This window comes from Carassius carassius, chromosome 1, assembly GCF_963082965.1.
Source record: "Carassius carassius chromosome 1, fCarCar2.1, whole genome shotgun sequence".
Taxonomy (NCBI): Eukaryota; Metazoa; Chordata; class Actinopteri; order Cypriniformes; family Cyprinidae; genus Carassius; species Carassius carassius.
In genome coordinates, this window is record NC_081755.1 from 30612076 (window position 1) to 30673023 (window position 60948).

General features: G+C 37.7%; 4 protein-coding genes, 1 long non-coding RNA gene and 1 pseudogene across 7 annotated transcripts in view; 3 read left to right on the forward strand and 3 right to left on the reverse strand.

Moving 5' to 3' along the window:
* LOC132144896 (somatostatin receptor type 5-like) overlaps nt 1-3995 on the forward strand; it is a 15630-nt gene extending 11635 nt beyond the window's left edge. Inside the window, exon 2 of the mRNA XM_059555453.1 lies at nt 1903-3995. Within this exon, the coding sequence (XP_059411436.1) occupies nt 1946-3379 (1434 nt within the window). The 5' untranslated portion in view covers nt 1903-1945 and the 3' untranslated portion in view covers nt 3380-3995. The remainder of the gene's footprint in view (nt 1-1902) is intronic.
* A 12772-nt stretch (nt 3996-16767) lies between these two features.
* LOC132144902 (eukaryotic translation initiation factor 3 subunit D-like) lies at nt 16768-25107 on the forward strand. 3 transcript variants are annotated; one of them, XM_059555466.1, is made up of 16 exons: nt 16768-16856; nt 18354-18479; nt 18598-18643; nt 18766-18902; nt 19000-19085; nt 19704-19776; nt 21435-21556; nt 21653-21785; nt 21895-22042; nt 23172-23302; nt 23419-23504; nt 23839-23968; nt 24049-24191; nt 24280-24472; nt 24812-24905; nt 25007-25107. In XM_059555466.1, the coding sequence occupies exons 2-16, from the start codon at nt 18357-18359 to the stop codon at nt 25018-25020; spliced, it is 1659 nt and encodes a 552-aa protein (XP_059411449.1). In that variant the 5' UTR covers nt 16768-16856; nt 18354-18356; the 3' UTR covers nt 25021-25107. The 3 variants fall into 3 exon arrangements, with proteins under 3 accessions (XP_059411449.1, XP_059411459.1, XP_059411468.1); XM_059555476.1 differs by having other exon boundaries at nt 16791-16902; XM_059555485.1 differs by lacking the exon at nt 16768-16856 and adding an exon at nt 16975-16994.
* Nucleotides 17885-18336, reverse strand: LOC132144915 (uncharacterized). The gene is made up of 2 exons (XR_009434420.1): nt 18195-18336; nt 17885-18096 (listed from the first exon to the last, which is right to left on the reverse strand). It is a non-coding gene; the product is annotated as an uncharacterized LOC132144915 (long non-coding RNA).
* A 1731-nt stretch (nt 25108-26838) lies between the features above and the next one.
* Nucleotides 26839-31681, reverse strand: LOC132126800 (amine sulfotransferase-like; annotated as a pseudogene).
* Nucleotides 31682-32133: 452 nt separating this feature from the next.
* Nucleotides 32134-35508, forward strand: LOC132117164 (GTPase IMAP family member 8). The gene is made up of 3 exons (XM_059526299.1): nt 32134-32346; nt 33851-34603; nt 35373-35508. The coding sequence occupies exons 1-3, from the start codon at nt 32313-32315 to the stop codon at nt 35459-35461; spliced, it is 876 nt and encodes a 291-aa protein (XP_059382282.1). The 5' UTR covers nt 32134-32312; the 3' UTR covers nt 35462-35508.
* Nucleotides 35509-47888: 12380 nt separating this feature from the next.
* On the reverse strand, nt 47889-59873 carry LOC132127565 (uncharacterized). The gene is made up of 6 exons (XM_059539889.1): nt 59688-59873; nt 50173-50757; nt 49964-49999; nt 49715-49728; nt 49398-49527; nt 47889-49294 (listed from the first exon to the last, which is right to left on the reverse strand). Exons 1-6 carry the CDS (start codon nt 59696-59698, stop codon nt 48325-48327), a joined length of 1746 nt encoding a protein of 581 aa, XP_059395872.1. The 5' UTR covers nt 59699-59873; the 3' UTR covers nt 47889-48324.
* Nucleotides 59874-60948: the final 1075 nt, after the last annotated feature.

The following is a 60948-nucleotide window of genomic DNA, read 5'->3' on the forward strand; positions in this document are numbered from 1 at the left end:
CTGATTAGACCATTAGCATCTCGCTCAAAAAAGACCAAAGAGTTTAAATATGTTCCCTATTTAAAACGTGACTCTTCTGTAGTTACATTGTGTACTAAGACCGACAGAAAATGAAAAGTTGTGATTTTCTAGGACGATATGGCTAGGAACTATACTCTCATTCATGTAACTACAGAAGAGTCAAGTTTTAAATAGGAAGCATATCTAAACTCTTTAGTCATTTTTGAGCGAGATGCTAACGGTCTAATCAGATTCAATGATCTATGCTAAGTTAAGCTAAAAGTGCCACCACCAGACCCTGAGATCGGCTGAATTAATTTGAAAGCGGTAAAACACAACTGTTTAACTCCAGGGGAGTTGGAAAATGAGCCGATTTTCAAAAAATTGTGGAGTGTTCATTTAAGTATATGATGACAGATTTTTCATATTTGAGTGAACTATCTGTTTAAGATAAACAAGGAGAGTATGTATCCTTCAAACATTTCCACACACACACCATGAATGGGCTTTTAATCATCTGCTCAGTCAGTTCTGAATCCCAGTGTGCACGGTTGCTAATAAAATGTCAATTACTAGCCACATGTGGGAAAGCGCAGTATTTGAACTGTCTGCCTGAACCAAGCCAAACACAAACATCTCTATGGAGTCAGTCTCATTGCTGTTGCCATCACTGCAATTGTTTCTTATCTGACACAACATATAACAGCTCTCACCCTTTGTTCCTTCATTCTATTTTAATTATGCGTTTTAAATGACCATTCTCAGTATGGCACACCATTCTTCTGTTCTATTATGCTTTGCTTTACAATTTAATTGTCATTGGCCATATTTGTTTTTCCATAGTTCAAATATATGCAGTGCTAATGTTTTGAAACGCTCCCATTCTAATGGTTCAGCAAGGTACTGCTGAGGCAGACTTTTCTCTACTGAGCATCTCACATACACAGGATAATTGGCATGCCTGATTGTCCAAGGGACAAAAATAACACCATCCATATCCCTGTGAGCCATATGAGTGTTTTTACGACAAACTTTTCTCTGCATTCCTTCAGTTTTTTATGTCATTTGACCAGTGTTCAGTCCAGTGGTTCTCAATCAGGGTGCCTCTGGAAAGTAAATTTCAAAGGAGGACTCTATAATAAATAAATATAATATAATATAACATAATATAATATAAACAGTCATTTTAAAAATAAACAATAACATTTTATTATTAAAATTTCTGCTTTTATTTAAATGTTACAAACACAAAACAAGATCTTCAACATGTAAACTGAACATATTTCTCATTCTGATGAGAATGCACCATGCACTGAGCTTTCACACATTTTTGTCCATTGCAGCACAGAGGTCTGTGTAGACCAATTTTCCCAGTACTCCAGTTTCATTCAACACCTTCCCCCTCCTGTGGAGCGGGGAATGAATTTAATCCTGTCTTGTCCTGCTTTTTTAGGTCTTGATGCAGCAATACTGCATGTACTTGCATGTACTTGATTGTTTCAGTTTATCGTTTTTAATTTTACTTTAATTTGTAAATATTTTTATATAATGCCAAAACTCACATAATAATCATTATTTAGGCTACATTTTGTTTAAAAAGACAAAACATGGATTTAATGTTTTATGTATGATTTTATGAATTGAAAAAAGGTGTCTTTGTCATGTCTGGCATTAAATAAACGTGGGCTGTTGAATATTGTCTTGGCTGTTGGACTCAGAAAGGTTGAGAACCACTGGTCTAGTCTATTGTATGTTTTCACTTGGTAAGCTAGTTTCAGATTTGCAAAAAACTGTGTGAATCAAACTTCCTAACAATGGTGCTATTGTCTGTAGATTATGCATTTATTGAATGTGAGAGTGCATTGAGAGAGAAATGATAGTCTGTGGTTGTTCTCTGTGCAGGACAATGGCCCCCAGCTGAAGGCAGTGACGACAAGAGACTGAGATGGAGCTGACCTCAGAAGACGCCTCTGCTGTGCTGGACTTATGGGGCAACGGCTCCATTCCTGGTTTCCTCCTTAACGAGAGCATTCTCAATCACACTTGCTTCCTCAATGCTTTGAACTGCACTAATGGGACAGATGCGGGGAACCGAGCAGGAACAAGCATGGCAGGAATCCTCATCCCTCTTATTTACATCATTGTCTGCATCGTCGGCCTGGGAGGAAACTCACTGGTCATCCACATCGTCCTGCACTACTCCAAGACAGAGTCAGTGACCAACATCTACATCCTGAATCTAGCTATAGCCGATGAGCTCTTCATGCTGGGCCTTCCTTTCCTCGCTGTGCAGAACGCCATGCACTCCTGGCCCTTCGGCTCATTCACATGCAGGTTGGTCATGACCGTTGATGGCATTAACCAGTTCACCAGCATCTTCTGCCTCACCGTGATGAGCATCGACCGCTACCTGGCCGTGGTTCATCCTATACGGTCCTCAAAATGGAGGCGACCACAAGTGGCCAAGGCGGTGAATGGGACAATCTGGGCGGTCTCGTTTTTGGTAGTCTTGCCTGTGGTGATTTTTGCAAACGTGCAAAGGGAGGGAGGGATCTGCAACATCATTTGGCCGGAGCCAGCCAACATCTGGGGAGCAGCATTTATCATCTACACCTCCACAGTTGGCTTTTTCTTTCCCTTGCTAGTCATCTGCATGTGCTATCTCCTCATTGTGATCAAAATCCGCAGCTCAGGAAAGAAGGTTCATGCCACTTCGACCAAACGGCGCAAGTCAGAGCGAAAAGTCACGCGAATGGTGGTGATCGTTGTGGCTGTGTTCGTTTTCTGCTGGATGCCGTTTTATGCCCTCAATATCATAAACCTGGTGGAATCGCTGCGCGATGAGCCCCAGGGTTTGCATCTTTTTGTGGTGGTGTTGTCTTACGCAAACAGCTGCGCTAACCCTATCGTTTACTGCTTCCTTTCGGACAACTTCAAGCGGGGATTTCGAAAGGCTCTGTGCCGCTCATCTCGAAGGGTCGAGAACCACGAGTCCACCGAGCAACAGAATCTAGAGGAAAGAAGAAGAGTGCTGATGCCCAGGGAAAGCCTTAAGAGAGCAGTGAGAGATGAAGAGGATGAGGAAGAAGAAGAGTACAGGGAGGAAGTGACAGAGATGACAGAAATCTGCAGGATTACTCAGAATGGAAACGGAAGCAGACAACCTGAAAGTAGCCGAGCGCTTTTCTTAGAGAGACCCTCGGGTACAGGGGTTTCTGAGACAAGTTCCCCAGACAGGAGAGGCACGGCTGGGGATGTTAAAGGACCAGGCTTTGGAACTGCTGCAACCCTACTGAACGGGGCTAAAAATGGGAATGTGAAAACACTGCCAGAGGAACCGGTGGAAAAAAACAACTCACTAGAGATCAGCTACTTGTAAACTTGTGATTTGTGTCAGCTGGAAAAACAGTATTATTGTACATGCCTCCCTGAGTTCTATCCAGTTTGTAGTTACAGTACAACTCGTCTTCATGTCTATGAAATTTTCTCCTAGTAATTAGACATTGTAGTATGGAAGTGTACAATCTGGCAACACAATTTAAATAGTCACAATGAATTTTGCCTTATTTATAAGACTTGGCAAATCAAAACAAGGGTCATCAGCAGCATTCCATGGTATCAATACCTATGGGACCAGCACCACAATATGTGAAGCATCTATGTGCCTTTTTCTAAATTTGTGTAGGAGATTTAATCAATGCAGTAAATCTATGTCTACGACTGACTGGGCACTAGATCACTAAATACATTTACATGCACTTTTGCTCAATTCTAGCTGTGTATGTGAACATACTTAGTGATACTTGTAGCATACTACTAAGAGATAAAATTTGGAAAATATTTTGTAAATGTAAACAGGTCAATAATTATACATCGGCTTGTAGTTTTCTCTAAATGTATCTGTATGTGCTTTTTGCCTTATAAAAGTATTGTACACTAATTGAAATATGTTGCAAACAGGTCTTCTACATACACATTGTTATATTATACAGTTTTGTGATATGTTTAAAACTGAATGTTTATTATCCAGATCATCATCTATTTTTTAGGGACTCTTTAAAAAATTATATATATATATATATATATATATATATATATATATATATATATATATATATATATATATATATTATTTTACAGTTAATGCACCACTGTTGGAATGAATGTCCTAAAGAATTTCTGTTTTGTAATACTTCTTGAATTATTTTGTGCAGGGGGACTTACACCCAGATTTAACCAATGGTAAATTCCATCCAAACTACCCCTTTACCACCCAATAAAACAAACATACACACTCAGGTATTGAACTTAAAAGGATAGTTTACTTAAAATTGACTTGTCACTATTTATTCACTCTTATATCATTCCAAAAATTTATGGATTTCTTTTTCCAAGAAACACAAAAGGAGAATTTTAAAGAATCGTCATGTCATTTTTCTATACAGTGATAATTTTGCCTATAAAACTATAGTGACTATAGTGATAAGAAACATCATACAGTAACAGCACAATAAGGTACAGTAGTCCGTATGACAAATCTCAAAAAGTCATTATTTATTGATAAATGCTCTTCACCCAAAGTTGTATGACTTTTCTTTGACATGGAATAAAGAGAATGCAATATAGAATACTTCATAAAACTATTTTAATGTATTTTAGACATTTTTGATACTTTCATTATTAACTTCCATTCCATAGAAAAGAGCAGTGCGATGATTCATCTAAAAATCTCCTTTTTGTGTTCTAATGAAATATACAATAGCATGTGAGTTTGGAACAACATGAGGGTGAATAAATAATGAAAATACATTTATTTAGCATAATTAAAGAGCATTGAGCCACTAGGTTTCTCCGACACCTGCTAAAGAGGTTAAAGTGCCTCCAATTATAATGTCATTTATGCTCGAATTCCACAGAAAGACAACGTAAGCTACACATACATTAAAATTCCACAGTGTCTCTTTCCAGCACCGTAATATGCTTATGTGACATTTAGATACCCTTTTCTGAGTGTTATAAATAAACGTTAACTATTGAGATCATAGCCAGCTCTAACGTATCAACTACACTCCCCACCGCCCTACACCACCTCCTCCTACGCACGGGCTTACACTCAGATTGGTCTGGAGGTGCATAGGAAGCCATTGCAGATGCATTATGAAGAGAAATAAAGAGAGCTACCACCATTTCCATAATGACTCTGTGGATTTCACAGCTTTCGTTTAGAACTGATTGTTTAAATATTAAAAAAGAATGTGTAAAAAGCAGTGCGAAAATGTTATTCTGTCGTTTACTAGGGATATTTTTAATTGTTGTGCTATAGCTATATATGAGATTTATTGCACACTGTGTTTACTATTGAGCTGCCCAGAGAAGCTGTCGTTTGTGGCTGTGGGAAGAGAGGCGCCCATCCTGTGACTTGACAGCTCTCCGTATGATTGGACAGCTCTCCGTATCTAAATGAATCTCTGTGATTCACTGGATGCTTGACACCCACCCACACATGGTATGGATCCACAAAGAGGCAAATAGTGCTGAAGGCTGCTTGTGAACGCTGTGACATTATTCATTTCTTGGCACAGACTTATATAGGGCTCTAGTGCAAACAAAGCCATTTGCTCAAGGATAAAAATACATAGCTGCCCATGTGTCCTTGGTCAATACTTTAGCATTTTTATAAGTGCAAAGAAAGTTTTTTTCTCTAACACCAAACAATCTTTGGTTAGTTACAGTTCCTTAAATTGTATAAAACATTGTGAGGGGTTATTTATTTTCTATTGTGTAAATGTTTGAACCATGTAAGTACCTGAATGCAGATGTAGCTTGCTACAAAAGCTTATTTTTCTCACGGTGAAGGCTGCATTCTTAGCATTGCCACAAGAGGTGTTATAGCTGGAATTATAGTGCGTTTCGGTCCTCCTGGGAAGTTATAATTATGGTTTTGTATTGATGTTCAGCTTGTAAATACAATTTGAATGCACCATTAGTCTAAGTTTAATGTTTCCTTTTAAGCTAAGTTTTCTCTTTTAGGTCAGCGGTTAAAGTCAATATGTTTCTAGCAGTTTGCCAAAATAATAACACATCTGGTTTAATGTCAGACCCAATTTTATTCTATCACTCTGAAATTTTGTGAGCAAAAAAGCCTATCAGTTAACTATTGAAGTAAACTGTGAATTTGCGTGACTAATTTAAGCCTGTTGCAAAATCTGCATGAGGAAATATTTTGCGTGGATCCCCAAAAAGTTGTTCTATTACCACCGCATGAATATGTGTTGGCAAAGCCATTTTGTCTGCATTCACGTACTTTCATATATCTTAACTGTTCTCTTTAAAAAGTTCTGCTAACGCTGAAGGGTGCATTTTGTGTTAGACTAAACAAGTTCTTTCATTTGAAAAATCACTGTGTGTGTAGTCTGATATTTACCAAATTCTAGATTTATAAATAAATAAATATTTTGTCTCTGTGAATGTGCTTTTTATGCTTGCTTTCTTTTTTTCTTTCTTTTTTCCTTTTTAATCATAGCTGCTGGCTATTTCGCTTGTTTGCATTTGATTGAATTTGTTAAATGAATCATAATTAATACCAAAATAGAGGAGAACTTTAACAAATAGAATAGCTTTGCTTACTACAAATAAATGCCCTAACAAAAAACAACAACACTGCAGGCATTAAAATAGCAGTTACATGGAACTTGTTCTCAAAATGACCTGCAACTGAATGTGGCTTGACATAACAGACTGCATATTTCCAAGCACCAGAGTGGAACATCATGTAGCCTTGCACTTGTAATTTTTATTTTTATTTTTTTTATGGTTAAGCATGAGCAAGCCTGTGATTGCACAACAATGCCAGCCAGGTTCTAGTTTGAAGAAAATTCGAATTATGATGTGAGAGGAAAGTGAGATCAATAGTGGTTCCCATCATAGGCTTAAGGCTATGAAAGTGGTCAATCACTGCTGAAGTCTTGCTGTTTTCTTTTTAACCTAATAAAAAATATGCAAAATATTTGCAGCACCCCAAGCAAATCTGTGACTATAGGATGGCATTAAGTCCTTGACATCTTGACAAGCTGTTGTATGAATGTGTTAGGTGTACAGTACATGTCTTAGTGATATGGTCAGGGTGCTGGAAGCCTTATTTGGATGCCTTCCTTATTTGATACAGCCATTGATACAGATAATAGTGTGCTCTAAGTGAACTCTAAATGAGCTGATTAGTTGAATGTAGTGTCAGACCAAAAAAAATTAATAATAATAATAAATCAAATCCAGTCTTCTAGTATCTGTAAAAACATTAAGTTGCCCCTGGCAGGAGACAAGCTAGTATTTTGAAATAACTTCTGTTGTCAGTACTTAATTAGGGTAGTTCAGATCACATTGTTCCTAATAACATTTTTCCTAATTATTCTATCTAGGCATTTGTCAGCGTTGTGACTCATGGGCCAATTATAGTGAGGTTGTTGTTAAAATGGAGAATGTAGGCTGCTTCATCAGCCAGCAGGAAAGGTCTAGTAATTTCTCTTTCAATTAAATACTCACAATCTCCCTGAATCCCTTCTCTTTAATTTTCTCTTTCGTGTAACAGTGTTCATTACGCTGGTGTTTGGGACACAGGCATCACAGATGAAAGGAAAAGGATGGGTGTGGTGGGGGGGGGGGTATTGTGCAGGATTCTTGGAAACCAAGTGTACACAAACTTCCTGAAGCTGTATTACGCATGAAAGATCGACAAAGACAGAAAGCGGAGGAGTGAACAGGAAAACGGCAGAGCTGGAGGTCAGGCACTTGTACTGTAAGTGCAGAAGTGTATTATGCGGATCTGAATGGGTTAAAACAAGCTTGATGGTTGACATCTGGCTGAATCTCTCGGCAGGATCAGTAATGCTACCAAAACATGACTCAAATGGCCCACACTTAACGTGTGCCTCTTCAAATATATATTTTTTCTGTTATGTAACATTTAAAGAGGTGACTGATTATGATTTCACTTTGTGAACTTCAGTTAGTGTGTACTGTTGCTGTTAGAACATAAACTACGTCTGCAAAGTTATGACGCTCAGAGTTCAATGCAAAGATATTTTCCTTTAAAGAAATTGCTAGAAATAAAGAAATAAGGACTACAGAAATGGTTGGTACGGACTACAACGTGCTTCTTCCTGGGTTTGTGACTTCACTAACCCCGATGTTTTCATAAACCACACCCCCGGGAACACGCTACTACCTGTAATGGTAAGGGGCGTGACATTTCCAGACAACATGGATTAGGCGGTTAGCAAACAAATCAGAGCCCATTGCGTACTTCTGAGGAGGGGCTTCATAGAACTAGAAACTCAACAGCATGAACACGTTACACTCCACCCCATAAACACAATCAAACCTTTGCAAAAGCTGATCAACCACCCCTTTAACATTTTTATTTGTATTTGTATCTCTCTGGACTCTATAGACAGCATAGTGAGCTGTAGCAAGCAATCTAAAAACATTTGTGTATGTGTTGTGTACTGTTATGAATGTGCCTCAAAGACTGACACGGAAGAGAAGAAATTAATGGATGAAGTCATTATTTTTGTTTTCTTAAGTATTGGCATAGCTTTATAACATTAAAGTTGAACCACTGATGCCACATGCACAATTTAAAGATGTCGTTACTAACTTTCTGTGCCTTTAGTGTGGTAGTTGCATTGCTGTCTATCCAGGGTCAGAAAGCTCTTGGATTTCATCAAGAATATCTTAATTTGTGTTTCAAAGATGAATGAATGTCTTATGGGTTTGAACTGACATAAGACTAAGTAATAAATGACACCATTTTCATTTTTGGGTGAACTATGCCTATAAACAACATAAAAATATAAACAAATACATAAATAAAAAAATGCCCTTAGAAATAAAGTGAGGCCTGTGATGGACTTCCCATATGTTTAGGATGGCTCGAGATGCTGGGAGAAGATAAAGTGGTGCAGAAAATATATGGATGTTTTTCATGAGGGAAATATTGAAACAAGGTGGTTTGGAGAGGAAATTGAAAAGAATATTATTTAATACAATTTAAAGATTGAATTACCATTTAAAGAGACATGCACCAAAACAGCTTGCTGTGAACAGAGCCACAGGCATTGTTCTAGGCATCATCACGTCTCCAAAATAATGCACACAAACATTTATTTAGTGGCCCTGTTCTAGATAGGTGTGCGACTCAGCAAAACACTCAGTGAAGGAGAAAGAGCAGGTATGCTACAGGAAGAAATGTTACACAGCAGCTGTTGATCATTTCACTCCCCAAACACTGGAGAGACGCCAGCAACTCAATTAGTCTTTCCAATTGAGTATAAATTCTTACATTTATGCTAAAGCAGGTGTAGTCTAATACTTGCAGGATACGGAGCCCTGAGAGGAAATTACCTCAAAGTGTCAATCTCAGCTCCTGCTTTCATTTTTCTTCACAATTATCTCAAAGGTTATTTGGGTTTCTCTCCCAGGCTGCTCCTCAAAAACACTTGGAGAAATGAGGCTCCATTAATATTAATTTAGCGTCTACCTTTGCAGGTGTAGTCTAGATATCTTTCTTTTATGAGCCAAATTATACCAATTACGCCATTATGCTGCATTCCTGCACACAATATTTTTTGTTTTGTTAAGGACTCGCTTTCGGTGAAACAGGTGCAGCAGCAGACATGTATCCAAAGGCAAAAACATGTTTACCTCTCACTCTAAATATCATTCTCATTACATAGTGGTACATTTTTAATGTGATATTTTTTAATCCTCACCATGTCAGGGATGGTAATAACAGGCTCTGCAGCTGCCTTGGCTTTTAGTGAGGTACAGCGCACTGCTGTGCGACCTGTGGATGACCTAGAAATGAATGACAGGCCAAGATGTAAAACAGCTCATCTACCCTAATTGCAATCCTTCATGAGTGCTATGAGACGCTTCACCAAAGGAGCCAAATTAAATGTCACCACCCCTAATTTGCTGCCTCTCAGTATCACATACTGAGAGTACACTCGAGGTAACTTGTCTCTCAGTGGCTCGAGTATTTGCAGAGCGCAGCAACCTTTGAGTTGCGAGGATTGATTGATTTCTCCTTCTTTAAATGCATAGAGGCTAGTGGCTTTTATGGAAAGACTGCTATTGTATCACAGAGCACTGAGGTCTGCGAGAAAGGTTTGGGTCTCTGCTGCAGATGCAGAGATTCAGAGGACTTTTAGTCCTCACATGCCCCCTCATATGTTCATTTCCACTCCAAAGTCATTCTGCGAAGACTGTCCTGAAAATGTTCATTTCAGTTTAACAACCCGAATAAACAGAAACAAAAATAACAACAGTCATTTACACATGCCCACAAATGGAAGTTGAAAGAGAGAAATCCAATTTTAAATCACATGCGTTTTGAAACTAGAAAACTTCACTCTAGCCTCAAAGGAAATTAGTCATGTTGCTAAGAGACCAATGAGACCTGAAGACAAGAAGAAAGAAAGAAAGAAAGAAAGAAAGAAAGAAAGAAAGAAAGAAAGAAAAAGAAATTTTAATGTGGTGATATTAGAGTGGCAGGTAAGTGGGTGGTTGGAGAAACAAAGTATAGTTGAGAAACTGGGAGAAGAAGAAAAGAGAGTGAAGAAATGTAATAATAACAAGTGAAGATGTTATTAATTTAATAGGAAATTAGGTCAATACTTAGCTTGTATTTACATAACACTGTTCACGCTAATCTTTAGTTGACACCACCATAGAAAATATTAAAATGACATTTTTAAAACATATTTTGTAAATAACTTTTGAATGGTTTAATATTTTTAAAACATATTAAGATTAACGTTTTACAAAATGCTTTTGAAAGACATTTCTTATGCTAATCAAGAGAATTTCAAATAACTTTTCGATTTAATTTTTTTATGTTTTTTTTTTATTATAATGTAATTAACTTTTTTAAAGTATATTTTTATTGGGGGGGTTCATCATTAATCCACCTAATCAGGATACATTTCAGAGCTCGATTCTAATGGCCAGGACGACGACAGTACAAATAAACTAGCAGTAGTGACTGACTAGGCTTTCAAATGCAGATTTGTGGAAAATAGTATTAACTGGTGATAGTATGTGTTACCCAGGATGATAGAATGCTACGTTAGCAAGTAACTGAATGTCAATTAGCCTGTACCTTAACTTAGAATCTTGCAGTCAACATAAACATGAGTGTACTGCAGGGTGAATAGTGTTTATAATAGAAAAAGGTTATTATATTTATTTATTTAGATTTGTTTCCTTGTGGCAGAGTATTCTTTGTTAGTGTAAATACTAATGTACATAATAATTTATATTAATAAAAGTTTGGTTGTTCAGCATTACACAGTCTCAGGTTTTTATTTTTTGAGAGTGCATTTGGGGGTGTCCCCACCAAAGCTGAGACCAAACCTACGCCCATGGTTCCAACCCAAAGTTGACATGCAAAGACAGAGTTGAGCTGTAGGCCAATCAAGTCTCAGAACTGTTGAGGACATACAATGGTAGAATGTCCCAGTGTCAGATTTACATTTGAAACACAGATCAGACAGACTTGGATTCATGTAATGTCTAACCTCAGGTGTAATAAACAGTATGCACAGAATTGGTAATTGTCTCATCTATGCAGAACTAGAGACAAGTTATGCAAAAATCTTTTTTTTTTCTGGTTAATTTCATGAATAAAAAGTTGAAAAGAGCATTTATTTTTTGTAACACTATAACTGTCTTTACTGTCCATTTTAATCATTTGAATGTGTGCTTGACTACTATTCATTCATTTTTTTAAACCCTTAATAAATAGAACATTAATAGGAGCAGCATTTATGAAAAATAAAAGTTTTGTAATACATACTCACAGCTTGAAGAGGAAACAGTTGCGTTGAATTCTGGTTTGTAATTGTTTGTGTGTCTGTATTATCTGCTGACCTTTCTTCGCCGGCTCGGCTCGAGACACTTCCATTACTCTTAATCAGCTGATGTCTGATTGGTTCGCTGCACCTATTATCCCCCTGCAACCAACTGTGCACAGTGATGACCTTATGGTCAGAGCTCTGATCCTACACCTCACCAGCCATCAGCTTTGATTTACCTCGAACATGTGGAATGAGGAATCCACATGCCGACAGGTTTAGTGTGGTCACACTTTAGATTGGAGACCTCACTATTCCCACTATTAACTATGACCTCAATACACTCTTAATTTGCTGCTTATTAATAGTTAGTAGGGTAGTATATTTAGCTATTGGGTATAATGCAGGGGTTTTCAAACTGTGGGTCGCGACCCACTTGTGGGTCACAGAATGGAAAAAGGTGGGTCGCACAAAGTCACTTGGTTGCAGCTAAATTTGCGTTTCAATGACACACACACACACACACAGTTCAGTTTAGGGCTGCACAAATGTGACGAGTGGGGCGGGTGGAGTGATTGGGAAATGAGCGACACCTGCGACACTCACCGGTCTCGAGAACCACGGAGGAGATCGGAAGGATACAAAAGAGGAGCGACGACAGTGAAGGACGAGAGAGGACCAGGCCTGGGCTTTATTTTGTGTTCGTTTTTTATTTGTGTGTGGCAGTCGTCTGTGAAGGGCTGTAACGCTGTTTTGTGTTTATTTGGTTATTAAAACTTTGTTTGATTGTCCGCCAGTTCCCGCCTCCTTCCCGAAGGAGTCATCGAGGTGGTCCCCGGCAACTCACTCCAGCCCACCGCCTCGAGAATCCTCGGTGGCAGACTCCTTCGCCCTGCTCGATGGCACCGCGGATTCACCCCAGCAGCGAGGGATCTGAGGGCAAGCGTCCCTCCTCCCTTCCGGGCTTCGGCACCAGTAGCCTATAACACATTAAAAACTTCACAATCACGAGAAAGAGGAGGCGGGAACCGGGAACCCACTCGTCATAATGATATAGCCCACCAAAATTAATAACGAACTGCAATATCCTTAGTGTGATTTTTTTAATTGTAATAAAGTCCGCGTGCGTTGCGTTTTGAAGCGCAGGCGCGCACGAGTTGTAATAAAAGTGAAGGTCTCAGAGCAATGTCATTAAAAGGTTCAATCGGTCCGCATTATTAAAAGAGAAAAAACTTGCTCACATCAATACACTATATTCTGCATGAGATTGCATACACCAGAAAATTCAAATGTTACGAAAACGGTTTCAGGTAGGCCATGTTCATCGATTTCTATCGTCCGTTTGAACTCTGCACCGTTTTCGTTTGGGAAACGGTTTGTAAAAACCATTTCACATGTACAGGGTGAGCACAGCAGGGCACAAACGCAGGGATAATTGGAACACTACAAGATTTAAACATTTCCACATAAAATGTACAAAATTTGCAATATTTATTTGACGTATCATCTCTGTTTAGAGAAAAATTTGCCAAAGTTCAGAAGTCTTTTGAAGATATTGGTGAACATTTATTTAACCATCGCAAAAATAAATTTCTGCCTGAACTAAATGTCATCCAGTTTTTTTTTTTTAAACGAGACACATCTGTTTATTATAATTTTTTACCTATTTCACAATTATTTTAATCTCAAAACTGTTTTAGATAGCTCTGCTTTGCTTCTTATGCTTTTCTAAAAAGTGTTGGACTGTGCTCTGTTCTCGCCGACACACACGGAAGGATCATGAATGCATTTTCTGCAACAAAACGCAGATTACATTTCACTGGAGTGAGCCTGTTTCATGTTTTTATGGACACTATATATTTGAACGTCTTTAAAAGAAAAATTTAAATGTAAATATTAGTGGTGACATTTTTCAGGTGTACTCTAAAATAAAATGGTTATTTTTCTTAAATATTTAATTTCTGTCATCAAACTTTTAAGTAAGATTAGGCTTAATGTCAACCGTTTTTTTTTTTTAAATATTATTGTGGGTCGTGAAATAATTACACTTGTCTAGGTGGGTCGTGGAAGGAAAAGTTTGGGAACCACTGGTATAATGGATCCACAATATGGTCATGCAAATGAAGGCGTTAATATGTGCTTTATTATTACTAATAAACAGCCAGAAATATGCATTCTAATAAGCAGCTAGTTAATAGTGAGAACTGTTCCCTAATTTACTTTCAGTATGGATTTAGTGTGTAATATGACATGTGCGTCCAATGAGGATGGACATAATTAAAATTTCCAGACAGATCAAAAACCTCCTAAGGGGATATTTTAGATATTTTATGGGTACAATTAAACTATTTGAGCTTGCAAACTGAGATTTATTGTGCCATGTTAAATATAAATATGGTCACATTTAAACATTCATTCTTATTTGTAGTCCATTACAGCAGACTTCGCTTCATAACTTGTACAATTATTAAATATAAGTCTGAGAGAGAGTACAGATAATGTGTTTTTTTTTTTTTTTTTTGCTAGTTTCCATTTTGCTCCTAGCAGACACTATAGAGATCAGGAGGACTGAAATGCCACATCTTTCATAAACAAGTTGTTTCTTTCAAAGCTCCTGTTTCCAGACTGACAAAACTGTCATGTTAAATGTGTCAAACAAATCTCAGCATGTCACTTTGTCTGTACAAACTGCACAAAATCTACATTGCTATCGCTCAAGCTGCTACAGTTTCACATGTATGTCATAAGCACATTAAAGAGAATATAAAAATATGAACCCTGACAGTCTTTCCCACTCACGCAGTCTAAAGGTATCACTCACAAATGTGTTGTTTTTGCTTCGGGGTGTAATGAAAAGCTTTCCTCGCGTGACTGCAGATCCAGATGTGCAATTATAAAAGAAAGAAGGATGATATCGATCTGCTTTCGTATCAACGTCTAACACCACATAACTAAAATAAAGTGGTGCTCAGTTCAGAGAGCAATTCCTTTCATTAGCAAACGCTCCCTAAATCATCTAAAGGACTTCCAGTCTCTCCTAATGAGACCAAGGGAGTAAATATGCCTCATTTCTATCACACCAAAGATAAAACAGAACAGATGTAAAATACCAGCAGAGAGAATCGCTAAAATAGTTTAATGATATGAGAGATGGCACTCAGCAGGTACTCTTGGAGATGTGTACAGGAAGCCAAATCTAACTAAACCCAGTGGAGAAGCAGTATTTACAGAAAAGAGAAACCATTTCAGTGCCTAAAGGAATATACCCTTCTCTAGTTTACCTAATGGGATTGTTAAATCACTCCAGATCTGCAGTTTCTTTGTTGTTTAGTAGAATCTGAACTGTTTCTTCAATATAATTAATGCTGAAAGTCTCAGCAAGGATTCCATCAAAGCTGTCAAGTCTCACAATACAACCAGTCTGTAAAGTTGACAGGGTCTGTACATGAATGCCTTCATTAGTTTCACACTGAATGAACAGAAAGACAGATCAATTTATAATGAAATGTCAGCATGTCCCGTAGGACCTTTGTGTATTTGTCGGACAGCCATTAGTGCTGGTGCTAGCTCCGTCTGCTGAGTAGTGTACTCAACTCAGCTCTCAGCATCGCTTTTATACACGTGTTTGCTCATCTTGGATCATAGCATCTTCCCTATGAATAAATGCATGAAGCTTTCCACACCACCGGGGCTCTGGGCACAGTCTGAGATCTGAAATGCATAAACTCAACCTAGTATTTAGCCTTTTATCTGACACTATGTGTGTAGTATAGAGGAAAGGAAATGTCCCTGATGCAATGGGGCTATAGTGAGGATGTCAAATTTACAATTTACATACATACATACATACATCAAAAAATAAATAAAAATACACACACGAGAGAAACTTAATCTGGCAGAGAATTATGCAATAAAAGAGTGCAAACACTGCAAATAAATATGTGGTGTAGAAGTACTTTCATCAAAGTTTTTTTTTGTTTTGTGTTTTTTTTTTTTTTTTGCGTTTGCTTCTTGATTTTTGTGTGAACGTGTTTATCTCCAAGAGTGCAGGAACTTGGCTCAAATATATCCTCAAACTGTGCCGCCTACACTACAGTTAACTCAACTTGCAGAGAACATGCCTTGTTGACACACATGAATGGAGTGGAGTGGGATTTGAGGCTCTCCAGAGTAATCAGTATTTTATGTGTCACACTGTAGAATCTGAAGAAGTGTAAATAAGAGTAATAGTACATAACAAATAATATGCTGGTTATGTTTTCATTCCTTTTCTCTCTAACTGAATGCAATGTTATTTTTTGCCTAATTATTTAATAATAACATTAACAGTGAAGCTTGCATGTAACGGGTGGGGTGGGTGGAGCTTAATAAAATCACAAAAATAAGGCTTCATGTTAAGAAAGAATTGTACACAAGCATTTCCAAAACTGTCAAAGGTTATTTAAAAATAAAGCATTCATTAATTATTTTATGACAAACATTTTACTGTCTTAAGTGTACTCATTTATTTAGCCTATAAAGTAAAATTATAAAAATAACTTTTTATATGATTTTTTATCATTATTATTTAGGCTATTATTATACAGGTTATGCATAAGAAGCTTTTATCCAAAACGACTTACAAAAGAGGAAAAAATGACTCCAGAGTCAGTCACAATGGCCGGTTTATTGTACAATATAATAATTGTACAATAAGTGCTATTATAAGATAATCACAAATTGAACACCGATTTTGATGCACATCTTTCTTATTAAATATTAAATCTTTGTATTCCACATCGATGATAAAGAATCACTTAAGACACTTTGCTGTAAACCTATTCCACATAATAATATTCAATAAAACCGTCGCCACGGATTTATTTTTTTTCTCCTTCCTTCAGGTGACGTGCGGGGCTCCGTAGATATCCGCAAATACGGGAGACTTTTATTTTATTTGTGAAGTGTCGTAAATTTGTAGTGACGCGTTCCTTTACGGCAGGCCTCTCACCGCACCGTCTGGAAGTAAGCGTGCCTCCTTGAATCAATACGAAATTGTACTCCAGTAAAGGTATGTTTTACGTGATATGATCTCAGATAGTGTATTATAACAGTCAAGAGCGAAGGCTAGAAACCGAAGCTCACGGAAAATAACTGAGATCAGTCAGTTCCCGTATAATGAGATGTGCGCTGCTCAATGCATCAGCTGATTTTACCATGGATTTAACGCGCTCAGTCCTTCCGCGCTGCTGGTTATCAGTCAAACTTATGTTGACATCGTGTCAACGACTCTTGTAGAGTAATAACATATGACTTTTACAATGTAAAGAAGAAGAAAAAGTCATTGGGAGAGGGAAGGGTTCTTGTGTGTGACTTCGCTAATGCGTTGAGTCTTTTCATCGTGGAGGATGTCGTAGAAATGCTAACGTCGCTGCACAGTGGCTTCACTGATAAGAGGAGAGAGCATCCGAAGCCCTGCTCATTCCAAGCGCTGTGTATTATTTATATCCAGTGTATTCAATAACATTATTTTCGTGTTGTATTTCGATTTTACAGAAAACTTGCTGATCATTGAGAACAAAGCTTCAGATCGTATTTAGGTCTGTCACGATAACAACTCTTTCTTGTGCGATATGTTGCCCCAGAAATAATTGCGATAAGCGATATTAGTGTCATTTTATGCTACTAAATATATAACGTTAATCATAATGTAACCGCATAATAATGCAAGAAGGCCTACAAACTTCCAAATGACAACAAACTTAAGTTAAGAATATTTAGATCATGGAAATGAAGTTATCAAAATATTAGATATCCTAAAAAACCTGAATAGATAGCAAATAAACATTTTCTAACAAAAAAAAAAAATTCACAAAGATAATTTCCATCTACAGATGTTTCCCTGATCTTGTTTTCTCTGTGAATGAAGGGTGCACACTATTGCTGAAAAACACAATCACTTCTTAGCAGTCAGATGTCTGTGTGCATAAAGGTACAGATCACTAAACAAGACCATATCTGTAGATGAAACCTTTTTTTTTTTTTTGTAGACGCACTTTTCTTTTGTTTGAACTAGCTCCTCATGACTACACCACGTTATGTACGAGAAGCTGCAGAAAACATGGGCGCAAGTGGAATGTACAAAACATGGTGACATTAATATTTAAGTAAATATAATGGCCGATATGTTGCAGCACCAAAAATGATTGAGGTCATGTACATATATTGATCATTGCAACAGGCCTAGTCTTGTGTCCGGAACCAGCTTTATATATATATATATTTCTCATGCTGCTATACAACAATTTTACTTGCATTGTAATTTACTTAATTTTTAATTTTTTTAATCTACTTAAAATTTACTTATACTGGTTATGCTGGTAATGTTTCTTTTAAAGCCAGTGCTCTGTTTCAAGAGACAAAGTACAGAAATATATAGAAGTATATTTATAAAATATAACATATAGAAGTGTTCTTAAGTGGTGCCTTATTTTATACTGCTAATTATGTACATTTTGTTAGGCAATGGCAAAGTTCCATGCACCTGTGATCCAGGACAACCCGTCAGGATGGGGTCCTTGTGCTGTTCCTGAGAAGTTTAAAGACATGCCCTACCAGCCTTTCAGTAAAGGAGACCGACTGGGAAAGGTGAATTCTCTTTAATATTCCCTGCTCAATCCTGTTATTTTGTATAACTGTGAAAGGTGGAAGATCATAATTGTATTTTTTCCTCCAGAAAGTGAATTGCTATTATTTTTGTATACAGGTAGCAGACTGGACTGGTGCAACGTACCAGGATAAGAGATACACAAGTGAGTGTTGGCACATTTATTTTTATATGTGTTCACCCAACAGCAGTTGCTCTTTTGGGACCTTTCTTTTTTTTTGCTAAAGTCTCTTATCGGTCAGAATGGTTGTTCTCTGCTCTTTTTAGATAAATACTCCTCTCAGTTCGGAGGCGGCAGTCAGTATGCTTATTTCCATGAGGAGGACGAGACCAGCTTCCAGTTGGTGGACACTGCTAAGACTCAGAAGACGGCCTATCAGAAGAACCGTATGCGGTTCGCTCAGGTGGGTTTCTGAAAATTTACATTATTACTCTCTTACTATAACCTCCCTCTTCTCGCATTTTTAAGTCTTTATCATATTCTGTGCTTTTCTTCTACAGAGGAATCTTCGGAGAGACAAAGATCGCAGGACCCTTACTCAGTTCAACATGCAGACCCTGCCTAAGAGCGCCAAGCAGAAGGAAAGGTGAGTTCTGCTTAACCAGTAGGGGGAAAAAAAACACTAAAACATTTATGGCGCTTTTCCATTACGAGTACCAGCTCGACTCGGCTCGCTTTTCGCTCCGTTTTCCATTGCAGATAGTACCTCCACAATAGTACCTGGTTGTCATAGCCACGCTGCAGGAAACTGCCGTGACGTAATCTTCTACGCGACACACACCCGCTACCCACACACACAGGACAATGGAGGAAATCGAGTGCATGTTGTTTTTGATCCTCGGGATATATTGGATATATCACGCAATCTCTGGCCAAACTTTTTAAAAATGGTGGGGTTATTCTGGATACTATCTGGATACTATTGCTGGCGCGTGTAATGATGACGCAGTGAATAGTGACGATTCTCTCTGACCAATCAGCAGTCTGCTGTGTTTTCACGTCACATTATAGTATCGCCTCAGCTCGCTTGGAACCTCGCCGGAGGTGGTACGAAAAAAAGTACCTGGAAGCCGGTACAGGTACAACTTTTACACAGTGGAAAACCAAACAGAGCAGAGTCGAGGTGAGCTGGTACTGTGTAGTGGAAAAGCGCCATTAGCTGTGACCTGTCAACATGCACTCACCCTTATGTTTCTGGGGATAGGGACCGTATGCGCTTGCAGAAGAAATTCCAGAAGCAGTTTGGAGTTCGGCAGAAGTGGGATCAGAAGTCACAGGTATTGAATTCATCTGTTTCATCTCTTTTCATCTTTTCTTTGATCTCCAGCACCACAGCATTTCACCTCCACTTTCATTTTCTTATCGCAGTCTTAAATATTTTGCACACTTTACTACCAGTCGTGTTTTACCATCGTCGCCTTTCAGCATTTGACTTTTCATTCACCCCCCATCTATATTTAGATTCATACAAAGAAAACAATGCTGTTTTGTTTTAACATTTGATTAATTTATTTCTGAAGAATTTCATGTTTCTAATAGCTAAAATTTCATGTAAACCTAAAATTACTATTTTATTTGCATCTTTGTTCTGTTGTTCGTAATTAGCTTCTGTTGGTACTAGTGTTAATTTAGTCAATGAAAAATGTTTGTTGACTAGCTTTTTTCCCATGACTAAGACGAGATGACAATAAGGTCAATAAACGATAACTAATACATAAATGTGCAAAATAATTGACTAAAATGAAGACTCAAATGCACTCACTAGACCTCTGTTGTTTTAATAGAGAAATTGACTATTTCAATTTTGGAATAACTTGGAATTCTAATGTTGTAATTTTTTTGTTTCATTTGTTTTTATAATGTAGACAGAGAGATTTCATAAGTCTTTGGTATTGATTTATATAATAAAAAGTTTATAATAAATAAGTACACTAGATGAGGCAAAATACACCATGTGTTTGTCCAGATCCTATTGATTTGTGATGAAACTGCAATACCTGAAATGCAAAAATTAAATAAATTTCTCAAATGAGAACAATCATTACAATTATAATTTTGAGAGAGAAAAAAATATTAGCAGTTGAAGTATTTGAAACCTGACTAAAATGCTTATTTTTATTGAATAAACAAAAACAGGACAAGTTTTCCTGAATATGATAGCTAAAATGTACATTTGAGTAAAATTAAGACCAAATAAAAAATGGATGCCAAAATTAATACTGCTGTATGGTTAATTAAGAATAATCTTATTGCTCAAATGTCAAGTTTTCATTAACTAAAACTAGACTAAAATACTTCAGGTTTACATAGATTAAAACTTGAAATGAAAAAGCTTACAAAATTAACACTGGTTCGTACAATTTTTTGGTCTTATTTTATTACTATTTGTTTTGAATAAACGTAACCCCCCCCCCCCCCCCCCGCTTTTTTTTATTTTTGCCTTTGTTAGACTAAGACTAATGTGTTTTTGTGCCAATTTCCAATTTTAATAATGAAATTTATCCGAAGAATTTGATAACACTTTATATTAAGGTGTCCTTGTTACACATGTTGCATGTACTTACTATAATAATAATACTACATTATGCATTATTACATGCAAGTAACCCTAAACCAAATCCTAACCCTAAAGTAAATATAGTTAATTAATATTACTCTGTACTTAAATGTATAATTACACTGTAACAAGGACACCAGTAAAGTCTAACCAAAACTATTAGATGTTGTAACAACATAATTCAAGCACAGATTACTATATTGTGCTAGTTATCATGAAATTAAATGCTTCCCTTTGACGTATAAGGTTTTAGTCATATTGCCTGCCCATAGTTTTAGTATTGAATTTCAGTTTCAGCTAGGTAACAAACTCAGTGCTTTTCCCTTTGCTACTCCTTCATTGGCTAAATTGATTCGGACTCTTCTCCCGTGAGTTCAGACCCAGCTCAAGCCCAGGGACTCCTCTGTGGAGGTGCGCAGTGACTGGGAGGTGAAGGAGGAGATGGACTTCCCCAGGCTCATGAAAATGAGATACATGGATGTGGCCGACCCGGCTGACATGTAAGCACTCTGACGTTAATCAGGTCACTGACAGATCATTTTGTGTGAGCGTGTTGCTCTCGAGGGAGTCCTTCAATGAGTTTTTTTTTTCCTCAGTGAGTGCTGTGGCGCTCTTGAGCACTACGACAAGGCTTTCGATCGCGTCACCACACGCAACGAAAAACCACTCAAGAGCATCAAGAGGGTCTTCCACACCGTTACCACCACTGATGACCCCGTGATCCGCAAGGTACTCCAAAGCACACTCACACATGATCACTTCAGACAATCTTATATTTCTTTTTTTCAATTATAAGTGGCAATGCTAATGTATTTTGTTCTGAAAATGACATTCACAGTTGGCAAAAACCCAGGGCAATGTGTTTGCCACAGATGCCATCCTGGCAACTCTGATGTGCTGCACACGCTCAGTCAACTCCTGGGATATCATCGTCCAGCGTGTGGGCAACAAGCTCTTTTTCGACAAGAGAGACAACTCTGATTTTGGTAAGCATGTGCTTCAGATGAGTGTGCCTCATTTCGATGGATGTCAAAGGCTGTAGAGTCTTTATACTGGCCATTTTCGGATTTAACACAAGAGCAATTGCATTTTCGCTTGCCTTGATATGAAGGGCTCAGAAAGGATTACCCAGGGTCAGTGTGAAGGGGGTCGCACAGTAGATGAAAAGGAAAGCAGTGTCGCATCATGCCACATCTTTAAAATTGAAACGTGTTGTTTTCTGTGAGTGTGTGAACACAATTCAGGCTGTTCAAAATCCTGCCATGCCACCCATGTACTTTTTTGTATATTCATTCCAAATTGATGTTTATGTACATAATGAATTCACCCTAGTCTGTTAGGTGGTGAATTGTGAGTCTTTCAGGAAACGTGTGTATCTGTAGCTTGAATAAAGTTTATGTGGTTCATATAGAGAGCTATAATAGTATAGATTGTACTTTCGCTTTCCGTTTGTTCTGTTTATTTCAAACCCTGATCTTCAAACTCACTGACACCACTTTGTTCATTCCTGATATGGATTTCTGCCCTAGTTTCTGCATTACTAGTTTTTGAGCACAATATTTTCAGATTCAGCAGATTTAAATATGTGAAAGTAAAGGTATCAAGCTGGTTATCAGATGAGGTTTTGTCAAATTTGCAAGTGTTTTTTTTTTTTTAATCTTGGTACTATCAATTAGTATAGATACTGAATGTTACATCTTCATGTAGGCAGCCGTGGTCTAATGGATAGAGAGTTGGACTTGTAATCTGAAGGTCACAGGTTTGAGTCTCAGGTCTGGCAGGGATTGTATGTTTGGGGAGTGAATACCCAGCGCTCTGTTCCACCTTCAATACCACGACTGAGGTGAGGCCCTTGTGCAAGGCACTGAACCCCCAACTGCTCCCTGGCTGCCCACTGCTCTGGGTGTGTGTTCACTGCTGTGTGTGTGCACTGGGATGGGTTCTGAGCACATTCTGGGTACGGGTCACCATACTTGGCTACACGTCACTTTCACTGTGATTACCAGTGTAATAAACAGTCAAGCCCTGATAATTCAATTATTTGTGTTTTTGTTGCATAAAGTAATATCTGTGCACGTGTGCGGTTTTAAAGCTTAAACTTTTTCTCCTTCGTAGACCTGCTTACTGTGAGTGAGACTGCTAATGAGCCGCCTCAGGATGAGGGCAGTTCCCTCAACTCCCCCCGAAACCTGGCCATGGAGGCCACCTACATCAACCACAACTTCAGCCAGCAGTGCCTCCGAATGGTATGCTTGGGTTTTCCACAGTAAACCGGCCATTAACATGATACATTAATGATCCAGACTCCGTTTCAGACAAAGATATTTGTGTGAATGTTTTTTGTTTGTTGCTTTGGTGTCAGGGAGGAGAGAGGTACAAGTTTCCCAATCCTAACCCATTTGTTGAGGAGGACATGGAGAAGAGTGAGGTGGCATCTGTTGCCTACAGGTTTGTGCTAACCTTTTGTAGATGGATACAGACAGATATCATTTTTGTAACATTTACCTTGAAATTTGTTCAGACAGGCAGAATTAATTTTTTTTAATTCCCTTATCTGTGTTTTTTGTGTGTGTGTGTGTGGCTTTAAATCAGATCTGACTTTTGTTACAGACTAAGCATGGTGTTTGAGCCTGAGATTCTGATATATTTGAGTGCTGTTTGAACAGCCCAAGAATTATCAAATATATAATAAGCAATTATTATTAGTAGTAGTAGTATTATTAATTCTTAACAAAGGATTAATATTAAGCAGAAATAGTGACCTCACCTGACTGATTCTCAGGTACCGGAGGTGGAAGCTCGGGGATGACATTGACCTCATTGTGCGCTGTGAGCATGATGGAGTGATGACCGGTGCAAACGGAGAAGTCTCTTTCATCAATGTCAAGGCCCTGAACGAGTGGGACTCCAGAGTAAGACACAGAAAGAGAGCTGGATAATTGTATTTGGCTGTTTCAGAGATACAGGTGATATATTTCTGTGCTCTTGACAGTACTGCAATGGAGTGGACTGGAGACAGAAACTGGATTCCCAGAGAGGAGCGGTTCTGGCCACAGAGCTGAAGAACAACAGTTACAAATTGGCCCGTTGGACCTGCTGTGCCATTCTCGCGGGATCGGAGTACCTCAAATTAGGGTGAGAAGCATATAACCGTTTCTATATGATGTTGATTTTTCAAGTCATTTCCTGTCCAATTTCTCACTGCACATCCTTCTCTCTTTAGGTACGTCTCCCGTTATCATGTCAAGGACTCATCTAGGCATGTCATCTTGGGCACACAGCAGTTCAAGCCCAACGAGTTTGCCAGCCAAATTAACCTGAGCATGGAGAACGCCTGGGGCATCCTGCGCTGTGTGATCGACATCTGTCGCAAGCTGGAGGAGGGCAAATACCTCATCCTCAAGGACCCTAATAAGGCAAGGAGGAAGCTGTGCTGGGTTTCAAGTCTTGCATTGCAGAATTGAGATGTTTGATATATAATGCAACAAAGCAGGAAGCTCCAAATGACTACTGAAGGAGTAATTTTCTCTGATTTATGTATATATAAAACCCATCTAAACATTTTTTGTTATTAACAGACCTCGAGTAGAAGTCAAATATACTGTGTGGTATCGGTGGTGTTAATTTTAGTTGTAAAACTGTGCCAGTAGGAATCACCTTGGCAGCTTCAAAGTGTTTTTCTGCATTCAAGATTATTAATGCATAACACTGTGTGTGTGTGTGTGTGTGTGTGTGTGTGTGTGTGTGTCTTACAGCAAGTAATCAGGGTGTACAGCTTGCCTGATGGAACATTCAGCTCGGATGAAGATGAAGAGGAGGAGGATGAAGACGAGGAAGAAGACGAAGAGGGTGAGGATAACGGATTGTTTCTCACTTCATTGCCTTTTTCCATATATTTGTTTTTATCTGGTTACCTCTGTGTCTAATGCACTTTTAATTTCCCCCAACAGATGAAGACAATTAAGGTGTCATTAACTACCACAGCTGTTGGTATTATGTGTTTCAATGCTGTCAGAGCTGAATAAAGATAATTGATTATTAATTCACTGTGGTGATGTGTCTGTCTGTTTTATAATGAGCACATTCAGGTTTGACTGCCTTTCCTGTTTTAATCATTGTAGATTCGATTATAAAGTTTGAGGGCAGTATAAGTTGGGGGTTCGATTCCCTGGGAACACGAGAAGTAAAAATTGATAGCCTGAATGTACTGTAATTCGCTTTGGATAAAAGCGTCTGCTTAATGCAAGAATTTTAAAATGCATAATGAGCTAAGCTGCATATGTTTGATCAAAAACAAAAAACAGTGGAATATTAAAATAACTTATGTTTGAATGTTTATGTAATTTATTACTGATTTCAAAGCTGAATTTTCAGAATAATTTCTCCACTCTATTAGAAATCATTCTAATACGATGATTTGATGGTCAATAAACACTACTTATCAGTATTGAAGGCAGCTTTGCTCCTTAAAGGGATAGTTCATCCAAAGATAAAAATTCTATCTTTAATTACTCACCCTCATGTCCTTCCAAATCTGTAAGACCTTTTTTCATCTTCAGAACACAAATTAGGATATTTTTGATGAACTCTTAAGAGCTCTCTGCCCCTGCATAGACCACAATGCAACTGTAATTTTCCCAGGTCGAGAAACATGCCAAAGACATGGGTGGCTCAACCATAATTTTACTAAGCTACTTTTTGTGCACAACGAAAACAATAATTGAAACAATTTATTAAACAATTCTTCTCACCGAGTTACTGTCTTCGCCATTTAGAGTGTACCCCAGAATGTAATCAATATAGTTTATGTTCAGTAGACCGCGTGCATGCTGAACGTAAACAATGCTGCAGTTGTGTTGCTGTCTGTGGAGGGTCTGAGAACTCTCGAATTTAATCAAAAATACCTTAATTTGTGTTCCGAAGAGGAACAAAGGTCTTACAGGTTTGGAACGACATGAGTGTGAGTAATTAATGACAAAATGTTCATTTTTGGCTGAACTAACCATTAAAACATGTATGCCTTATGGAATATAATTATTAAAGCCTGCATGAAATCAAAATTTACAATGTTTATTTTGTTAGTGCACAATGTCTTAAGGTGAAAAATTAATCTGTGCAAGTTAATCCTCTGAAAAAAAAATAATTTGTCTTGGAAATCTTTAATCAAAATCTGATCATTTGCTTCTGCTCCGGAATGGCAGGCCTCCTCGGATGACTGATGGCTTTGACAGAATTTGCTTAACCATGCCATCCAAACTGTCAGTTTGCTGCGAGTGAAACATTAGAGGAGCATAAAAATAAACCCCCCCCTCTCTCTACTCAATATTCGGTTTCAGTTGGAAATATTTCACCATACTGAAATACAGTGTCTATTGCAATGTCTAACGTTGCTACTGTACAAAGCACAGTAAACTATTTCTATAAAAATATTGCACGACTGATATTTTGCATTAAATAGTGTTTTATGATACTATTGTACACACAACCATTTATTACCACTGTTCATTTATTACCACATTGCTGCTGTTCATAATGTACATATAAACCTACATTGCACTCCTATTTATATTCTGTAAATACTCTGCTTAATAATGTATATAGCAACTCCACTATACATACTGTAAATTATAGCTTCACTCTGCACTTATCTGTATATAAAAAACTATATTCTTGCACTTCTAGTTTGATGAGGTTCATTAGCTCTGAACTTGTAATCTGCATAATGACAATAAAGTTGAATCTAATCTAAAAAAAAAAAAAAAAAACTGGTTCACACGGACTGTAAACAAAAATCCAATTTGTTAAAGTGGACACTTTACTGAACGTTTAGGTAATGTAAAAACAAAAATAAAATGTATATGTATTTTTGTTGAATGTCATACTTTATATATATATATGGCTTGTATAGGAGAATATGGAGCACGCACACGAAGAGGGAAAATACTCAAATTATTGTGGGGGGTGGGAGAACAATGTTTATAAAACCATTTTTAATGTCCAGTGCAAAACATGCTGGTTCTTTTGTGAGTGTTTTCAGTTTGTTTTGGTGTCCAAGTCCCAGATGAAGTTCAGTGGTAAGTCGTTCATTCTTTCTTTAAAGGTCTGGTCAAACATTTTATTTTGTGCCACAGTGAATGTGTTTTTCCAATCTCCTACTGTGCCTGCAACAGCAAACCAATTATAACAACAGAATAAGTGAAGGATACAACCTGTCTACACTTTCCAAGTTTGTAATCTTTGAACACTGAACTTTGCGCATGAATTGGGGCTTAAGCAGATGATCTCCAGGAACAAATTCAGTTTGGCCTTGGGTCCTTCTTCATATTTTTAAAAGTGGCTTTTTCCACAATATGTAAGGTAGCAGCATCATCCAGGTTTTTCTCCAAGAACTTGTAGATTTTCTCCACTGCTGTCCTGAGATCCTGAATGTGGCACCAAATACATCAGTGTAAGGACGGTATAAAGATAAATCTTAAATATAGCTGCAAGCAGTGATTACTGGGGTTGAATTGCTTTATGATATTTAAGCGCATTAGGAAAAATACATCGTGTATTATTTAACAAGCCTGTAACCAGCTATTTCAGTAAATAAAAAGAGCTTTTTTGCAATTCCAGGTAATTTACAATAGAAATGTTTATTAACATTTATGGCTGTTGTAATGCCATCTATGGTCCGACTCTGATCTCCATAAAACTTTGCATGCTTCTTTACAATCGTCTGTCACGTGCGTTCATCTGGTTTTTATTTAGGATTTATAGGCTTTTGGGTATAAATGGCCATGCCCATTTTTCAAATTATCGTTATAGCTACCCAAAGAGTGAAGTATATAAGTTATGTACTGCAGTGGTTTTATTGAGGTTGTGCGAAAAACCTAGGACTAGTTCGCAAAAGTAGGTTTGTTTATTTTTTAACTATTTAATAAATTATTTGCTAGCGGTGGTTCTTGAGGTAAAGTTTTTCAGAATGAATAGATCTATGAAATGAATATTGTGTGGATGTGTGAAACACCACGCGATTACAGAGGCTTAAAACTCGTTGGTGCCACCTGGTGAACGATTTCTTTCAAAATTCTTACAGACCTTGAGGACCATGAGTCAAACCAAATTGGAAGACAAGCCTGCAACCTTTAGCAAAAAAATAGCATAATGGCTAAAGTGAACGCTGCAACTTTTGCAATGGACTGGGAAGGAGACCAGAGTCCTTTTTTTAATGGATGTCAACGGAGGAAAGGCTTCACTACGCTGAATAAACAGCTTTTGTGAGGAATCAGCTTATTATTTAATGAATCAACAACCAGTTTGCTAAATAAAGAATACGTTTGTTGGGCCTATATAAATTTTATCTTGGTAATGTTATTTTATGCTATGCTAGACAGTGTAGGTAATGTTGTGACAGGTAGGACTCATTTACCACATTATAACCAACAAATGTGCCATAATACTATTTAATAAAATATATGTAATACTGTTTATTGTCTAAAAATATTGACATTATTTTTTTCTTTGGTTTTTAGGTTTAATCTGAAATTAGTCTTTAATAATTGTAATTACTTATATGAGACCATATTCCTTATGTTTACATATATGTCAGGAGGCAATATGTCCCTTCTCGGGAGGCAGACATACTCTGTCAGTTTGAATCCAGATTAAAGACCCATCTTTTTAATCTGTTTTACACAACACACCAACACATTTCTATAATTCAAATCTGTTAAAGGATTTTTAGGCTGTATTAAATAGGTCAACTGGAACCGAGAATTCCCTTAACACCCAATGTACTTGTTACATCATAAGAAGAATGGCATCTACGCTGATATTAGTCTGTTTCGTTCTTATTCCGAGGACACTGTATCCACCAGATCCAGTCCATATCCAGTCCAGATGGTGGAGCAGCACCTAGAGACCTGTCAGTGGAGACCATGTCAACTAGATGTGCCCCAGAGACAGATCCCCAGTGAAGACCTCGTCACCTAGATGGCCATCGGCACGAGAACACAGAAACCAGTTGATTCCTCTGCTCAATCTGACTTTGCTGCAGCCTGGAATTTGAACTGCTGATTTCATCTGACGAGAGGAGAACAGAGATGTTTCTGTACTGGTTTGGTCCCAATTAATTGAAAAACCTAGAATTAGCACGCAAAAGTAAAAAAAAAAAAAAAACTAAATATTGTGCCAAATTCAAGGCATGCAATTTATCCATCCTTGGTCAAGGATTCCAACAATATAAGACACTTGAGCCCACAACTGTTTAGGAGGTCTGAGCATTTTCGATCACTGTAGTGCCACCATCTGGCCGACTGGGACGAGACTTTGTGATGTTGTAGACAGTGTGAGTACCACACTCTTAAAAATAAAGGTGCTTAAAAGGTTCCTCACAAATGTTGCCATAGATGAACCATTTTTTGTTCCAAACAGAACCATTCCGTCAAAGGTTCTTTAAAGAACCGTCCCTTTCTTACCTTTTTATAATCTGAAGGAACCTTTCGCCACAAAAAAAACTTTTGTGAAACAGAAAGGTTCTTCAGATGTTAACGGTTCTTTATGGACCAATTAGATAAAAAGGTTCTTCTATCGTATCGGGTCGCCGTGATTTTGCCAAGTAAGACATGTTCCTGAATCAACATCTTTTGTTGATCCTGGATAAACATAACTGTCCAAAAATATAGACTTAATCCAATCCAATCCCTACTCCTAAACCTAACCCTACCCCATGATAGCTGATTAACAAGGGAATAGAAGCACCTACCCCTGATGGTAAACCTAAAACAGATATTTCCTGAAAAGTTATCCCTCAATTCTGATTGGTTGATAGGAATGTTATTCCAGGATCAACAAGGATGCTGATCCTGGAACATGTTGTACTTGGTGAAATCACGTTCGCCATGGTACCGTGAAGTACCTTTATTTTAAGAATGCACACTTCCAAGTTTTAAGTCCCTACAATTTACGGTTCTGTCTGCCTGATTAGTTTAGGGGAGCATGCTGATCCTTGGACATTCTAACAATTATAATAGGGTTTCAGCACTACACGCTTAAACCTCTAAATATTTTGTATTAAAGAACATCCTGCAAATGCATTTCACATATTTTGAGGTTGTGATTACTGATTACTCACCATGACCATGTCCACAAATGATAGGAAAAGGATATTGTACTGGTCCCTTTTACTGTACCCCTCTCGGACATGATCAAACCAAGATTCTCCACCAACTATAACATGAGGTATTAATTGTTAACTCTGTTAAAAGTGACATCTACTGTACAAAAACAACTTGTTCTGAATATGGTGTTTTCGTTGTTAAAAATATTCTAATGTGCTGTAAGTCTTACCATTTCCAGCTAGATACTGCTGCAAAAATTCTTCAAAGCTCTTGCGTGTCTCAAGCTTGGCCCAGACATGGCTGAAGTGATAATATGACATTACATTGTCTTTTGGATTTCTAAGCACGTACACAATCTGTTATTTAAAAGACATGAAGAGCAGTGAGGTTTAGACCAAACAATAATGTATCTACATTTTGATTTTACAACCAAACAAGTGGCTGACATTTACTTTGCTCACACAAAATACTACATTATTATTGAAGTAGTTATTTGTTTTACATTTTGCATTGGATACCTAAATATGTTCCTCTCTTGTCCCTAAGGCCTGGTGGCAACAGTCTGGGTGTGAGATGGGTGTCAAAGAACCGTGGAGACGAGCGCAATGAATAGTCAGGTCAGCCTTAACGGTTCTCTAACCAAGGCATCTTCTCAAAATTGTTGGGAAATATTGTTTTGTCTGTAGCATCTTCACAAATTAAATTTATGATGTTCTATGTCCATATTGTACATAAAAAATATGGTTCAGCATGTTACAACCAAATAAAAATAAGACACACACACACACACACATCTTTATCGTTAGCAGCAATCTTAATAAGGGAGACTGGGACCAGTTGTCATGCTAGTTACATCTGGTTTTCGCTACTAGTGCATTATCTATTAGATTTTGAGTCAAAGTCTATTTATCTATAGACCTTTTTCCTGAGTAAACGATGAGTTATGAATGAATTACGAATTCGAACTTCTGACTGGATGCTCTTTTGTTCTTTTTCTCCATAGGAACCCATTCAAATAGTACCTATCTGTTTTAATGTAGCTAATGTCGGCAGCTTCGTGTAATCTACACACTCATTAAACTTTGAGGAGTGATGCACTGACAAATTGTCATTGTGACACTGTAAAGTGATTTCAAGTGGGTTAAAAAATTATAATTTTAATAGGTTTAACAATATATTATCAGCTCAGAATATACACTAATTTGACTAAAAATGCTGGGGACCAGAATGCAAAGCATCCTTCCGGTTAAGAGTCAGGTGTGACTTCCACGTTCAGGAAAAACATCTACCTATATTTTATTGGCATAACAATAACATGTGCCTATATAGACAAATGTCTGTACCCTTGGAGGTCTTACCAGTAAACAGAATCTGTAATCATTGCCTCTCCTTGATGAAACCCGGTATAATAAATTGATTTATGTCAAGAAAACACATTTTTACATGCAAAAATTGAAATAATTCTTAATCGTACCTGACTTTGGATACATCACTCCGCAGTGGTTTCACCTTTCGCAAAAACATAGCCCTTATATTTACAGATAGTTGTCAAGTCTTTCCATCTGCAATGTGGAGAAACCAGTTAAAGCAGATGACCTTTGGAATCAGTGTGGAAGCTGAATTTAGTGTGCAAAAAGTGACGTCAACCTGTTTCTTCAGCCCAGGTTGGATGTTAATAATTAATTATAATAACACAGAGTGATATAGAGTCAATATCACACATTAAACTGTATTATTATCACTAAAAATACATAATTTACACATCAACACAGAATAACATGAACGCTGTGGGATAAAGTGTGACTTTATATTTGAGAAATACTTGTTTAAAAATGAATAATAACTGTCAATTGATTTGAAAATAAAGCATATATAAAATCTTAAACAGCATAAAAGTTAGTAAGCAACAGGTGTGGTCTTCATAGTTTGTACTTTGGATATGTATGACAGTAAAAGAGGCTGTAAACACAGCCTGATCAGAACTGATACAGGATTGCTCTGACATTGTACAGGGAAAACAATATTTAGATAAGACGACGGATTAAATATTTCCTGGTCCAATCGTCTCAGCTGTGACAGTCAAGTCATCAGGAATGAACATTATGTTAGGAGAGCAGCACATTTGACCACGAAACACTGAACAGACTGGATCAGAATGGATGAGATTACAGAAATATCCCACGGTCACGGTCAGTACACACTTCTGGATAGACTGCCTTCGCTAAATATACAAGTTACTGCACAGTAATGTACAATTTGTTGCAAGATCATTGTAACCACAGCTAAAAACGATAGATTGCAATGGTTTGTTCAGGGTAGCTGGTTTCATACTGCAAATGATGTGTTAGTTATGATATTTAGAAAATAGATTATTACAGATTATCACAGTTAAATGTCAAGAATATTTAGCAAGAATCCAAATAACTGCTATATTACAGATAGACTATCACAATCAGTGTTATTGAAAATGAATTTACATCATTTTACAGATATTGCTAATTTTACTACATTTTCTAAAGGGATTGTTCAGTGATTATAGTCAAATTCAGACATGTATTAGTTAATTTCACATTCTGTTGTGTTGATCTTTTTAGTGACAGCCAGCAGTACAGTAACACGTGTTTTGCCCTTTTAGTCAAAAAAGATTTTTCATTACCGCAAATCTTCTTCTTTTTTTTTTTTTTTTTACAGCTCTAACGTCAATAGGTAGTCATGGCAGTGTAATAAGGCCAAAGTTATTTATCAGATGTTTGATAATGTCAACAGAGGTAGACCCACAGTGTTTGGTATTTGTAACACTTAATGAAAAAGACCTATACTAAACTTCCAAATCAATAAGGCATGCACCAAATGAAAATTTAATGAAGCAATTAGTGTCTACAGACCAGTCTGGTGTGTGCTTATTATATAATACTATTATCGAGCGAGCAATAATTTCAATATCTAGCAGCTGATATTCATACAGCCTTTTTATTACTGTTTTTACTGCTACCAATTCAGACCGAGCAACATAATATTGTCATGTAACTTACACAGTTCATGGTAAATTAAATGTCATATGGTAGAATATTATTTATGCTTACCGTTTCCCTTAAATGACTATATTTATTTTGGCTGTACCCTTCCATGATATCAAGTACTGTACAGTCATGACTGTAAAATTAAAATTAACCCTGATGCCAAATAAATAAATGCATGGAGATTAAATATAAATTTGCTGTGAAAGTGTTTTATAATTTTAATATCTTAGGAATTTAAACCTAAATTTATGATTTCTGCATTTATATTACATAAACAATGTCTATCATTTACAGTTTCAACAAACTAATTAACTTAACATGATGCATATTTGTCAGTCATTTATTATTAAAACAGACTCTGTATTTATCTTCAATTAATCCAATTCATTTCAATCTCATACATTAAGTAACTGAATATTGCCTGTTCCACAGCTATGTAGTGTTCCAATACATTCAATTGTTTTGAACAAATTCATTCTCATTCTAAGCAATATGAAAAAAGAGCATTTTGAAAATGTGATTATTTAAATAAAATCAAAGAGATGCATTGCAAACAGTTTATAATAAACTATGCCATGATATTTATGAAAAATATGCAATAAAAAAAAGTTTGTTTGTTTTGTGAAATTTTGTTAAATTTGGCCTTTTGTCATGTCTATCTTTTTATCCACAGAACAAGGCATTTGTCTTCCTGACTGTCCTAAACTGAGAATTGTCCTGGTTGGAGTGACAGAATCTGGGAAAAGTGCTGCTGGTAATGCCATTATGGGCAAGAAAGCCTTTGACGAGGTTGGGGTAAAGACCCGAATGAGTTTGCCATGTCAGGGTCTTGTGAGAGGACAGCAGGTGCTGGTGGTTGACACCCCAGGTTGGGAATGGTTCAATGTCAATGGCTCCTCTGCATGGTCGGTGAAGAAGGAGATAATGAGAAGTATGAGTCTGTGCCAGCCTGGAGCCCATGCCCTGCTGCTGGTGGTGCCACTGTCCTTCTCGTTCTGCCAGCGTGAACGTCATGCCGTGGAGGAACATGTAGAGCTGTTTGGTCCAGAAGCCTGGAGTTACAGCTTGGTGCTCTTCACCATTTTAGACAGAAAGAAGTTACGTGGCTCCACCTTAAAGCAAGAAGTGATGTTGAACGTCGAGCTACACAGGCTGATTGTCAAATGTGGAGGCCGTTTCTGTGCTCTGTACAGCAATCCCAAAGCAGGGGAGGACCAGGTGGCTGGTCTTCTGGCAAAGATCAAGAAAATGGTGGCTACCAATGGGGAGACTATGCTCTCCAGTGAAAAGGTGTTGGAACGGGCCAGAGAAATGGAGGAAGAAGAGCTCAGAAGATTGGAGGAAGAGCGAAAAAGAGATGAGAAAATAGAAAAAGTGAGAGAGTTAAGAAGGTCGGGAAGGAAAATGACCCAACGGACAGTGGATGGTAGGCCAATGTTCTTGTCCTTCAGACTCATTAAATTATATTAATGTTCTTCATTGTTTTGAAAAATGAAAATATAATCAATTTATATTTGTGTGAAATGTAATGACCAATTTAAGAGAGATTAAAACCAATTTGAAACAATCAAAATTTCAAGTAAAATGTAAAACTTAAAAAAAAAATTACTTTTGCTTTTGAAGTGGTTTCATTTAGGCTCATTTCCATTTATGTTTTAATTCATAACTCAAAACTTTCAAATCATATAGATAAGCAGATTAATTGACAGTAGCAGAATATTGACACTACTGTTTTGTTGACTTTGTATTTTCCTCATATTTAAAGAAAGTTTGCATCACTAATTCTGTTACTTGTTTATTATTGTCAAGCTGCTTCGAAAGATGACTTGAGATCCTCCAAATTAATTTTGTTGAAGAAATAATAACACAAAAAAACAATGCCAATATTAGTCAAAGTAGTGCCATATTTAATTATTGACAGGAAAACGAGTCTGTGACGAACGAGTGCATTCACTGTTGATTAACAAATTCTGATTGTTCAAAAACAGAATCCATCAATTAAACTGTTTTGAATATTGTGAATTGTTTGAAAATTGCGTGACCTCATAAGTAACTACCTGCGTGCCACTGTAAAGACTTGAGACAGTCTGTCTCTCACAACCTCTTTTCTATTCGTGTTAAATTAAATATGGCGCCTGGGTGGTTACCTGAGTACGTCCGATTTGCTTAGATGATGTTTTTCTTGTTTTCTACAGAACAGAAATATTCAGCTAGGTACAATATGAGCAGTGACCAGCCTCTCAGTTACAGAAACAGTGTTCGTCAGAGCTGCAAACAACAATGAACGACGGAAAGGAAAGGACCTCGCTTAAAACACAAATATCTACAACTCACCACCAGAGGTCATCATCACCGCGCATCTCCATTCACCACAGAGTGATAGATAACCTGTGACACCAAACAAACCGACAAATGAGGAACATGAACTTAACAGCACTTTTTAACTTTAGATGATTTATATAATCAAAGCTCAGTCAAAATTTATTGTCGCAATATTTTGTATTCAAACTTATTTCCCTGCTGTGAAAATACTCTCATGGTAACTAAAGAACTTGAAAAAACAACACCCACAACATTCTGCTCCTACTTTTGTCAGTTTTAGAGTTTAAAAAACATTTAACATTTTTAAATCTTGAAATGTGTATGCTTAATAAATCTAGGTTTTCGGTGACATTTTAGTAGTGAAGCTAAATCTTAGATAACTTCCTTTAATATGCAAAAGAAGATGCATGTGTTTGGTTTTTCTAGTTGTATTTGAAGAATAAAAGAAGACAAGTTGCAACATTTGTAATTATTCCTCTGCTGAAAACGGTCTGTGGCTTTCAAAATGTCCCTTTATGCTGATACACCTACTTTATCATATCACTATTTGCCAGTGTTTAACTGAAGCATGTGAAACTCACACCACCACCCTAAGAGCAAATAACATGATAAACTGCAAACGCTTTCACACTGATCCAAAAATGAGATGTAACCAGACCACTTATCTTAAATATAAACACTTGTATATAATATAAACACTCCATTATAAATCATAAGTGTCCTTGATCATAAAAGTCCTTGACACATAAGACAGAAACATTAATGCAATTAATTATATTATCAGTTATATACAAATGTGATTCGACAGTGTAAATCGTGTGTACATATAATAAACAGATTTTTAAGCTTAGTTTTTTAAAAGTAATAATTTTTAACATTCATATTATTATGTAGCCTACTACAAATTGAGCCGATCTCAGTAACGCTTAAATATTTACTAAATTGAATTATTAACAAGTCAGAAAGCTTGAAAAGACATAGGCTAAGTGTTGATAATTAATTAGTCTTCCAGGGGTCGGTTGCACTAGCTGGACGTAAACCCGGTAGACTAGGCTGGACATAAAATCCCATTTAAAGTTTTTCAAGACTCCAGCAGGTGATAAATAAAGTATATGAACAATGCAGTGATAATTGACATAGCATTTATTACAGTATAGAAACTATTCTGCCTTATTATATGATAAAAAAAAATGTTTGTAGTATATAAATAAATCATTATTATTTGTTATTGTCCAGCAGTTATAGATTTCTAACTGTGCGTTCACAGTAGTAGGAGAGCATAAAAAATTGCTCTGGCCACCCTGCTCACAACGCTTAATACAACAAAGTATTAAGATCCTTTACCTAATAATGTATAAAGCACTGTAAAAATACTCTGATGCAAATAAATGTAACAGACAATGTTACTTAAGTAAATATAATCAAGTATAAACATTACTTAATGTAAGTATAATCAGGGAAATTTGTTTAAAAGTCAACTAGGACTACTGTAATATTATTTATTATATGATTATTCCTGTAACATTACTGTACATCAGCAACTCACCAGGAATATGAACAATCTCAGACACCTTGGTTCACGTATTTTTCTTGTTTAGTTTTTTATTTATGTCCCTGTACACAAACAGGGCCACATCATAGATTATTGCAAACCTGCCACAGCAATAATCAACCTGTCCTCCATTTTGCTTGGGATCACTAATGTGGTCGGAGATGCGTTCTCTGGAATGCTCTGAAGCGGTGGACTTCTACGTTTCGATTGGTGCTGCCAAACTGTGTCATACCTCATTACCATAAAGTTGCCCTGATTTCAACTCTCCTCGACGCTCTCAACATCCAAGTCGTGCCGTGCCACGGCTCGACGCTGGCTCTCATTGAAAATGAATGGCTTCCGGCCACTTTAACGGTCTCGACGGTGGCAGTGTGAATGCACAGTAAGCCAATGCTGCGTTCCAGGCAGGTTTTTGAGCCCGTAAATCATGACTTCAAACCACGACTCACGACTTTGTAGCGTTCAAGGCAAGTCACGCCAAACTGCATGAGCGCAAGTAATTGTAGCTAGATTATTAATTTTATTGCAACGTTATATATTGTCCTAAAGTCTATTTCTACCATGTACCACTTGCATAAACACCGCATCCGTAGGCAATATTATCCGTAGGGGCTGCCATTGTTTTTTCGCGGGCTATGTGATGTCAGAGCTCAGAACTGGGAGTACATCAATCTGGTACAAGTTCACAGGTGGGAACTCAAGGGTTTTTCTATGAATTAATTAGAGAAGAGTCCCTTTTTATGTGCATTGTATATCTGTTTTTGAGAGACGTGCGTTAAGGGTTGCTTAGCCACATTCCTGGGGGTCTTAAACCTAGTGTTATCAGATAGTGTGCCTTTGGTTGCTATGGAACCAGAGGCCTGTTCTGCCTTTTTTGAGGTGATAGTTGCATTTTGGGTAAGTGTTAGAGGAGGCGTAAAAGGAGGCGTTAGAGATTATTTGTTAAATATAACAAATAGTTGTGTGTCTGATTGGTCCAAATGTTACACCAAAGTCCCATTTACCTCAGCAAAGACATTCATTGAACATAAACATATAGTCAGCTATAAAAAAAAATAGAAGCATTGCAAACTATTTATTATATTTTACTTAACCTTGATGAAATATGTCACAGCAATGTGCAGGGAGACCCCATAAAAACACGCTGACTTGTTATGAAATGTTTACTCAATTAAATCATGGCTCGGTGGCTGCACATGTTATGCTGTCTTGAGCAATTCAGTTTATATCAGTAGCTGTAGCCATTGCTGCATGAACGTCATCACAGATATATCTATAACTGCAGGAGACTGTGTCGGCTGATCATAGTTTCAGTTGGTGCAATAGGTGTAAACATTTATCTATGGAAAGCCGTTTGAGACGAAACCTATTGAAACACTTGCAATGCACATTGAAACACTTGCGATACACATTGAAAACTTGCGATACACATTGAAGCACTTGCGCATACATGTGAAACACTATATATATCTGTGCATATGTATGAAAGACATGCGGTTACATAGAAACTCTATGCATAAACTGTTCTTCTGTTTCCAAGTGAACTAAACTTCTGTTTGCAATGAAATGACTTCCAGACACACTGAAAATGTTTATGCTCTCTCACACATGAGAATATTTGAAAGTGCAGTCTTTGTGCAGGTACAACAGTCTGTGGGCGATTACAGGGTATATGAAAAGTGTTTCTATGTAACCACATGTCTTTCACAGATATATAGTGTTTCCCATGTATGTATGTATTGCAAGTTCCCCTTCGAGGGAACTTCGAACTGCATCAAATGACACTTTGGGGGGAAATGGGTGCGCAGCACGCATGGGTAGCTCTCGAGGGGGCTGCTTGCGAGGATTGTGAGAGATTACCAATCCAATGCTCTCCTGCCCCGCGGCTTCTTCCGCACGTGCTTGAGCTGTCTGCTTCTGAGGACATAGACGTGCTCAGCTTCGAAGGCAGGGATTTTGGGGATGACTCGCCACCCCATGTCCCCACATATGAGGAACTGGTGGAGGTGGTCTCTCGTGCGGTGGCCCGTCTTAATATCATTTGGCCATATGAAAGTCAGGAAATGCTTATTAAAAGCAAGTTGGACGAGTGTTTCCTGCAGCACAGAGAGCAACCTTATCATCGGGGTTTACCATTCTTTCCCGATTTACACAACTCGTGGAACAAACCACACTCATCTCGCGTGTCCAACCCCCTGTGCTAAAATGAAAGCTTTAGCCTAAGTTCTGCCAGGAAGACTCAATTACTTCGTCACTAATTACCTTCATCATTATCCAATCACGTCTTTATACTTTGGTATAAAAGATCGTACTTACACGTTTGAGTTCGCAGATGCCGACGTGATAACAACCTCCACCCTCCCCACCACCACCAGGATGGTCCTGTACTTACCTTGCAGGGGGGTCAGCTGCGCCCCTGCCTTCATCTTCAGGCAGGAAATGCAGGTCCGCTACCCTCGGACTACGAACCATGGACGGGGCATTCCACCAAATAAATTTATAATTATGCTTGCTGAGTTGTCAATAAATGTATGCTTCGTACGTTTTATCTCCCGAGTCTTTTTTGGTAGAACTATAGTAATATCTTCAGGGGGCAAGAGAGCGGTTATGGGATGATGCCTATTTAGCCCCCGAGTCTGCATCATCCCTAAAAACCCCAGTGCTGCTCACTAAACTGTGCCGTGATACATCTAGCCTAGGTTTTCTGCGTGCGGCCCCACCTGTGGGGGAGCGATCGAGGTTGCCTCCTCCACGGAGCCCACGGGAAATCGATGTTGACTTCCTGCTGTCAAGTGTGCTTCGGGATGCATCAGTTTCCAGCAAACACGCCCTGCACTGTCCGCCCCACAGGCTTGCGGCCAGGCAGCATTCGCATCCGCACATCGAGAATCGTTTTCGGCCTGTCGAGGCAGGGGCTGAGGCCCGGGGAATGGATACTCCATCCCGAGGTGGTGGAGTCAATATGTCAGAGGTTCGGCCCAGTGGAAGTGGATCTATTTGCGTCTCAAGAGACGACTCACTGTCCACTGTGGTTCTCCCACACATATCCAGCCCCACTGGGGTTGGATGCCATGGTACAAACGTGGCCGGGGCTGCATCTGTATGCTTTTCCCCCGATCGCACTGCTCCCGGGAGTTCTAGAGAGGGTTTGTCATGCTGGCATCAGTTTATTATTGGTAGCCCCTTTGTGGTCGGCCCGAGTATGGTTCTCAGACATAATATTACTCCTGGATGGCCCTCCAAAGGGAGCTTCCCATCAGGAGGGACCTGCTGACACAGGCAGTGGGCTCAATATTTCACTTTCGGCCTGAACTATGGAAACTGTGGGACTGGCCCCTGAGGGGGCACAGTACCGAGAGGCCGGCCTGTCAGCAGGAGTAGTGGAGACCATACTCAGCTCTAGAGCTCCCTCCATGAGGAAATTGTACAGCCTGAAGTGGAATGTTTTCACCATTTGGTGCAGAGAGCGTGAAGTGGCCCCAGTTAACTGCCCAGTGGCTTCAGTGCTGGAGTTCCTCCAAGATCGCTTCTCGGCTGGTCTTACCCCGTCCACTCTCAAGGTGTACGTGGCTACCATTTTGGCTTTCCACACTCCACTGAGTGATGGGCCTCTTGGGAGACAGCCGTTGGTCATACGTTTCCTCCGTGGGGCTTTGAGGATGAGACCAGGGTTCCCTCTTGGGAGCTGGCGGTGGTTCTCGAAGGGTTGGTTGAGGCCCCCTTCAAAACCGCTCGAGTTGGCTGAGGCCAAGAACCATTCCCTTAAATGTGGCTTTTTTGTTGGCCATTACCTCTCTGAGGAGGGTAGGAGATCTCCAGTCACTCTCTATATCTAATGGGTGCCTGGAGTTTGCTCCAGGCGACATCAAAGCCATTCTACATCCGACGCTGGGCTATTTGCCCAAGGTGCCGTCTAATGTGACACGGCCTACAGTTCTGCAGGCTTGTCATCCTCTGCATCACGTGACAGCGGATGAGGAGAGACTTCACCTGCTCTGCCCTGTCAGAGCTCTCAAAATATATATCCAGAGGTCCTCCTCATGGCGGAAGTCAGACAAGTTGTTAGTGTGTTTTGAAAGAAGTGGCTTCCTGCTTCCAAACGGACCATTAGCAACTGGATTGTCCAAGCTATATCTATGGCCTACCAGGTGCGCAATTTGCCTTCACCTCTGGCCGTGAGGGCTCACTCTACCAGATGCATGGCATCCTCTAGAGCCCTCCTTTCAGGGGCCTCAATCCAGGAGGTCTGTGATGCAGCAGGATGGGCCACCCCTCATACTTTTATTAGATTTTACAGCCTGGACATTCCATCGAAACCGGGCAACCTTGTGCTCTCGTCCTAAGTGTATCTATGCGCAGCTTCACACTAGGACAGGCAGGGCTCATTGTGGCATAGTGGGTACTCGACGCAGTTCGAAGTTCCCTCGAAGGGAACCGTCTCAGGTTACAACTATAACCCTTGTTCCCTGAGAAAGGGAATGAGAACTGCATCCCTTCGTCACACCTCCCCTGCCTGGGAGCGCTTGCTTCATCAGAGAAGCTATTTCTGTTGTGTGCCGGCGTCCTTTTGTAGCTTCCGCATATGCCGTCACACATTACGTCATGACGCAACACCAATCAGGATTGGCTTAGTTTCATTCATACTTCAGAGGTGCTACGCTGAGGGGCATTTCCCCCCAAAGTGTCATTCGATGCAGTTCTCATTCCCTTTCTCAGGGAACAAGGTTTACAGTCATAACCGAAGATGTTTTCAATGCGTATCGCAAGTTTTCAATGTGTATTGCAAATGCTTCAATGGGTTTAGTCTCAAATGGCCTCCCATGTTTATAGCCTATTCCGGCCCTCCAATCATCTTCATACGGCCCGGGAGAAGAGTCGCACACACCCCTTGCCATTGACATATTATACATAAACACCTCATGACGTGCTGGAACGTAATCCAGCATCGCCACCATACTGGTTAGGTCTCCTCACTCTACGCTAGCACCATAGTCAATCGGAGTCAACGCAGAGCGAGCAACTATGCTTGTATTTTGTGCATTTTATGGTTGAAATAACCTGAGCAGTGTTGATACTAGATTGATCGGGATAACCTTTCAGAAGTAAGATTGAACAATAATTTTGGTTATTTTACCATTTCTAATATTATGTCATCATAACTAACGTTACTTACATGTAACATTCAGCAGGAACTGACAATGCATGCGTGTGTAATTTGCATAGCGCGATGATGCAATATTTGCACTTTGAACCTTTCTTATTTTAATCTTTCCTCTGCCATGGTTCTTGTTTATTTATTGGGTCATTCCTGGTATGTGGTAACATATTGGCTTCAAAAGTGTTTTTTTTTTTTGCATTCTACCAAAGTAGTGACATGTTTAACTATTAGCAATGCATATTGGTCAAGCTCAGGGACTCAATTTTTTTAATTATGGGTAAATTGTTCAGACACTGGCCATGAAAATATTCCACCCTGTTAGGGACATATAGATAGTTATCACAACGTTAATAATGTAAATGTTAATTTTCTTGGATAGTGTATGTCCTTTATGCCATCTTATTATTTTTATTTTTATTTTAAAAACAATAATTAAAACAATTATTGATGAATATAATATGTCTTAATTATTAAGAACAGGTACTTTTTGTGCCAATTTTTGCCAGTAGGGTTGTAAATAATAATACAAAATTGCTAAAAAACATGTATATGCTGTTAGTGCTCCTCACCTCTCAAAATAAGACAAAAATATGCCAAACATTTAACGATGCTGTCAATTTATTAATTAAAATGACTTGTCTAACAGGATGGAAAGGAGCATAACAGGGTGGAAAACCAGTGAAAAACAGGTTAGTTAACGGTGGACTTTCCGTCATTGTCCTGTATGGTTTCCCATCTGTAATGTGTGGAAGTGGTACTGCACCTTTATAATATTGTTTTTTTATTATGATGATAATTATGATGGAAAAAATTGATGCTGCGTTAATTGCATAAAATATTTTTATATTACCACGCTCAGCCTAGTGGGTGGTCTTTTTTCTTTCTTTTTTTTATACAGTGACCTTGGAGCTTAAGGGTTCTGCACAGTATCTTTATATATATATATATATATATACACGTATATGGAAATTTATTTGCTGTATACACTAAATACTATTTATTCTATTACAATTTCCACCCTGTTAGTTGCACAAACTTTTGAGCTAAGTTAGCCGTAGCTCATTGAGTGATCAACATTTAGCTAGCTAACCTTCTACAGATTAACAGAACTTTGATAACTATGTCAGATTTAACTGATGACACTCAACTCTACCTCTCATTCCATCCTGATGATCCGATGGTAGCTGTTCGCATCTCAGCTTGTATAACAGACATTTCTTGCTGGATGAAGGACTTCACCTTCAACTCAACCTTGCCAAGGAAGAACTGCTTGTGGTTCCAGCAAACCCATCGTTTAAATACAATTTCACCATCAAGTTGGGCACATCAAACATAACTCCTTCAAAAATGCCAGAAACCTTGGAGTTATGATTAATGATCAGCTAACTTTCTCAGACCACATTCCTAAAACTGTCCGGTCTTGCAGATTTGCTTTATTCAACATCAAAGATCAGGCCCTTTCTTTTGGAACGTTGCACAACTCCTTGTTCAAGCTCTTGTTCTGTTCAGGCTGGACTATTGCAATGCCCTCTTGGCAGGTCTTCCAGCTAATTCTATCAAACCTTTACAATTAAGAATCAGCAAAATTAATTTTTAATGAGCTGAAAAGAATACACGTCACACCTCTGTTTATCAATTTCCACTGGCTACCAATAGCTGCTCGCATAAAATTCAAGGCATTGATGTTTGCCTACAAAACCACCACTGGCACCCGTTTACCTAAGAAACGGGTCCGTAGAAAAAGTCGCTTGTTTTGGGCTTGTTTTCACAGGCCTGGTTGCTTATTTGTCTCGCGAGACCTGGCAACACTGCTGGTGGAATGACCTGCCCAACTCAGTCTGAGCACCTGAGTCCTTATAGCCATCTTTTCATGAATCTGTTTTCTTTTCATTTCATTTATTATACAATTAACAAAAAATAAATAAAACTAGCTCGCTCGATCTTGTTCTATTGTTTTCTTTTTATTTATTATATCATTTAAAAGCCCTTGCTACGTGTACTGCATATAGGCTAAGCCATATTCGGACGGGACTAGTTTTCTAAACTACGTTTGAGTTTGGATTCTTACCACCTGACGTCTGCGATTTTCATGTACCAATTCGGACGGGACTAACATCTCCTACAGAGGTAGGAGGATCTTTTTTGTGCATCTGGGCGTCACAGAGATCACGTATGCGGTCGTTCGGATTGATTAATATTATTACACAATAAATACTAATTGGGTAGGACAGCAAAACCATGGTTTCTTTAGTTTACCTTTTATTTTTTTATTTTTGTAGTTGGCTAAACCCATGTTTAATCTTCATAAAGGTACATCTGTAATTAAAATAGTATGTAACTGAGTGTGCATAAATGAATGTGAGTAATCTTACATGATGCTGATATTACAATAGCCAGTATTAACAGTTTACGTGATCTGGCCCTTGATTTTATTATTATTACTATTATTATTATTTATTATTTCTTTGCCGGGAAGCAAATATATAAAAAATGCGCGTGTGGTAAGAGCATCTACGGTAATTCGCGTTGGCCAAAACACACGAGGAAACGCGTTGTGAAATAAAATACCGCTGGCAATCACAGACATTCGCATTCGGACGGGATTAGTTTTCTCAGAGGATCACTGAGTTTGCTGAAAAACAGTAGGTAATTTACCCTGGAATTATCACAGAGGTTGTGTGAGAAAAACACAGACGTGGCAGATTCGGACGGGATTAAAATCACCAAGTACGTCTGTAAAACACAGATTTCTCTAACGACCCCCTGTAAAACTAGTCCTGTCCGAATAGGGCGTTAAGTGAGACTTGTTATAGCTCTTATATATCATTGCTCATTTGTTGTTATTGATTGCTTCCATTGTCCTCATTTGTAAGGCGCTATGGATAACAGCGTCTGCTAAATGACTAAATGTAAATGTAGATTAAAAAAAAAAAACTGATAGGACAAACATTCTCCATAATATAGCCTAACAGGGTGGAACTTTAAGGGTGAGACAAGCAGGATAACATTTCAAAAACGGTAATTGAAGAAAAGTGTAAGAAAATAACTATATTTTCACATGATTTGTATGATTAGAGGCAGTTTAGCCTAGTCTATAACCAGTGTTGGGGAGTAACTAGTTACATGTAACGGCGTTACGTAATTTAATTACAAAATAAATGTAACAGTAATCAGTTACAGTTACTAAGAAAAAATGAGTAATTAAATTACAGTTACTTATGAAAATTGTAACGATTACAAAGAGGATTACATTTGAATATTTACACACATCCACATACAGCTTATTTCTTTCCCAAATTGCACTAAGACATATGGCCCATAATCTCCGAGACGCGGAAAACACATTCGTAGAATCCAGTCAATGGAATTCAGCCTATAACGCGGACGCAATATGCCACATTTTGGACGAATAAATCAAAAGTAGGTCAGTACATTTGAATAAAAACGCGATATGGACTGATGTCTGTGAATATTAAGCCGCAAAAAGACTGAATATGAATCCTGCACGTTCTGCGTGTCTGTGGAAATCAGGCGCTGACTGGACATCGGGAGAACCGGGACTATTCCCGGTGGCCTGGCAGAAGATTTGGCCCTATACTTTAATATTGTCATTGTATAATTGCAGGCCGAATATATTAAAGCGATTATTTCGGAATCCGCCATTCGATAATTAAATCTCTAATAAATCATGAATCGGTTAGTCGTGACTGCCAATGATTGGGCTCGCGCAATCTCCGAGCCTCCGCCGAACGGTTTGGATCAGACTCCGAGTAATCAATGCGAGAGAGAGAGACCGGAGTGAACTGTGTAAGCGCACAGCTGGAGCAGAGAAGCGACACTTCTGTTCAGGGTTTCAGGTGCAGGTCAGTTTCATCTGTAAATATGCTAATGTAGTTTTGTCTTTGTTTACTTAGTCAAGCAGCAGCAGCACATTGCTCACACTCACTCAAAATACTGTATAAACGACGTCATTATTATCTATTGTAATGTTACAGTAGTAAGTTAGCAGACAAATCATCATATTTTATCATAGGTTTAGGGGGAGCTAGTGCATACAAAAAAAGCAACCCTTAGGAAAATTAAAGTAGCCTATGGTATGGCACTAACCGTGGTTTAATTATGGAATTTGTAGTAAAAATAAATACAAGTGGTAATTCATTTGCCAAAAAAATAAATAAATTGCACTTACAAAACATGGTAAAAGTCAAATAAAAATCTTCAGTATTAAAGTCATGAGAGAGATGGGTGGATAATGGAAGTGAAGGTGCAGTTCAGGAGAGAACTCTTAATTATGTTGCATGTCCCCAACCTAAGGATTCAAATCTTTTTCATGTCAGGTCCATACACAAAATAGTGTTGTCCATGTTTCAGAATGGGTTGTGGGTGTATGAGTGGGAGATTTCCCAGCCTATTTTTTTTTCCCAGTCCGCCCCTCATGGAAATTAATCTCTAGAACTGTGTAGTGATGGGGACACTATACTGTCAACAAGCACCGTCCTTCAGATGAGACGTTAAACCGAGGTCCTGACTCTCTGTGGTCGTTAAAAATCCCAGGATGTCTTTCGAAAAGAGTAGAGGTGGGACCTCGGCATCCTGGCTAAATTCACCCATTGACCTCTGACCATCATGGCCTCCTAACAATCCCCATATCTGCTGATTGGCTTCATCACTCTGTCTCCTCTCCACCAGTGAGCTGGTGTGTGGTTGGCGTTCTGGCGCAATATGGCTGCCGTCGCATCATCCAGGTGGATGCTGCACACTGGTGGTGGATGAGGAGATACCCTGACTATGTAAAGCGCTTTGAGTGCTTAGAAAAGCACTATATAAATGTAATGAATTATTATTATTATTACTATAAATGTGATCATTTTAATTCAGGTGATGAAGGATGGTTAAAGTCTGACAGTATTGAGCACTACTTTAATGTTAAACCTGCATGGTGTAATTGATTGAAGATGATTAACAGTTGCAAATAAACATTCATTAGAAATTTATAAAAGTAATCAAAAAGTACTCAAAAGTAATTAGTTACATTACTTTATTAAAGTAATTAAAAAAGTTACACTACTGTTACGTTTTAAACAGGGTAACTTGTAATCTGTAACCTATTACATTTCCAAAGTAACCTTCCCAACACTGTCTATAACATAATTAAAATATATTTCGATATTTTTATTTCATAAAAAATTTCATTATTTTATGGTTTATATTTCTTGTGGAAATTGATTACTTTGCATTGAGGACGTTATAAAATTGAATGCATATATCAATAAAAAGGTGTGTAAAATACAAAATAGTATTCATTATTTCTACTATCTCTGTTTAAGTGGACCTAATAAGAAGACCTAAATATATAATTTAAGCCATATCTTATACATCTGTGACTCATTTTGGAGAAAATATGATTAAATAAATCATTGAGAAAGTCACTGTATAACAGGAATGATCCTATTAACTCTAATTTTGTACATTTTTCTTTTGCTTTCGCAATTCTGTATGTGCAATATTTAAGCCAATAAAGTAGTTTTGAGTTCAATTGACTACATACAGTATTATTTATACTGTTATCAGTTATACAGTATATTACTGATAACAGTGATCTTTTTTTATTATTATTATTATTTTAAAGAAACAAAACAGAAAATATATTTGTATATACAAAATAGATTTAGACTATAGACTATAAACATGACACAAGAAAAAAAAAATTACTCATTCTGAAATCCATCTCCATCACTGATAAAACAATCAACCGAGTAATAGCACTCAAATTCTTTGAATGAATAAAATGCATACAGGACTCCCCTCCTGCCATTCCCCACACCCAGGTGGGCAGATCTTTAAATATCTCACTGCACCGTAGGCACTGGGTCAGTGAACATGGCACCCAGAAGTCCTGGTTGTATTGTGCAGAAAATGCACTCCAGTTCATGACACTGATAGCACTAATGTTAACCTTTCAAAAATGTTATTGTTGGTATAATATTTGTTTATTTTACAGCTGAATATGCTTTTCAATTTAATTTCTTATTTTATAGCCCTCCCCCCAAAAAAGACATTGTGATGACCGCCCCCACCTGGCCCCCTTCAAATTTTCAATTTGATAATCTGGCCCTCAAATGAAACTAACTGAATAGCCCCGCTCTAAAAAGTAAGGCAGAAAGAGTTGGTCCAACACTTCCTGGCTCTTCCTAAACTTCCATTTTCCAATGCATAAGGAATCATAGATCTTCTGCCAGGCCTCAAGTTCAGATTTCCACAGAGCTGCTCTGGAGCGAATGAGCTGAGAAGATTCACTCTTACTCCCTTTGGCCAGACTTATACTGTCTTTGCAAATACATAGGACATCAAAGCCAATAAAGAGGGCATTTAGACCAATGAATCCAGCTCTAGCAGACTTGGAGAGTGCTAGTGGCGTCCCTTTCGCCAGCTGCTCAATGTCAGACAGGTCTGCTGCCAGTTTGGGAATGCTGCGAGCACTTTGCGACTCCTGGAGCCCGACCTTGGCTGCAGTTGGAATCACCTCCCTTTTGAGAACTTTAACAGCTGAGTCTGCATCTACTAGTTTATAGATTTTTTGGCCAACTCCTCCTGCACAAAAGGTCAACTTTCCTGCTCCAATCATCATATCTACAACATCAAGCCCCTCTAAACGCTGCTCACTACTGGCCTGCTCCAGACAGTCTAGAATCTTCCCCACATCATTCATGAATCTCTGGAAAATGTTCTGTGCATTTTTCACTTGCTGAATGTTGACTGCTGTCTCAGTGATGCCTGTGACGACACTATTGACACTGCTGGTCATCCCCAGACTGAGACCGGTCATTGTCAGAGCCAGGGACACTCCTGCAGTGACGGGGGCAAGAGCAAGACCAACGATTGAAAAGACTCCCCCTGTTATCTCAAATGACCTGCCAACCACAGAGGATATAGTTGCCCCCATCTTCATCCTGTCCAGCTGGACTGCACTCTCCTCCAGATCTGACAGGAACTGCTTCATTCTTGAGCAACGCTGATTGAAAACATCAATGAAGAGCTGAGCATGTTTCTGAAAAATGAAGGTCAGCCTGGTGTGCTGGTCCATCCTGGACAATAATAGGAGAGATAATAGTTTAGTCACCATTGACAATGCACCCGAGAGTAAAGAAAACAGCTGATCAGGATGCAAAAATAGAAAAAAGGTCTCACCTTATTTCGCACAACTGCTTCAAATGATCAAGCATTTTTTGCATGGAGTCCTCACTTAAGTTCAAGCTGAACTTCACTACAGGCTCACCCTTTTTAAGTCTGTGAAGAGTTTCATAATTATTAACAAACACTCACCAAACTTCCCAAGGGATGAAGATGTTTGCTTTGTACAGAAAGATGAAAGCATGACAATGCATCAGCCAATATATTAAGGCACATCATTTGATTTAGTTTATTTAGTGCTAATTTAGCTTTTATAGCACAAAAGTGAAAATCGTTTAAATTTATTAAATTACTTTGCAGAATAAATCAAATACATCTGACATCATTACTATAAAATCACATATTCTATGTAAATCCAATTTAGGTCAATTGAATAATGTCAGACAAGTCAAAAGAATTCCAGTCAAAGAGATGCAACTGAAAAGCACTAACATTCTATGATTTATATATAGGCATATTTATTTTAGTGATTTTCATAAAAAAACTAATAAGGGTTTGAAGATGTTTGAACCTTACCCAATCGTAATGTATTACTAATAATAATAAGTAATATTATTACTTACCTATGGATATCTACAAACCAAAAAACACTCCTAGATCTGTGAGATAAAATATAATAAATGCGAAAAAACATTAATAACTGATGAAATTGTGGAAGCCTTCAATGATTTAGTAAATACCACTGAGGTGATTCAATTATCTGTGCCTATTAAGATTTTTATTTAATCAAATAGCTTTTAAAATCAACATTGCAAGAATGTCAGAAACTTACTTCTCCATCTTCTCACAGATCTGTTCAGTGATGCGTATGTATTTGTCTAGTTGGAAAGCCAGGATATCCAGGTTATTGAGTGACGGAAGGAAGAAGGTTTTTGCATTTCGTTTAAAGTGGATGAGGAGAGGAGAGGCCATTCTGGCAGCTGTGATGACTGATCGCACACTTTCAGGACTCTCACCTTCTGGCAAGGAGATCTGTCCAGTGAAAACAAACGGTGAGGTGACTGTGAGTTTCTCCACTGCATCCAGAAAGTGATCAAGCTTCTCCAGCCCCTCAAGTGTGTCCTTCAGGACAGCACCCAGTTCCTTCTCCAGCTTCAGATATCTGGAGTCAGCTGTGACCTGAATTAAACAATTCTGCATGTATTCAAAAAACGCCTTGGCTTTGTTCTCGGAGCGCTTAACATGGTCAAACTTAAGATGGACTTGGTCTGCTCTGTTCTTGATGTCTCTGATGTTATCCAGCTCTGTCTTTCTCTGAAGGGACCATTTTTGTTGTTTATCACAAAAGTCCCTCACTGTCGAAATGCAGATGAGTGTGTACTCCACATACTCTGACAGGAGCTTATGTAGTTGTTCCCTAAGTTATAGAATCAAAACAGAGGAATTTAGTAAACAAATATTTTTTTTTTATCTGAACAAATATGTGATTACTGCATTTTAAAACAGTTCCAGAATAACAGCTTAAACTACTAAGTAGGTCATCCTCAGCTGCCATACAAGACAGTTCTAAAAGACTTATTCTGTAGCTCCTTTTAAGATAATTTCTAGGTTCAGTTCTTGACTACAGTTTGTTGCAAGATGGTCTGGCTGCAGACTTGCGCTTGCACTCTCTCGCGCTTCCGCAAGTGATGTCACTTGCAGATTTTTATTTTTTATTTTGTTCTATTTATTATTTTTGTTTAAAAGAAACGTTTTACAACAGTAGCCAGGTGGCGAAGACCAGATTAACAACATCAAGTTACATCTATATGACAAACACTATACATGATATACAATAAACATTTTACATTAAATCATTTCACACTAGAGGGGGCTGTATAAAAATACAAATTTATATAAAAATATTGAAGCGTTTACAAACTTTCACTGTTTTAATTGCTTTTTGTTTCATATAAAATTGTATAGTATCACTATAATGCTCAATTTCCTTCCTAAAAGAAAAAAAAGGTATTTGTGAATATGACATTTTGCATGTAAAAAGAAATTATATTTCTCATGTAAACGTGACTGTGTTTTTCTTTGCTTTTCTCCAATATCCCAAATAATACATATTTCCATTACAAATTAACATATTATTACAAATGAGTTACAAACAAACAAAGTGACTTTCAGGATGACTTACAGACTGCACAACTTTATTAAATCTATTCTTAAGTCTTATAACCCCAGATGAATGTTCAGAACCATGGGAAAACCATACGGAATTACCCCACTGAGCATTCAAAAATTAGCAATCATTTACAGAATGAGCTTCTTGTATATAACAGAAATCAGACCTGTATTATTTAGCAAATAAAAACAGTGCTTTTCTTTTAATATTATTATGCAGCCCCCTAGCTTTTAAGAGAAAATAGATATATTTAACAGATTGACAGTAATTTGAAAAAAATATATACTATATAATAAATATAGTATAAAGTCAACCTCTGGATGCGTTTAAGAAACTAAAACTCAGGTTGAGCCGAGATCAAATACTAGCAAGGATAACTGATCAATAATCTTTCAATTGGCAGTTTTCCCTTAAAAACTAATTAGCAGCAAGAGTAACATTTTCTGTTGGCCACTTTCAATAGTTTCCTATTTGTCATCCACAATTTGTGAGGAACTGGTGATGCTCATGGGACAAATGGTGCAGGACACCATCCTGAAAGAAGCCAAGGAGGCAAAGTATTTCTCGATTGACTCGACACCTGACGTATCACGTCTCAATCAGCTAACGATTGTTATCCGGTAGGTTCTGTCGTCGGGCCCAGTTGAACGGTTCCAGACATTCATGCCTATGATGAGACAAACGGCAGAGCGGTTGGCTAGCATACTTCTGAACTTCCTGAAGGAAAAAGGCTTGGATATTGCTAACTACAGAGGCCAGTCTATATGACAATGCATCACAATGTCAGGATGATACATTGGTGTCCAGACAATTGTGAAGCGAGAATGTAAGTACACCGCTTTTATTCCATGCTGCAACCCAAGCCTAAACCTAAGGAGCAGGGGACAGATACGAGAAAACAGCCCGAGGGATTTTGCGCATGATGGACGAACCTGAGACCGCAGTTATGGCGACTGCCTGGAATGATATCCTTGGCTGTCTCAACAGTACCAGCATTAGTCTCCAAGATCCTACTGTCATCCTAAGTATGGCAACTGGCTTGATGGCATCACTGGTTGACAATGTTCAGTTTGCATGGGACAGATTTGATGTGTATGAGCAGATGGTAAATTAGGTTCAACATGGCGAATACAAGGCTGAGCAGCATTGAGGGCATGAGCGAAAGTGAATGCCTGATGAAGGAGCTGCAAATGAAACAGACCTCAACCCAAGGGAAACATTCAAAACTCAGATGTATGTGGTCATGATCGACAGTCTTTTAGCTGAACTGGAAAAGCGGATGAAGGTGTATGACATAACTAATGTCATAGTAAGCTTAGAATCTCATTTCCTCATATCCAGATGACTCATTTATGTGCACTCAGAAACCGGTGACTGTGAACGAATCAGCAGAGCTTACCATGTACAAGCTTTTGTCATTGTTTCACCTTTATCAGAAATATTTCCAAATGTCGAAATTGGGTTGCTTCTATCTGTGCATGATGGTATCCAATGCCTCCGGCGAGCAGAGCTGTTCAAAGTTGGGAATAGTCAAAGGAGAGCTGGGGTCCTCAATGGGGCAGGAAAGGCTAAGCATGCTGGCGCTTATGAGCATTGAGCATGAGCTGCTGCGCAGCCTTGACTTCACTGACGTGATCAAATAATTTGATATTGCTCTAAAAAACAGCAATATAAGTAAGCAGCACTAGCGCAGTAGTAAGATTGACAGAATGCCTAGGTTAAGTTGATCTGGTATAGCCATTTCTGTGTTAAGTGCATTTTTCAGACAATTGCTATTGAATGTTGTTGTAACATAGCTTGATTTTAATCTCGAGTTGTTATGATATTATTCATGTTCAATAAAGTCTGGCTGGATGCGTGATATGTACGGTGAGTGTTATGAAGGCAATTTAATTTAATTTAACAGTGATTTGCAAGTGAAAACAACAGTTTAAAGAAATGCAAAACAGATCAACTGCATAGAACCAGTATGTATGTATACAAAAAAAATGTGCAAATGATTAGTTGTGCATGTGGGGCAAATAGTTCTTGAAATATCTGATATGTACAGCGCTGTCTTTCTTTTGTCTGTGCTGCCACCACCTTCTTGTAGTCAATCACATGAGGCTCTCACCGACTCTCCATTTAATTTTATCTGATTGGTTCAGTAAACCCATCATATGCCAAAACATTCTTGCTGCCAGAATGGTATACATAAGCTACATTAAAAATAAATATATAACAAATTAATTAAAACATGAAGCTTTATAAATTGTGTACCATTAGGCTAGACTCCCATGTGTTCATACGGAACTGTGAGTTGTTGTTAACATTATTGTATTGGCTTGGCTTTACATTGAAATTTCATATAATCTGCATACACCATTGAGTTATTAAACATTACAATCAAAATGATGTTATGTGAAAATGCTCAGCACTAGTTTATCAGAGTGCTATACTTTGTAAAACCTTTTTACTAAACAATAAAGCTACATAAATCACCATGTCTCTGTTTACGGTATTTAACACTCAATTGTATAATTTAGAAATTTTGATAATGCTAATTACTTTCATGTGACTGATCAAGCTATTATAGGAAGAAAGTATGAGCAACAAATGTATTTCTTTGTGTCCAGATTTGACTAAGGCAAAAACTTACACTTCAAAACAAAATAAATTAGAATAAAAATTTAATTAATGATGTCTAAATATATCCAAATTAAAGAAACCAACATTCCCAGCCAGTAGGGAACACACAGCCATGTTTATATGTTTATAGAGCTAAACAGTCATATAGTCATCACACAATGGGATTACAGATGATAAATGGTTAATAAGTTCCCAATAAGTTAGAGATAATAATAATAATAATAATAAATAATAATACAAATAAATAAATAATATAAATATATAAATATATATATATATATATATATATATATATATATATATCAAATTAAATGGAGAGTCAGTGAGAGCCTCATGTGATTGACTACAAGAAGGTGGTGGACCTACCCTCTTCCTCATGTTGCAAAACTCGGTTAGTGAGAGAATCATGCCAAAATTGTAAGCCCAGAGAAAAGAAAGACAGAGCTGTACATACTGATTCATTTCGGGAACTTTTTGCCCCACATGCACAAGTCATTTAGACATTTGCAGCAGCAATTACTCCGGGATATTGGTTTGTTTTAACTCAGAGGGAGTGTTAGCCACATTAAAAAAGTTAACAGCTTAAGTCATTTGTGGATTAATGCGTATTGGAGAACCGTTTAAAACGATTCAGTTCGATTTGGTGAACTGGTTCAAAAAGATCCGGTTACATCGAATGATTCGTTCGCGAACCGGATATGACAAACTGCTTTGTTTTGAACTCTCTCTCACAACAGACACGGAAGAGAAGACAATGCTGAATAAAGTCGTAGTTTTTGCTATTTTTGGACCAAAATGTATTTTCGATGCTTCAAAATATTCTAACTGACCCTCTGATGTCACATGGACTACTTTGATGATGTTTTTCTTACCTTTCTGGACATGGACAGTAAACCGTACACACAGTTTCAATGGAGGGACTGAGAGCTCTCGGACTAAATCTAAAATATCTTAAACTGTGTCCCGAAGATAAACGGAGGTCTTACGGGTTTGGAACGACATGAGGGTGAGTCATTAATGACATAATTTTCATTTTTCTGTGAACTAACCCTTTAAATGTACTTGCACTCCTCTTTTATGCTTTTATGACATGAGGTTAACGTAAACACAGCCACTGTGAACACTCTTGTAATTCGCTTCAACCTTTTTGACTTTATGAATGATTTTTTTAGGTTCAAGTGGTGTGTGTGTGTGTGTGTGTGTGTAAGTAACTGGAAGCAGGCAGAGTATGGCTGTTTCTAAAGAACACAGTGCCATCTGCTGATAAAATGAATCTCAGAATCCATTCAAGAGAATCATGATGCATTCAGAAAATAGTAGAATTGATCCACGGATCAGTTGACAATAACAATATACATGTCATTAAGACCCATCTTATCTGAGGTGATGAAAAAATAACTAACTGGGCTATCTCAGCTGCTGAACTATCAGGTCAGGCTACATGATATGATACATTAATAGATTTCTATTCAACTTATTTTCCTTGATTCTGCGCATTTTGTGTGTGTGTGTGTGTCATCTTGCCATTTTTAATCTGTTGTGTTAAAATAGTCTTTGAGCTGTCAAAACCTGAGCTTGAATGACAGGTAGCGCAAGCGAATTAGAGTTCGACTGTTTCGAGTCTAAACCAATCAGATTCCTCATGCACTTTTAGGATGCCTCTCTACTAGGAAGTGAATACTATATAAACACTCCAGGACCGTCATGGAACATTACAGCAGAGATAACGGAAAATGATTTTCATTATTATTTGAGATGTCAATCCCAATCCAATTTAATTATAACATCATAAATATCTCCAGTGAACACGGAGGAGTAATGTTTTTATCACTGCCATGCCGCCAGCGGAAGGAACATGCATTATATCACGTGTTTAATTTTTTACATTTTCTTTTAATGTAACGTCTGTATAATGTCAAGTCCATAATGTCATATCCATAACGCAAAATTAAAGTGTTTACAAGTAACAAAAGTGTGTGAAGTGTTCATCACATGATACCTTTTTATGAGTTAACATTGCACAGAAACATTGAATATTTTTGCATTAACCCTGTATGTGTAGCATAAACTTATCCTCTAAGTAAGACGTTATGGATGTTACCTTGCCCTGGAACTCAAAGACACATTTAATAAGAGGCTTATAAATGTATTGAGCTTTACTGTTAAAGTAAGCTATGTGTAGGAAATTGCCTAGTGATAACATTTTATTGAGACATTGAATCTATCAGTTCACTTTCTTGAAAACAGTAGAAACACAGCCTTTTTAAAAAGTGACAGTGAAAGTGACATGACATTCAGCCAAGTATGGTGACCCATACTCAGAATTCACTCACCCCACCTACAATTCCTGCCAGCCTGAGACTTGAACTCACAACCTTTCGATTGCCAGTCCGACTCTCTAACCATTAGGCCACGACTTCCCCCTAAAATGCAGCTTGTATATGATGTAACAAAACCACAAATATCTGTAAAATTCAATGAGAGTGGTTACATACAATAAAATATAGACCTACTTGAACATTTTAAGTAAAGGTCTGTTTGTGAATTGCCCATCTCCTCCTCTGAGATGCTACAAATGTCAAAGGATAGGACATGTAGCAGCAGTCTGCAGAGGAAAACAAGATGTGTAAAATGTGGGGACGAGCAAGAATATGAACTGTAATGTAATGCAACGACTAGGAAATGCTGCAACTACAGAGGCGACCACAGTGCAGTGTACAGAGGCTGTGAAATTCAAAAACAAGCACAAGAAATTCAGAGATACAAGATAGATAATAAAACCACGTACACAGACGCTGTGAAAGATTGCAAAAAAAAAGTAGAGATAAAGAACAAAGTAACACAGCAGAAGAAATACCAAGAAAACTATATACAGATGCAGTAAAAGAAAACATCAAAGAACCAAGATATGGACTATAAATGCTTTGTGTGTGACACCTGTGAACAGAGGTTATATACAGGTGCATCTCAGAAAATTAGAATATCATGGAAAGGTTTATATATATTTTTTGTAATTTAATAGCAAACTTTCTTATATTATAGATTCATTGGACAGAAATTTTAATACTTCAAGAGTTTATTTGTTTTAATTCTGATTGTTATGATTTACAGCTTAGGAAAATTTAAAATTCAGTATCTCAAAACTTTTTTGATATTTTCTCAAAGATCAATCAAAAAAGATTTACAAAACAGAAATGTTCAAGATCTCCAAAGCAGGTTTTATTATGCACCCAATACTTGGTTGGGGCTCATTTTGTATGAATTACTGCTTCAGTGCGAGTGGCATGAAAGCGATCAGCCTGTGGTACTGATGAGGTTTTACTGAAGCCCAGGTTGCTTTGATAACGGCCTTCAGCTCCTCTGTATAGTTTGTCAGATGTTACTTATCTTCCTCTTTACAATACCCCATAGATTCTCTTTGAGGTTTAGGTCAGGTGAGTTGGCTGGTCAATCAAGCACAGTAATAGTATGGTCATCAAACCACTTGGAAGTGGTTTTGGTACTGTGACACTGGAGGGAATATTGCATTGATTGGGCATGAGACTAGTTTAAGTGAAGTGTGGAACATGTTAAAAAAAAGGGTGGTAAGGGGAAATATGCAAACATCCCAGTGATGTTAGAAAGTGGTTGTGAATATATAAAAGAAAAGAATAAAGCCAGTTTAATTGCTAAAAAATTTAGAATTTTTATAGATTCTTTTTAGAAAAGTATCCAGATAATAAAACACCAAAGAAACCAATGGAAAACACTAGATGTTGAGTTCGACATAAATTAACTAACAACAGCACCGGGAGAAGACCAAATATCTTATATCATGTTCAAGCATATTCCAATAGAAACACATGAATACATACTTAAATTATATAATAGAATATGGAAAGAAGGGAAAATACCAAAAAACTGGAAAGTGCACTAGTACTTCCAATAGTAAAACCTGGACAAGATCCAACAAACCCTACTCTCCAATTCTCAAATAACTACTATGATGACTTTTGTTCCACCCACTTAAATAATAGACGTACTTGCGCTGTACAATCTATGAAGACTATGTCTGTTCCCTGCATAGTGGGGTCAAAAAATCTTATCATGATTAAACCAGCAAAATGTAAAATAAATGAACAAAAATTATTTTTAAAGTTTTGGGCACATAAACATTAGATCATAAACACCCAAAGCAGATATTGTAAATGAAATTATCTCAGATAATAGTTTTGATGTACTCTGCTTGACTGAAACCTGGCTAAAACCAAATGATTATTTTGGTCTAAATGAGTCTACTCCACCAAACTACTGTTATAAGCATGAGCCCCGTCAGACTGGTCATGGGGGAGGTGTTGCAACAATATATAGTGATATTCACAATGTTACCCAGAAAACAGGATACAGGTTTAACTCATTCAAAACACTTCTGCTTAATGTTACACTGTCAGATATGCAAAATAAATCTATTGTGTCTCTTGCTCTTGCCAGGGTTGTAGAAAGAATTCTTAAAAGAATTTGCAGATTTCCTCTCAGACCTTTTGGTTACAGTTGATAAACCGCTAATTGTCGGAGATTTTAATGTTCATGTTGATAATACAAATGATGCATAAGGACTTGTGTTTACTAATACATAGTAAAAGTGCTTTCGCTACCAGCGTGGAGTTCACCCAGATGCTTGTAGGCCTACAACTGCCACAAATTAGTTCTAGAATGCTTCAACATAACAAGCTTGTACTATTTAAATATCAATAAATGGGGTCTATAATTTTCCGTTTTATTATTTAATGTAATAATGTAATAAATATGAAATATTAAGTTTATATAAACATTTTTACAGTTAAAAACAGATGCCACCATTTGTGTAAATAAATATAAAACGCTGGTTATATCTGTTTTTTTAAGATCACATGCATAACGAAAAAATTAAATATGATCGATCATAATAATCAACAATAATTCACAAAGTGAAAACACAGTATGCATGTAACTTAGTTGAAGCAAAATTGAATGGAGGAATGCGTGAATCTCACGTCTCTAATTTTCAAATAGGCGATATCTTTATAAATAAAACGCACATTTGAGGTTTAAACAACTACATTCTTGCCTGAAATACTCTTAGAATTTCATTTCATGACACGATAACAGTAATATTTTGAAAGATATGCGGGTCTTCCCCTTTGCCGGTTGCCAAGAAACAAACCGCCATCAATGCCAATAAGTGCGGATCCCAAAGTTATTCATCAATAAAGAATACATTAAATTGCACACCCCAAAAATATACAGCTAGCTACATAGAAAAATTTGCTAATTTAACTAGTTTTTCTAGGTTGTAATGTTTTGTAATGTGATAGTAGGCTAGTTAACCTGAAGAAAACGGTTTGATTCCTTAAACTTTGCCAAACTGGATATAAACTTTTAAAAACGCATTTTAGACTTTAGACTTTTTTTCCTCTCTGAGAAATATGGCTTCCGACATTTTTAATTTATATATTTTTTTACTTTGTGTGACTAAATAAGAAAAAAAAAACTATATTGATTTAAATATTACAATTACAAATATTACCCACCTGGTGCCCATCGTTTTCCAGAATAGTCTGGAAAGTTGTGATACTCTTTCCAAACTGAGGTGAGAAACCTAGAGACGAATCTTTTGTTTTTGCTCCTCCGGACATTGGTTTAAGTTTCGCTTTGTCTTCTCAGTTTTCATTGCTTTACCCGTCGCCACAGAGGTTCAAGATTTCATAACAATTGTCCGTTAAAGGTGCTCTAAGAGATGCCGGGGCCCGGGAGTCGTAACTTCTTGTTGACGTTCAAATTGTTGTCAAACAAAACGGAGGCTAGCTAGACCCTCCCTCCTCTTCATCCATGCACTAACCCCCCAAACCCCACCCCCAAATCTTTCTTGTCGGTTATTGGCTGGAACAGTTTGTAAAGTTTTGTGGTGCGGGTGAGCCCAGTTTGTTTTTCTTTTTGTTTGTGGAGCCTGTGGTGTCTAGAGAGACCCCGTTTTTTTTACAGTGTGTTCAGGGGACAAGCAGCTAGTGTATAGTGAGGAGATGTTTGCTGACAAAAAATGTTTTGGCCTAAAAAATGTGTGACATCACTTAGAGCACCTTTAAAGGCACAATATGTAATTTTTCTGCTTTAAAAATAGCAGAAATCACTATATCTATGTTATATATTTTTTTTAGTTGTGTACAACTACATTATCCCAACAGTTTCCACAAACTTTCAAATTCGGAGAAAATTATAGTTTAATTAGAAGACACGGCACGTTTCTTTATTTCCGTTTTGTTGCCCGTCTATGGCGTCATATAACCTTTGACCCCTCTAGTTTATCTAATTTCCTGCGGAACCCGGCGGAACGCCAAATACAAAGGTGAACAGAAGCAAAGAAGAGACGAAAAAGAAAAAGTAGTAGCTAGCCTTGATCGAGACTATTATATTTTATATTTATATTGTTTATATTAGTATTTATACCTCAATCAATAACTTAGTTATGGATGATGATTATGCTTTGCCTGCACGTTCTGTGAAGCGCAAACGTACGGGTGAAATAAATGACCCGAGAAGGTTTTGGGACAAGAGAAGAAACAAGACACGGGTAAATATTGGAGCTGCATTTCCAAGATGGAGAGAGCTTCGCGACAAACTGAAACTACAGAGAGATGCCGAAATTGCTTGCATTCTAATAAACAGGTATGCATCCATTCAGCTAACTGTATCTATCCGTATATGCGTGTTCCAATGACAACAACTCCCATGAGCCCACGCTCTTTCCCGACTTCATCAAAGTACGTCTTATGTTATTATTTTGATTGAGGGACC

Coding starts and splice junctions, on each gene's coding strand:
- LOC132144902 (XM_059555466.1), top strand. CDS start 18,357: ATGGCAAAGTTCCATGCACCTGTGATCCAGGACAACCCGTCAGGATGG. Junction 19,086..19,703: donor AGCGCCAAGCAGAAGGAAAG/GTGAGTTCTGCT, acceptor TTCTGGGGATAG/GGACCGTATGCGCTTGCAGA. Junction 23,505..23,838: donor GTGGCATCTGTTGCCTACAG/GTTTGTGCTAAC, acceptor ACTGATTCTCAG/GTACCGGAGGTGGAAGCTCG.
- LOC132117164 (XM_059526299.1), top strand. CDS start 32,313: ATGGATGAGATTACAGAAATATCCCACGGTCACG. Junction 32,347..33,850: donor AGAAATATCCCACGGTCACG/GTCAGTACACAC, acceptor TTTTATCCACAG/AACAAGGCATTTGTCTTCCT. Junction 34,604..35,372: donor GACCCAACGGACAGTGGATG/GTAGGCCAATGT, acceptor TGTTTTCTACAG/AACAGAAATATTCAGCTAGG.
- LOC132127565 (XM_059539889.1), bottom strand. Junction 50,000..50,172: donor ATCTGTGAGAAGATGGAGAA/GTAAGTTTCTGA, acceptor TTTATCTCACAG/ATCTAGGAGTGTTTTTTGGT. Junction 49,295..49,397: donor AAGCAGTTGTGCGAAATAAG/GTGAGACCTTTT, acceptor ATTATTGTCCAG/GATGGACCAGCACACCAGGC.